This window comes from Coloeus monedula (genome assembly GCF_965178545.1).
Source record: "Coloeus monedula genome assembly, chromosome: 1".
NCBI classification, from domain to species: domain Eukaryota; kingdom Metazoa; phylum Chordata; class Aves; order Passeriformes; family Corvidae; genus Coloeus; species Coloeus monedula.
Genome location: NC_138781.1, coordinates 43,105,333 through 43,165,209, shown reverse-complemented (window position 1 = coordinate 43,165,209; position 59,877 = coordinate 43,105,333). Strand labels below are relative to the sequence as shown.

General features: G+C 42.9%; 2 protein-coding genes across 2 annotated transcripts; both read right to left on the bottom strand.

The window, feature by feature from the left end:
- Positions 1-534: 534 nt before the first annotated feature.
- Positions 535-19,006, bottom strand: NOD1 (nucleotide binding oligomerization domain containing 1; the record flags this gene model as incomplete). The annotated part of the gene is made up of 11 exons (XM_082295947.1): positions 535-822; positions 2,258-2,341; positions 4,393-4,476; positions 5,098-5,181; positions 7,233-7,316; positions 8,946-9,029; positions 10,546-10,629; positions 11,655-11,738; positions 13,765-15,568; positions 16,769-16,943; positions 18,791-19,006. The coding sequence occupies 11 exons, from the start codon at positions 19,004-19,006 to the stop codon at positions 750-752; spliced, it is 2,856 nt and encodes a 951-aa protein (XP_082152073.1). The 3' UTR covers positions 535-749.
- Positions 19,007-26,484: 7,478 nt separating this feature from the next.
- GGCT (gamma-glutamylcyclotransferase) lies at positions 26,485-36,960 on the bottom strand (the record flags this gene model as incomplete). The annotated part of the gene is made up of 4 exons (XM_082290537.1): positions 26,485-27,775; positions 29,676-29,811; positions 32,916-33,061; positions 36,838-36,960. 4 exons carry the CDS (start codon positions 36,958-36,960, stop codon positions 27,626-27,628), a joined length of 555 nt encoding a protein of 184 aa, XP_082146663.1. The 3' UTR covers positions 26,485-27,625.
- Between the last annotated feature and the right edge of the window lie 22,917 nt (positions 36,961-59,877).

The window sequence follows — 59,877 nt, the reverse complement described above, 5'->3', positions numbered from 1 at the left end:
CTGCTGGTGTTATGGTTTCACAGCGATGGCAGTAAGGACTTCTGGTTGCACAGAAGAAGATGGATTGGCTTTGATATGGGAAAAAAAGATTACTGAAAGTAATCTGAGCCTGATGCATCCATTTCTACCCACCCAAAAAAAACCCAACAACAAAAAAAAGCAGTGTCTACCATACTGCCTGTAGTCAGTGGCAAAATAGGGACCTAATTTCTAGGCAGGAGGAAGGAATTACGTTCAAAACACTGACACCAAGAAACGACTATAGATACTGTTTCTGGTAAAGCTGTGTATATTCATTTTCAGTTCTGAGGCAGGCAATACTCTGAGCAGGTGGAGTTTGTGCATCTTGCACCCTTTCTTGCATATGTATGTGTGTGTCCTTATTTACGTATATAAATAAGTTAAGAGATTATTTACAGCACTGTACAGAATAAATCTAAACTCAGTTATCAAAATGCATACACCTGCCAGTGGATTTAGTCTGTTAACACTTTGCATTTCATCTTCAAAGCACCGAACAAACATTAATTATTTACCCAGGAAACTTCCCATTCACCAAAAGGATTAAGAATAACAGGCAGGGTAAGGGGATAGAGCTGAGGGAGTGTGGTGTGTTCATAAAAAGGTAGCTTATTGTGTATCTCTCTCCTGCCATGAGCACTGTAGATTTATGCGTTTATAAACTCTGCAGCCCAAGTGTAGGAGTAACTTTTGATAACACAAACTTGGCGAAATGGGGAAGTCCTCATTCAAAAGCAAATGATCCGCTCTTCATTTTCAAAAGCTTTGGCCTCTTCTTGGCTTATCAGGTTCCCGTTCAAGCTGGAGGAGTAAAACAAAAGGGATGTGAAAGTAAGGTAGTGACTGTCCCCCATCTATTTTCCCAAGGCTTTGGTGCAAAGGTTTGCAATGCCACGTGGGCTTCATGCTTCAAGGGCACACAACTGGGAAGGGGCATTAGGCAGGCCAGATACAGCGCTGCTGTTCCCACTGCACATCCGAGGAACAAGGCTTCTCCCTCAGAAATAAAACCTGAACACACACCTAAGCTCCAGTAACTGAACTCGGTGTTGGGAACCCAGCTGTTTGCATTTCAGCAAGCAGCACATAGCTGACAAAGGTTTTTCCCATGCAGTGGGCTGGTTTAAAGACATTTAAAGTCTCCAGAGCATTTTGTGTCTTCCATGACAACATGGGAAGAAAATTCTGTGAAGTACTCAGGCATTATTAATGTGAAATGACCAACAGCAAAATTTTCAATTCTGGCCACATAATTTACATTGATACTTACACCCCTGAAAATGAACAGCCTGGTTAAGTGCTGCTCTCAGAAATGTTGAAATCCATTAAACCATTCAGATTTATGAAATTACTTGGGTTAATGAATGCCTCTGAACATTCAGGCCAGAATCAAAAGACAGATTTCAGTCTCAAGATTCAGAACGATCTGAGGGGGAATGGATGCCTCTTCTGTAGACGAAAGTTGACAGTGGCTTCTGAAAAAAGTACCTCTTCCACATCTCCAGGGAACACACTAGTCAGACAGTGAGTCACTGTCTTTCTAAGCAAGAATTCAGTGTCCTTTCACTAAAACAAATACATATATATAAAAATAAATTTCATGTTCAATAACAAAGCAGCAGTGCTAAAACCAGCTCAGTTCTATTGACTCCTGAGTTCCCTGAGGTGAGGGAAGGAATGTGGTATTTGGCTTTCTGCCGTAAATGTACACGTGTGACTATGTGATGCCCACCTAATCTAAAGCAAACAAATCCTACAAAAAGTTAATCTTCTTGTAGCTTAGCACTTTCAGTGTGTTTGGAGCACCACCCAAAAAAATCCAAGCACAAATTCTATGAACCAGACTAGTAATGCTGATTAAAGGTAACCAACCATCTCCTGCTTGTTGGCATTTAGGTCCTGAAAAGCATGAACATGTTCAGAAGCTTAAAATAAAAACAACAGGACAAGCAAAACTTGGTCTATAAATTCAGGCCCTGATTCTGCAAACACACACGTTCTGCAAATCAGTGGTACAGACAGATGTGAACCAAGAAAACTGCCTGACATTCAGAACACACAAGGAAATGTTTCAGTGGCAGTGGATTTTTACCTGTTTGAAATCCACAGCTGGAACTACAACCCCTGCCTCACATAAACTTGCTCTGAATTTTTTAGGCTGGGAAATAGTAAGGCCAGCAGGGTTTTAAAGGGAAAGGAAGTTTACAAAGTGAGCCTTTGAAAAAGGGACCTTTACCAGATTTCTTGAATAGTCGTGTTCTCCTTGAGAGCTTCACTGAGGCACTTCACCCCTTTGGCTGTAATTTGATTCTGGATAAGCCTTAAAAAAAAAGCATTTCAAGTCAATCTAACATGCAAACTAATTAACAGCACATGCACAACCTACAGTCAGCTTGACATCAAGGAGCAAAGCTGTCTGCCACAAGAAAATTCCTGTGACTTTATCTGCAAGAATGGTACACAGTATTGGTCAAATGTCCCACTTTCAGAAACAGAGCTCAGAGTATTAATCTTTTCCTTTTAATCTTGCATGTGGTTGCCTTCTGGAGATACTGAGCATTTTAATTACACAGCTGACAAATTTCTGCTATGAACTGTTCACTAGTGGTATGGGATTGTGATATTTGGACTGAGACAGACAAACCTCTTAGCTCTGCTTTCTTACTAAGAAGACTGTGAGATGTTTTTAAGTGATGTACAGGCCCAGTGTAGGCCTAGTGTTTTAGCAGGAATGATCTAGAGGCTGCCTGTTGCAGCAGCTGCCAAGTCCTCCAGTCTTGTTTATCAGACCAACAAGATCTTTGAAAAATAAAGCACTGATTTTGACTCTGGTATGAACAGTTGCAAGTCCCAGTGAAGCCAACTTACCAGCTATAAATTATGTCTCATCTGAACTTAGGGAGGAAAAAAAGATACGTAAGATCCTCAAGCAGTGAAACTGATGAAGCAGTAGGGAACTCTTATTAACCACTGTAGACCATCCCACTAGCTAAAGATGAGCAAAGGCCACTCATCTGCATGAGTATAAAAATACTCATCAGCCTAGCCTAACTCAATACTCACCTTTCAGTCTACCATGCTGAGCCCCATAGCTGTACCATTCCATGTGACCGGTTGCATGAATCCCTCAGGATTCAGGATGAGACTGAAAATTGGAGTGCATTGAACAATCTCTTAGGGAGGGAGGGAAGGAGGCACTCCCATTGAAGGAGTTTCTGCACTTGGTATATGAATCAAAGTGCAAAGGGATCCAGTAGAATCTTTCAGCTACTGGAAAAAGACTTTAACTCTGCCTCAAATTCAACTATCTATATAGGTCACCACCTTTTGGAGGAATCCACTGGTGTAATCAACAAAGTAGGATATAAATTTGTCCACTGGGAGAAATCCTTGGACAGTACTGAGCCATGGCAAAGACATTTATCTCGATTACTATGCCTGCTTTGGCTGGGGGAAGTTTTATTATGAATTCAAGCCAAACTGCTCAGTGAATTATATCTGCAGCTGTGCACAAAGATATCAAGCGCTTCCCCCACCGCCTTTTCATTTTCAGGATGATGGGCACCACAGCTTCTGCTGCTTTCCAAAGAGGCTACGAGTACTTGGCACCCGTGACAGCCAGCATGCTTCCTAAGGGGCTGGAACTAGGATTAATACAGGGAGTGTGCTAGAGTGTGGTCAGCCAGGTGTTTGTAAAGAGTGTAAAGGGACTCCATGTCTGATGTTCCCTTGATCACTTCAAATGAATGGATGGCTATTTTTTTTACAGCTCACATCTGCCCAACCCCATCCATTGGCAACCTCTGGATTAGAAATGCCAACACTATGTTTCCTTAGAAGTGTAACAAGTCTCACTGTGATTGCTAGAAATAATCCCTGGTTTCCTGGGGATTGATGCCTTGGAGATGAGTGTGTTGCATCAGTGTATTGCTAGCCCTAAAAGAAAGCATCAGGCAAATGGGACATGTATTAAAGTGTCTGTCATGTAGGTTCTTGGTTGAACAGCTACTTTCATAGTATGATGATAAACAGAAAGAATTGTAATAACCTTATTTTATTCTAGCTGTCTGCTTGGTTGTTTTAGGGTTTTTTTTGAAACTTTTGATTTTGAGGCTGGTACTGTTCCCCTGACAAGAGATGAAATCAATCATTAGTTTGAAAGTTACCAGAAACAGCTTGAACTTTTCCCTGTATGAAAGCAGGTTCCAAATGCTAGATAGCAGCTTTATTAACTTCTCATTACAACTGTCTACAAGCAGTCAGCTGCATCCAGACCATGCACAGAAGCTCTTACTGTGACCTACATACACTTGGAAGGTGAAGCTTTAATGTAGAGCCAAAGAGCCTGTGCCACTGTGGAATGTAACTCACCATAAATGCACCAGTTTCTTGTTGACCTTCAGCATCTCTGCAAAACTCATTGCTGCTTCATCGTCCAGCTCATTTTTAGTCAACCTAAGTGGGAGAGAAAATGTTCACTTAGGATGTTATCATTATTTTTCAGCCCCCTGTTTTTGCAGCTTGTCTGTGACTTAGCTTTAGACAGCCAAAGGGGGATGTGCTGTTCCTGCCCTGAGCAATTTGTAAAGGCTGGACACAAAGAGATATTGAAGAGAAGCCCTGGAGGTAAAAGAGACAAGAGTATCAGATCTTTATTTCTCTGAGGTATGTTCTAGTGATACTTTCTCATGATGCTTTAGTGTCAAAAAGGTGGATGAGGTGTAGTGGGAAAAGGTACAGACAACACTGAAGAGGTGCAAAAACTGAGGACAAAGAACTTGATTTCAGATGATGGAAGTGAGAGAAAATGAGGAAAGCAAGATGGAGGGAGCAGAGCAAGGCATGACACTGGGTCACTGGAATGCATCCCAAAGGACACGTGCTGCTGATCCATTACTCATGTCCACATTCTTCCAAAGGGTATCTTATAACTTGCTGATAGTGAAAGCACAGGGGATGAGGGGAGGGAGAGAAGGAAGAGGGGAGAGTAGGAGGGGCGATGGGATTGGAGTAAATAAAACAAGATTTTGCTCTGGAAAAGGAAGAAGAGGAGAAAGAGACCACATTGTCAATTACCAGAATATCCTCACAGAGTTGTTGTGTTGCATGGCTTCAGCAATACTTTTGCCTCCCTCTGTCGTGATGCCATTGAATGCGAGACTGTGAAGTAAAGATACAAATGTCTAGGAAACAGCATCACTTGGCTCTCCCACTGCCAAATACAAGTGAATATTCTGGATGATCTGCTTCCCAGTTGTACAGTTCAGCATGTGTGTTTCAAAGGCCTACACGCTTCACAAACCACTGAGTCCTTACGACTTTTACAAATGAGAGCAGTTCACAGGCTGCAGCCTGAGTGCAGGTCTATCATACAGGCCATAAGGTTTGCTGTCAGTGAGTTGTGCTCTTGGGGCTGACAGCAGAGTTGCACCCAGTAATTTTGAGAGTCAAGGCTTTTAACAAGAACAAAGAGTTGTGCTTAGCAGTACACTGGTTTTTACACGCATTTGTCATCCCTGTATGAACAGGGCACTTTGTCCTTTAAGTCCTTCAGGCATCCAAATACCTCATTCTTCTTCCAAATACAATACCTTCTGTTGTGTATGGAGAGATGAGCTTGTAAATGCTTTCCATTACAAACCACAAACATTTCTTAGTCTGCCCTTCATTCTTTGAATCGACATTGGAAAATCATCCAGTTAAAGTTATGCTCTGGGCTTTCAGAGTTCAAAAAGCATCTCCCCCCTCAAAATAATGCAAGGCCTCAGAAAAGGTAGAAAGGGGAAGCAAGTAGAGCAATGGCACAAGTATGTATTGCCATGAGACCCGCCTAGCTTCAGCTTAAACTGAATATTCTCAGTCCATCATGGGCCTAAAAATGGCAAATAAAGTAAACGGATGTAGTAGGGCTTATCTACCCTTGGTCTTCACACAAAGCTACCACAGGTGCTTACTATGAATTCAAATCCTGGAGCAAGATTAACCAGAGGGAGATAAGAAATGAAGCCAAGAGCAAGTACACTGCAGAGCAGAGGATTCACTTTGCACAAGTGCCAGCAAACCTGAGCTCAAGACAGCACAGTTACTCCTCTTTCTTTTTGCAAACACATTCATCAGCATATTTGCTCTTGTCTGAGAATCCCTGAGCTCTGATTCAAGTTCAAAATGTTTTCTTTCAAGTCTGATGTGTCCTGGATGGACTGTGCAATCATGGGAAGATGGCTATTTCAGATGGCTTTTAAGTTTAAATATATCTAGGTCACTGCACCTGTTCAGTTTTTAATTTTTAAGCTTGACTACTTGCTTGCAGAAAAGAGGACAAGGCACCAGCTCTGAAATCCCCGGATGTGAAGTGGCAGCAATAAACTCTCCAGAGATCCCCAAACTCCCAAGGTATTTCTGAAGAAACTATTGCCATGTGCCACCTTGTGGGGAAACTAAGGAGCCTTGTCTGCTCCCTCACCGTGGAAGCCAGTGGAACTGGGAGACAAATGGAAAGGGTCACCATGAACCCAGTGCTCCAGCTGTGTGGAGGGACTCCAAAATATCTTTAAATCTTTAAATCCCCAGCCAGCATTTGAAAGTCTGGCAGGGAATGGGTTGTTTAACACTGCTGACTTCTGCTGTGTTTCCAACCTCACCCGTGTTATGGCTTCCAGAAGGCTGGTCTGAGATCCATCCCTGAACTCCAGGGAGGACAACATCTCACTAGCACTGAATATGTGGTGGTGTAGCTCCACTGAAGTACAGGATGAGTCCAAATGTAAGAATGTCTCAGCCCCTACCCAAACACATTATGGCCTAAAAAGTACTTTGGTAAGAGTTGCTGCACCTTCTCAATAGAAACTGTTAACGCGGAGCTCCCTGGGAACCCGGTTCTGTGACAGCTGGTGCCTCCTTCTGCTAATGCTCCCAGATCAAAATGGCACCCACTGACCATGTGCCTTCACAAATGCCAGAACTCTGTGCAACATGAGGGGAGAAGGTGTAGACAGAGGAAAGGATGCCAGTTCTGTGGTATTTTTAACTTGCCTAATGGCTACACAGGGCTTTTCGACAGAGTCTGGCCTCTTGCTTGCACCACAGACCTCTTGGCTGCACAGCAAAGGGTCCAATATCAGATGGTATTCCAAGCTAACACTTGGTGGGAAGAGTCATTGCTTGGAAAAGTCAGCACTACACAGAGCTGCCTGGCTCTGAAGTTGTTTTACCTCACATTTGTTAACCTGGGGTGGTTCCTCAGGGCCTCTGCAAATGCCTTTGCTCCTTCATCTCCAACTTGATTACCCCACATCCTAGTGAAGAGAGAATAGGAGATATCAGTTGTGCTGCCCTACTGACTCTTGGCAATGCATTCTCTCTCTTTCTCTCCCCTCCCCTCCCCTCCTTCCTGATTACTTCACAGTCTTTCAGGCTTGTGAGAAACCTGGCAGGTACCCTCCCCACTGAGGCAGGTATGTTCCACTCCCTGCACATCACACCAGTAGCCTCGGCTGACTCACCAGTACCCTCAGGCCACAGCACAGAGTCAGCTCTAGGAGACAGGCTGCTGCAGCAGGAGTGCTTTCAGGATCACCTTGCTGCACATTGGTAAGGAATAGTATTTCCAATGGCAAAACAACCCTTGATTACACAAAGGGTTATTTTGTGAGAGAAGGTAACATGCTACAAGCTGGAGAGATTTGATCAGAGACTAGAGGTATCTGGTCAAATCCTTACTATGCAGACTAACCGCTTTGAAAACTCACCCTGTATTATGAGGTTTGAAAACACCTCTGCTGAGGTCTAAGATGTTGGGTTTTTTACAGGGACCCTGGCTTGATGACTCAGAGCCACACTCATCTTACGGGTAATTAGTTGGCAGCTCTTTTAAAATCAATTGAACTCTGTGGTATCTAAACACACGGACTTCCAGTAAGTTCCCCAGAATTTCCTTGTCCTTCAGACCCAGTGCAGTTTGCTATTTAAACATTTCTGTCCAAGCTATCCTAAATCCATTTGGAGTGATAATTTCCTCCACAGGAGAAAATAGGAGTCTTCCACTGAAATTACAGCAAGTACAGCACAGCAGACCCAGCTCTATGGCAGTGTGCAGATTGTTCACTGTACTGGTGAAATGTTGTAGAACAACAAAATTAAAGGCCAAAAATCTGATTGTACAAATCTGATTTTCATGTTCACGGCTACTGTGATTTTCACAATGGCCAAGCAGAGGTTTTCATTCCATGTATTGAAGGACTAAATTTTAAGAAATATGTTCTCCTGTAGAGTGAAAAGAGGAAACTGGGATTTGCCAGAAGAGTGGGGAAAATAAATAAAATGAATCAAACCTAGCACCTTTCATGAGAAAGAGGGCAGGAACTAAAGGTTTGGAGTACATTCAGACCTCTCTCCAATAATAGCAGACTCTGCAGTTAGGGACAGACTAAGAGAAAAGGATGATATGAATTCCTTTTTATTCTCCCAGCTCACACCTTTATCAGGATGTGATGCAGAAGGTCTGACAGTTGTAACAATGACACTCAATAACTAGGTGCTGTGCCAATTGTCATAAAACCACACAGACTTAAAAATAACCAAGTATCTCTAGAGGAGCTGTGCTGCCATAAAGAAAGTGGCTAGCTTTACTGTCCTCTTGTTTGCTTGTCTCTCCTTTAAGGTTCTGTCAGAACAGTGAAAAAGAAAAAAACAGATGCCAAAGCACAAACCAAACATTGTGTGAACTGAAGAACAACAAAGCAGCCCTCCACGGAAACGAAGAAAATGTGGCTGTGCTTCTACACTTGTTCGCTCTAATGCTGCTGTTGAGGAGGGAAGGAATAGCAGGAGGAGAGAAGGGGAGCATGAAAAAAAGGAATCCTAAGGGATTTACAGGTGCCTTGCCAAGATCAAGCCTAAGTTCTGCTCCTTAGCACTGAACTTACCCGATTTCAAACATTGTCTTGCTCTTCTGGATGGCCTGGGCAAGGCACTTCCCTCCTTCGCTTGTTATTTTGTTTGCTCCTATTCTGCACAAAATACATAAATTGATGAGGTGCATCACTTACAGCTGTGCATCTATCACAACACCAGTTCAGAAAGCCACACAAGTATTTAAGGCTAATTAACTCTGAAGGCTACCTGCAGTTATCAAAGATTAACTCAGAGTAAAAAAATACTGCAGGCACTTGACCTTTGACTAAAAGACATAATTTTATGTTGTCTCTTGCATATTTTGCATGTCAGCCCTCCAAATCAGAAGTATTACAGTAGAGTCTTGGGTTTGGTGCTCAGTATGTTAGAAATGAGCTTTAGGAACTGATCCTCAAGGCAAGGACCCTGGCCTTGTTTGTAATATAATTCTCACCAATTGCTACAGAGCTCATGAATTATATGCAGCATGTTTCATGACGCCGCAGGGAACAGAGTATTTCTTGACTGTGTGTTTCCAGAGGAGACTGCAGCTGATAAGCAGACTGCAATAATTTCAAGTCTTTCTGTTGTAAGCACAGGCTCTAAGCAGTGGCATAGCTCAGCGCAGCAGTCAGTCTCCGGCTGGCATTTTACACAAATTTCTACTTTTGTCCTCTGTGGATATCAAATAGCTGGAGTTCAAGGGAGAGATAATTGCATATAGATTGATTTAAAGAACAGACCAAACCCCCAAGCCCCAAGCCACCATATTTACATAAAACTGTCTTGTTTGGCTGACTTTGGGCACATGAACGGGCACTCTATCTCAGAATAACCTCTAGGGTTACTGTGCAGCCTGAAAGTACCCATCTTTCAACAGGCTTTTTTGTGAAAGCTACATTAAATAAGCAAAACACTGTCAAAGCAGTGAAAGAACTGAAATGCTCCTGGGTTTCAAAATTCTGCAAAAATTTCAAGTAGGAAGGATGTGGCTATAGTGGGGTTTCAGACCAAGTCAGTGGTAGAATAAGGACTAGAACCTATGAGTCCCTGGCTGCCTGTTCTTATGCTCCTACCAAAGGCTGACATTGCTGCAGTTACCTCTGGTTTCTGCTACGGTCACAATTAAACCGCTGGTTAATGATCTACCTTTATGTCCAACCAATGTGCATGGCCAGACTCTCTTATCTGGGGAAGTTCCAGCAATTAAAGGGAACAACTCACCAGGTGAATTTGCAGAATTCCAGAGTTGAGGTATGACACCAGCACAGCCTGACCCCAGTGGCCCATAAAAGATCAGACACTAAAAAGCTTGGTACTATATCCAAGGGAATTTGCCTACAGGAAGCAGCAGCAACTTCAGCCTCGCTCAGGTGCTCGGACTGGATTTAGGTAAAGAACAGGTCTCATGCACTCCTTTAACTCACTACTATATTCCAGAAAAAACTATGGATTCAAGAACCTCACCTGCTGCCATCCACTACTAGACTACTGCAAAAAAAAAAAAAAATACAACTGTAACCTATATTATATTTCAAATACAATTTTTGTCTTTTTTTCTACTCTCCCTCCCCTTTCAAGTTGCTTTACCTTAATTAGGACACTGTAGAAAGGAAAAAAAATCCAACATACTTAACATATTCCAGGCTTGAACACTCTTCAATTAGTTTTGCAACATATTTGGCTCCAACATCAGTGATCTGATTGTTGTATAAGCTTAAAGAAAAATCACATTGGTAAAAATAGGTTATTACTGCTGTTAAATATTTACAACCTGAATGTTTTATGCTGCACACATAGCATCTATCTTTTCTATATGGCTTTGTACATATTCACAGTTGCTTGTATTTCTATTTTGATATATAATTCATATTGTGATGGGCTAGATTTAAATATAAGGAGACCAGACTGCAAATCATGAATATTTATATAATTTTTAAAATAAATGGTCTCCACAAGCAAACAAAGCTTTCCTTTATTCCTGTGCTCATACAGAAATAATACTGCCAGAAGATAAGTCAAAAGAGAAAACACCATAATGTACCTTTGGTCTTTTAAAAGTCATAAAATCCCCTTGCAAATATTACTGAAGAGCAGATATCTGAGCAGTTGTACTTATATTAGGGCACTGGAAAAAAAAAGCTATTCTTGGTATTCAAGTTCACCTTTCAAAAAGTCATTTTATGTAGCTACTTAACCAAGAGCAGGAAGTCAGAGCTAATGTGCCTTCCAGCTTCAACTTCATTAAGAACTAATTAAGCTCTTGAAAGAAATTGGTATCATGAACATGACACTTGAAACTGCATGTTCCTGACACCAGTCTCTATGAAGCTGTATCTGCTTTGCATAGTGGAAATAAATCAGTTTACAGCACAGAAAACAGAAGGCTGTAACTACACACACTCTGTTGCTTGCACTCTCTCCCTTCCACAGCAGAAGGCTTTTGGTATAAAATTAGCATGCCCACACAGTTCAGTAACCTGACAGTGGTCCACACTGTGTCACAGAAGGGTTTGATGCCAGCAGGAGGCCACCCCATGAGGCAGAGTGATGGGAGAGGAAGCTGTGGTCCTTGTCCCAGTGAACTGTTACAGCATAATTTTTGACACAAAAAGCTGCTGTGCTTAAATGAGGAGGTAACTGTAGTTTCTACCCCACCTCTGCTGTGTCAGTACTGTCAGCATTGGATTTTCATTTTCTAGTATCACTGCTGAGTATTTTGCTCCCAGCTGGGTACATACCCCAAGAAAGACACAATTTGGTACTTGGAGAGTTCTTCATACAAGATCCTTACGCCGTGATCTGTGACCTGATTTACACTGAGCCTGGAAAAAAGGGAAGGAAAAGTCTGAATCAATACGTATTACAAGTGTTCATAACCCATGAGTTAACACATGACTGGAGGCCTATGCATTTTCCTCTGATATTTTTAAAGGTCCTTATGCCACGTATTAAAAGCTGTTAAGGGAAATATGAGCTCAGCTTTATGTGGCTCACTCCAAAACCAATAAAAATCAGAAACCCTGGATCTCCTAGGTAATGCTCTGGAAGCTGTCCACAGAACTGAGAACAATAAAATGTAGGAAGTCAGACACCAGATAAACATCTCACCCTCCTCCTGTGCTTACTGTGATTCCAGGAAGAAAGTTTGCTTAACACCCTAGCAAAAGCAAGCTGTCCAAACTACTAGTCTTGCAATCTTCTGAGTACGTAGTGAAAGCCAGGCATCTTGAAAGTCACAACACATTCAGGCTTCACCAAATAAAGGTTGTGAAAAGCCCTGGCCAGAAAACAGAACTGTGGTCCCATGGGTGTGCTAGATGTTTCTAGTTTTATTGTCCCAGCCAGACATGAAACAAATCAATGTCAGTCATTCACAGAATGAAAATACTTCTCACTGTTGTTTGGAGGTGGGTAGTTTTTGTTGATGCTTTTTCTTTTTTTTGGTAACTTCTCAAGCTTTTTCACCTTCACTAAATGGGACAGGCTCAAGTGAAGCATTCCAATTGCCATGAATTGCATTTTCTGGGTAAAGCTGTTCCTATGAAAGCATTTTGACCACATTTAGTTTGTACACAAACTCAGTAGCTGATGTTTTCCTGCTGAGAGTCCCTTATCACCAACAGCCTCCCTAGCCTTTGCTAGTTAGCAACCTGGTCCCTTTGGAATGCACTAGCACACAGGAGAAATCAGCCAATTTCTACAGATAGAACAGTCTGCTTCTTTGAAAGGGATGGTTAAGCTGTTGGAAACATTTCCTGACCTGCAGAAATTGCTTATTAGAAATGAATGTTCCACCATCTCGAGATCCATAAAGACAAAAAGGCAGCCTAAAAGACTGTTTTGGTGCTGGAATGGTGTTAAGACCACACTGCGTATGGCATGATCACATGATAGGCACAAAGAATGAAACGCTGGCCTCTTCTTTGTTTTGTCTTACATACTTATGCATTTTCCCCAGGAGTTTCCTTATTGCTTTCTCTTGGGAGGTCAATTTGCAAATAACTGGAAAAAAAACAAGTGTCACTTGCTTTGATTTATTCCTAGAGGAAAACAATGCAGAGTGCAGCCAAAGAGGAGGAATAAATCCAGTTGCTAAAAAAACATTCTCATGAGGCTGAAGGAGCTTTAAAAAAGATATATATGAAGTTCCCGATTTTCTGCACCTAAATGTTTGGACAAATAAGATATAGCTACATGGCACAACCTCAAAGGGATGGAGGTGAAACAATCTGGCCTGAGATGTTAGAGGTGGAATTAGTTCTCCCTGTTCACACCAAGCCATGCTCTCCCTTCACATCACCTCAGTGAAACACCACATTTGAAGATGTCAACAACATCCTTTCATGGACTACTATGTGATAGCTTTTGTCCTATGAAAGCCAGACATTTTGGCAGGATGCAAAAGCAAGAAATTCAGCGCTTTGGATCAAGGGTTATTGTGAACAGCAGATCCTTCCTTACCCCTTATGACCAAGGGCAGAGATGGCCTCAGGCAATCTTCAGATAATGGAGGGTGCCCTTCTGTTTCCTTCTTCCCTTAAGCACTTTCTCTCATAAAAATCCTCTTCTGAGACAAAACAATTTGAGATGGAGCTAGCTAAACCTACAGGTTTAAACAGTCTGTGCTTCTAAGGACTTCTTACCACCCTTTCCATTTTGGTTTCCAAATTCACAGCTTATCCCTGCTCCTGTGACTAAATGAACAAAGATTTCAGAAGATACGAAACATGAATTTCCAGCAGCAGTAATCCTCATCTTTCTCCACTTCCGAGATAATTCCTTCAACCTACCAGTTTGTGGAATAAATGAAGGATAAGCAAGGACCTGCTTATGTACAGAGACTCCTACCTGATCACTGCAAGCTTGCTGAAACAAGGTTGCAGCTGTTTTATTCCATAGTCATTGATGTTGTTGTTGTCCAAATCCAGAGCCAGGCGCTTTTGGAAGTGGTGCACAACAAAGGAAATGGCACTGCAGTCGGCAGAGCAGGCGTTGCAGTAGGCCAGCTTGATGTAGTTGGCACGCATGCGGCGAGCAGCCATCCTCCCCACCTTCTCACTCTGTGTCTCGTACAGGCACCTCAGCATCCACACAAAGTTGGGCTGCACCTGCACCTGATTGTAGATCGTAAGCCTGGACCGAGTGAAGCCTTTCAGGTGGGATTTCATGCTCTCCGTAAGGTACGTGATGAGTGTTTTTCTCTTCCTCTTAATGACTGCAGGCGAAACTAAATGTCTGAAGAGCTTCTGCTTGGATCCAGAAAGTAGGCCACAAAGAAACATGTTGGTAAAATTAAAGTGTTCTTTATTTTGGAAAGGATTCTCCCCTGCTATATGTTTCTTCAACCAGGGGATACGAAGGCAAGTAGGCTGGGCAGTCTCAAAGGAAGAACATTCATTGAAAAACTCAAGTAACTCCTTGGCACCGACCTTCTCCTCAATAACCAGAAATAATGCTGTGAAAAAAGACTGAAGGGTTACATGCAAGAACTCATAAGTGGCCTGACTGTCACAGCCACTGTAACTTTTCACTGTCCTGAGAAAGCCCAGTTGCAAATCTTCTTCAGAGATGTTTGCCGATGAGACCTTCTCCTGCTCAAAGATAAAGAAAGAGTTCTCCATCCCTTTGTATGCCATTTTACCCAGAGCTAGAAGAGTTTCCTTTCTTGATTTGAACATCTCTGCTTGGCTCCTGATATTGTTCTTCAGCAAACTTGTTTTCACAGATCGGTTCAAGTGGACTTCAATCATGAGCAAAAATACATCTGTCAATGTAACGGAACTGTCTGGAAGCTCGTGGTTGTCAAACATGGAATGGAAGTGTTCATAGCATTTAAAGATAATCCAGCAAAATAAAGGCACTGAACACAAACTGCAGAGATTTGGGTTAGCTTCCAGCTGGTTTGATACCAGTGCTCGTTGCTGCTCATCTCTGAAAAACATAGCTGTGTATTCCTTCAGGTTATTCTTGGAGAAACCACGGAGGAACACTTTCTTCCTAATGATATTTTTTTGGATCTCAGTTCCTGTCCTGGCAGTAAGAATTTTCTTGCATCCCTTAAGAAGCTTTCCTCTGAGAAGGCTTACGAGCAGTGCCAGGGGGTGGATGGGTTCATTGGGTGAGCATATCTCAGGTACACTGCTGAGATCAAAGTTGGAATAGATCTCATCAAAGCCATCAAAAGTGAAAAGAACTGTATGAGGGAACTGCAAGATGTGATGGAACACTTCTGTGGGGTCCTGGTCTGGGTAGCAATTATATTTGAAGAGCAGGTCTTTCAAACATATGGCTTCATCTTCCTTGAAGCAGCTAAACATCCTACACCGAAAACGGAAGAAAAACTTGGCCTCTATGTCCAATTCTTTTCTGGCCCAAAGGCTTTGTATCTTTTGCAGCAAGATGGATTTTCCAATTCCTGCATCACCATAGACATAAACAGTCTCTCCATCTTCATTAATTACCCCGACTGCATCATCAAAAAGGGCTTCTAATTGACCCACCTGGCCAAGACTCTCATTGCTAAAATTGACCAGCTCCATTATAGTGTCAGAGTAGATTTCTTCAAGCAGCATCTCCTCCCTCTGAGCATACAACATAACAAACTTGGAGTCCCGTCCCAGTTCATGTCTGAGTTTCTGGCAATACCTGCTAACTAAAAAGACAGTGAACTATTACTAAAAAGACTATTATTTAAAAACCTATGTATACAATGACCCACCCCTTTGGGAACTCAGAGGGGGTAATAAACAAAAGTAATTCTAATGTGAAAAGGATTTTTTGGCAGATTGATTCTACTTGTGCTGCCATCATCACTCACTTGGGAAATTCAGGTGCTAAAGAAAGATCACATGTGAGCCACCATTTCCTGGAAGCCAGCACTGATGCTGCATTGGTTTAAGGGGCTGCTATCCTTCAGCTGAGACTCAAAGCCAAGCCCCTGACCCTTTGTTAAAGGCTGCTTAACTCTCTGCAAAGGCTTGTAGGAGTTGTTGGCCACTGATTTCACTGTACTCATATGCTACCTGCAGTTCTATCAGGTAGGTAGTTATTCTTTCCTAACTTCTTTGGCCATTTTTATTGTAAATAGAAGCCATGCATTTTAGAAACAAAGTGGCAGGCACCTCAAAAGATTTTTTTTTAAGATGACAATAAAAAATAAGAATCTCAGTTATTGTGCAACGTTGGCTTGTGTTTTTCAACAGAAATTTTGCTTCAGATCGGGACAAATTATATTTATGTAGTATGGGAAAACCTCTCCAGAGGAAATAATTTCTGCAATATTTAAACTCTGATTTTTAGGATTGCTAAAAATTGTCATTTAGGATGACAGAATAATTCTGGTTGGAAGGGATGCCAGAAGGTCTAGTCCTACCTCCTGCTGAGAATGGGATCATTTATGACATCAGATGAGGTTACTCAGGGCTTTGTCTAGTTGGATCTTGAAAACCCCCAAGCATGGAGACTGCACAGCCTCTCTGCTCAACCTGCCTCATTGCTTGACTGTTCTCATCATGAAATACTAGCTAGTCCATTGCCAAAACACCACAGTGTTGCTAACAAATTGTAGTAGAGACCTAGAAAATACTACACTGGTACAAGGTGGTTCTGCCATTGTGTTATATATCCACAAACAAATGCAGAAAGAACCTGAGTTTAACAAAACAGGATGTAATTTATCAACATCACCCTTGTGTTACACAGTGTGCCTTTTAATTTGGCCACCACTGCTAGCAAGCACACAGTTATTTTCCCTGGCTGTGCCTGTCTAAACTCTTACTCTTCTGTCACCTGGTTGGAGCTTCCTACATAGCAGGGCAGTTCTAAGGGAAGGGATAGAGATGCATGACCTTACCTGGATCTGTATTTACCACAGGTTTACTACAAATACTCTCTGAAGGCTCATAACCTATTTCATCCAGCCAAGGCTGAAGTTCATAGTAAGCATCAGTGACTTTCTGCAGGACATAGATGAAATATTCTGAAACTTCTTCTCCCTTGCTTTGAACCAAGTCTAGAATTTTGCGAACCTGAAGAAACACCATGGGAAAGATCACTGATACACAGCATTTTATCATAGTAACACTTGTTAACTGCTTTAGGATCCTTTCTGGACTGGAGCAGGGGGCCAAAATCAAAGTGGCTGCTTCAAAAGGGTGAAATCAAAATCTAGCTCTGAATTGGAACCAACACAAAACTCAACTGATGCTTGTGTTTGAATGTTACAAGAGAGTTGGTTCTGCAATTTAAGGTCTGAACTTGCAGCTCAATCATATATCAACCAGAAACAAAACAGATGAATAGCACTCCTCAAGAGGGAACCCAAAGGATTTCCTCAGCTTGGCTAGATAGTGTATTTTAAATCCTGTGCTGGTTAAAACGAAAATAGAGGTGGTTTGTCAGTGCCCTAAATTCACCCCCTGTATTGTAAGTACTCCAGTCACATTTGGATCTACCTCAGGATCCAGCCAGGTCCAGAGCAGGGTAGGCTGAATCTGTCCCTGGATCTTAATGCTGAGCCAAAACCCTACAACTTTTCCTTCCAACACAGCAACTCAGTTCTTCAGGCTCTCGCTGTACAATGGCCCCACTGCCTGCAGTTGTTACCAAAACTAATGGCTACCAGGCAGTGGCTGGAGCAGTTCAGCACAAAGTGTCACCTCCACAGGCAAGGCAGAGGGTGATCTCTGTGCACAAGTACAAGGCAGCCCTAGTACAAAACCCTCTGCAAGACAGAGCAATCATCTGGGGACACATTTTGAATGTCAGGATCCCCTTGCTAGAAATGAATGAAGAATGCAGTTCTAAACCAGACAAAGGGTTTCCAGAGACTGTGGTCTCTTGTGAGCTTAAATCAGGGTGATGATTACGTGCAGCACAGCAAACACATGGAGCTTTTTGTGACAATTTGTATGCTCTAAAAAGCAACTTTATGCCTTCCAAAGAAGCTCCCACAGAGTCCACTTCACTTACACTAGTGTGGCCTGCCCTCTGTCTCTGCTAAGACTCCTGATGCATGGCCTCCCCCTCAGCTTTGGTACAATCATGCATATTATGCTGGACAACAAGAAATTGAGATAATCATACAGTGTGCATTTATTCAGCTTTGACCCTACGCACAGTGTGAGCACTGTTACCATTTCAACATGCCAGCAAGAATGATTATTTTATGAAAATCTGCACTGTTGGTGAAGTCCAAGGTCTTTGAATTTTTTATGGCTTGCCTGCCCCTAACTGTGACAGGGCTCTGAAGCTGCATGATTGGTTGGTCTGGGAAACAATCTCCTCAGCTGTTTCAAGTTATGATGCAAAGACCAACTGCATACACAGTAATTTTCTCCTAACGAAATAATCTTTGCTACTGATGTTCAAAGATGAATTAAAAACTGAAATATGCCAGGACACATCAATTTTCCATAGAAACATTTACAATGTACATAGATCTTTAAAGAGAAAGGAAGGTGTTCATACAGACAACAAGCAATCATTAACTTCTAAAACAACATTTCATTTCTGTCTCTCCTAAAGCAGGATGATCTGTCCCACAGCATCCTAAAGCAGATTTTCCTTGCTATACTCTAACAACCATGTGGCCACCGCTTTATCAGAGGACAAAGCTGCAGCTGGGAGGGACAAAACAGCAAATATCACCCTGCTAGTTCTTACAGCTGCCAACGGGCATTACCAGCAGTGCCAGCAGTGCTGGAAAGGGATGTGCTGGAGATGCTCATCCAGGAAGAATGGGATGGGAAAACTCCAAAATAACCAAGATTAGAAAATACACTAGATGTAAAATTGTCAGATAAACCCTTAAAATCTGGTGACAAACTGAAAGTAACCAAAAGCTTCACTGGCTAGAGGAAAAAAAAAATTGTACCTTATCTGCTTGAGTAGGAAACTGGACAGCGATCTCTGCATCTTCAGCGGAGAAGTAGTCATTCTTCATCAAGTTATCAATCAAACACTGTGTGTTTCGGATCCTACCAACCAGGAGCTCTCGGTGAACCTTCAGCAAAGCAATGAAGGATTGAGGGCTTGCTCCTGGAGGTTTTTTCACAGAAATATCCACATTAGCACAAAGCTGGCCTTCCATAGTTGAGATACCCAGAAACTGCTCCACCAAGCCTCATCCTTGACAAACTGTCCATTTGTAGTGACAGGTCAGCTTGGATTTAACTTCAGGCAAACAAGAAATCTGTCCTTCACATCACCGAGCCTGCAAAAAGTAATTGTACAGAACCTCAGTTTAAACCTTATTCTATGCACATACATCCTCCAATCAGACATCACAGAATACTCCCAAACTCTGTGTAGTATCATGGCCAACTTTTTTATAAGGTTTCTTCCTTAGGTACTTCCATTTATTTGTTCAGGTTTTGAAAAATAAAATATCTATAACAGGCAGTCTCCCTCCTGTACCAGTATTTTACTGTAGCTTGCCTCAAACACCACCACTGGCATCTGCTTTATTAACTGCCTGTTCCTAGTGCATCATTTAATATTTTTTATTAGCTTTTCATGTTTCAGTAGACAAAGCAGGGCATCTGTCCAGACATAATCTGGACAAGGAAATAAACGGAATAAAATTATGCTTCATAGCAATTAATTTTGTAGGAGGAATTAATTTATAGTAGCAATTCACTTTGCTTTTTTGTTGTTACAGCAAGAGACTCTGTACAAAGTGCTGCCAATATAATACCCGTTCCTGAAAGCAAGGCTTTGTGAACTCTGAGGCAGTTTTAGCTGAACTAGGGTAAAGAGTTTAGCTTCAGGACACCAGATTCACCAACATCAGGAGGGATGTTATTTTGAAACCATACTCTTTAGCATGAATGCTCTCTCCTTGTCTGCAAATATATACACAGTGTATGCCCTTGTTCTCCACACCACTTCTTGGGAAATCTTTTTAGACGGCCATTTATTCCTATTTTTTTCTACAAGGCATAAAGCAAGAGGAATCAGGATCCGACTGCTCTCTATTGTATTACTAAAGCAGGGTTTCTTGTAACTGTAGTTAATGTGTCTACCATATAGTAGGCACGAAGCTATATTGTAATTACAATTCAACAGTAAGTTCTTTTAGGTACTATCTGGGTACAAACTTGCACATACAATTTCCCATGCAGGAAGCTAATTTTTTGCCAAGATCACTACTGAATCACCTCTACAGAGACAACGAGAATTTGCATGATCAACACAAATGACTGTCATCGCCCAGTAACAGTTAAAACATACTGTTGTTTCAGCAGGTCAAGGGATATCTGGAAAAATGTTCTTAGATTCTGATTACAGTCATATCAACAAAAACAAAAGACACACCCCTCCAACAAATCTGTAACTGTGCCAACTCTGCTGCTACAAAATTCTCACAATTTCCCAAGACATTCACAGTGATGGCAAACTTTTTCAAATGCTCCCCAGCGATCCCCTGACAAGCTGTAACTGAGCCCTGCCAGCTCACAGATTATTCTAAATGACCTGCTACTGGAACAATCTCACTTCTATGCATTTTCTATACCAGAAGCTGCTGTCTACATCAGTGAAGCTTTGCCTGCTTGATGCTGGAGAAAGACACAGTTTATGCTATTGCATTTTAGTGATACTAACTATCTACACTCAAACCAGCAGGACAAACCAGCTTAGCTCCTCGGATTTCCCAATAGGTCCCAGCTTACGGTTGCTGACCTGCATGGATGCAGATAACTGCATTAAGAGTTGGGCTCTCCAAGGGCTGAGACCCGGCAAATCCCCAGCATAACTGTTCTGGGTCACAGCCAACTCCCAAAACGGCAAAACTGTTTCAAACAAACGGAATGTAACCAAGTGATCTGAATTTCTTACCACACCAGTGACTGCATCTACTCAGACAGATCAAGCTTTCATTACGCCATTCAGATGACCCACCCGAGGAAGTGGCTGATTTCTGAGTCATTCAGCTTCCTAGAAGCCACACTGGCACATCTCTTTGTTCAAGAAGGCTCATTCCATAAATGAAGACCAAACATGTTGAAAACACCACTTACTCTAAAGCTTTTTTAGGCTTTAGTTAAAGAGACAGCATCATCTTAAAACATGCAGTAAAAATATTAACCCTATTCTTTCAAGATACTGCATCCACCCAACATTCCCTGCTTGCTTTGGTTGTTCTAGGACCACATTATTCTAATGCATTTTCTTTCTTCCCACTTTGTAAGAATAACTGAGACAAATATTCAGAAAACCGTAAGAATGAACCAAAGCACTGTCAAGTGTACAAACCAAATAGAGGCATTTTCTTCACTCTTTCAGTTCCATCTACAAAGAGCACAAGAAAAGAAAGAAGAAATACAGCAGCAGGACAGAACATGAAAAATATGGAATGACCAGAAGGCCTCAAAGATGTCTGCCCTGCATCTGACTACATCCAAGTCAGTACAAATCCTGGTTACTACTAGAAGGGGTGTGCATACATATGCTGCAGGACAGAGCATGTTCCCTTTCACACAGGGTCATCTGCAGGGGAATGGAGAAACAAGAAACCAAGCAAAAAGGAATATAAAGTAAGGCTAAACATCAGGGAGAAAAGGAGAAAGAACAAAAATGCCAAGGAGCAAAGTCAGGACTAGAAATATGAATTCTGTGCATGGTGACATACTCAGTGATATTTTCAATGAAAATATTAAATTTAATGCAAAAACCCACACCATCCAGTACTGGAGTACGCAGTACTTTTCATCAGTACTTTTTAATAAGAAAAAATGGAAATTTCCACTATTCACAGACTAAGAAAATCCATACCAGATGAAGAGCTGAACACTTTAAATGTTGCTGGAACAGAAAGACTTCCTGCTACATTTTTTTCATAGCGAAGTGTACTAGCTGTATGAAAAAACTTGACATATATGATTCTGTTTCACTAGGGCTTTCTTTGTGTTGTTGGGGTTTTTTTGGTGGCGCTTTTTAAAACATGAGGCCAATGTGTGACAACATGAGGTCCCCAGCTTATCTGCAAGCCCATCACCTCTCTTTCTGGAAAAAATCCCAGCTTCCACAGTGCTTCAATGTGAGTTTTTTCAGTGAGGGAACACAAGGTTACTATGTCTCTTGTGGAAGGATCTGTTAGTTTTACAACGCTAGGTTACACGTGTGGTATATTTAAAGGTAAGTGCTTATGCAGCTTGTTGAAAGCACTTCCTTGCTAAAGTGCATATAGTGTTCTTTGCCTTATCTTGGGCCCTCCAGATGCTGGATTCAATTCCAGTGCAATTCGTCTGACTGATGTTGCATCAGTAATGGGGATGCTGTTAGAAAAGACTGAGACATACATTAATGTAAGACACCTCAGTGCACTGTCTTACATTTCTAAAAGGGCTAAAGTGAATAAAATAATTTTTATGAAACATACCTTAAGGCTTTTACAAGTTGCAGTTAAAACAGATCACCTATTCTAACAGCAACAGTTTGTGAAGACATCTATTTGGAGAAATGAGCAAGAAAAAGGGAAAGATTTGCAAGCTTGACAGAGTAGCTGAAACAGCAGAACACCTAAGGAGGAATGGAGACAGCAAGACAGATGATACCTCAGTGAAGCAGGAGTCTGGTATGGGGAGACACCAGGAGGAACACTCATGGGGAAAAGCTTCCTATCTGGGAACAGAATGGGTTTCTTGTTCCTAAGAGGAAAAAACAATGACTTACTGAAGAGGCTGCCAATGATGTTGGAGTGGAAATGCAGTTAGCCATTTTGAGGACAGCAAAGTCCATCAGGTGAAGAAGACAGGAAACAGACTAGAAGGAATTAAAAAGAACCTGAGAGTAGAGTGCTTAGCCACCAGCTGTAAAAGCCAAAAAGAAAGGGAAGAAAGGGAAGACAGGGCCTTGGCCAAATGAAATGTTGCTGGGGATTGAAGCGATGTGAGAAGCAACAGTAAGTGTGGCAATCAACGCTATCATAAACCTGTGTAACTGAGAATAAGAAAGAGGAAGTGAGACGGGGATCAGGCCAGGAATAAGGAGGGAAATGAAAAAGGGAAATGAAATTTGTCATAGTAAGAGGTACAGTAAAAGCATCAGTGCCTCCAGCAAGGTTTTGTACAATCCATGTCAATAAGCTGCAGTGGTGCCGATGGCTTTTGCATGAAGGCACTGGCACTTTTGTCTAGTGTTTCCTCTGAGTTCCCTCTACTCTCAGCATTGTGCAAGCATATATACATTTCTATTTTTCCTGGCCCTGCCCTCCTCACATCCTCTTTTCACTGAGATCTCCTTGCTCTTCTCCTAACAAAACTGCTATGCCTGTTCCACTTGCAGGGTCGCAAGACCCCTGGCAGCAAAGAATGTGCTGGTTTATTGCAACAAGGTCTTGTCAAAGGTAAATGCTGTAGATAAAGGGGCTGAAGGATCTCACATACTAGCTAAAAAACATTTCCACTTTTGGGTCAGCTAGGGAATTGAGTTCTTATTGAGCTGGCTGCTCCCAAGGAGACTATGTAGGATGATGCAGTAAAGACAGTACAAGGAGCAACTTAATTAACAACTGTTCCTTAAAGCAGCTGATTTGAGACCAATCTAGAATATTTCTGAAGAGCAGAAAACTCAGTCAATACTACTTCTTCTGCAGTCTTGCTACTCTGACAAGAACAGTTCCTCTAAATTGCCTGTGAAATAAAGTCCTGTGCTACTTACCCAGTTATCTGCAGCCAGTAGCTGGAATATCTTCAGGATTTACACAGCACCTAGTAGCCAGCTCTGGCAGTGCAACAGTGAGACACACAAACCTGAGTGCCAGCCCAGGGCTAGTGGAGTCCCAGCTAGCAAAGCCTTCTGTCCATAGCATTCAAAATGCAATTACTCTTCCAGAGGTGGCTGTATGAAAACAATGCTCCATTTCACATGAAATGGAGCCCTGTACCCTTTGTGTCTCCAAGTCAGATTTGTTTCCTGAGAAAAGCTATTTTACAGCTACTCACTACAGAGTCATTACAGCAAGAGGAGAACAGGAAACTTTGCCGTGCTTGGTAAGCTGGACTCAATCAGGTCAGTATAAATTCAACTTTCTGCTATCATGGGGAGAGACAGGAAAGAGACCAATTTTCCACATCTTATGTCATGCATGCAACATCAGTCAGTCTTTGACTATAATGAGTGAATAAGACACCTATTTCCACACAGCAGCTATTTTACTTAGTTCAAGAACAGTAAAACACATGCAGAGATCAGAGGCAAATGGGCACATATGCTACACAAAAAGCCTGCCTGTTTGATGAGAAGCAATGCAATGTATTCCCAAAGGTACTAAAAAATAGCCTTTTATTTTTATAGCAAAAATAGTGCATTGGTAGAGCTTGTACAGAGTCTCTGTGCAGATCTTAAATTATTCTGTTTGTGTAAATTAAAGCATACTCATCACACCCCACTTCACAATCTCTAACTATCATCACTGATGCTACATATGTCAATAAATGCCCAGGGAGCCATATGTTAACATCACGTTCCTGGAAATCCATTACAACTCATGTGCTCTTGAATCGCTCTGGGGTCATGGAGATCAGCATCTTTCAGTGGTTTTTCCTCCCTCTCTCCCCTCTCTCTCTTCTGACTGTATCATAAACTTCTGTAAGCATCTCTAGTTATTTGAAGAGCAACAGACATGAAAGAACACAAAAGAAATTATTTCTGCCTCCATCTGGTAAAATGGCAGGCTTTTCTTTAAAAGGCACAGGCTTTGACAGAAATATTCACATCCCTCACAGGTTTTGTTCCTACGTATCCTAATTCTATTTGTATAGAAAGAGAACTTTATATATAGTGTTTGGATGCATTAAGAAGCCCCTGCCAGAAAGACTTTATGTGGCTTCCTTATAACTCCTTCCCGGTGGGAAAAGATCAATAAATAATAAATAGCCACAACTAGAAAGCAAAGAAATTTTCTCCAATCAGAGAAATCTTGTGGATTTTTGTCGTTGTTGTTGTTGTTAAGAGATAGAGGAGGAGGGGGCAATTTACTGCTGTCTGTAAACACGGGACCGCTTTTCTACTGTCATTTACTATTTTCACATTCAAGCAGCAGTGAATCCTACAAGGAAAAGTTGCAGCTGATAGAATCGCGGCCAGGCCATGGGGCACCATCCTGCCCTGCGAACCGCTCCCGCCTCCCGCTCTCCCACGTTAAGTGAGAGAAGCACCGGGGCCTAAGCGAGTGCCGCGTGAGTCCGCGCATGGATTTGGATCTCCGCTCCGGCTGTCGGGGAAGCGAATGGCTCTTTGTACCCCGGTACCGCCGCTCACGGGACAGGCGGCGGCCAGGGGAGGAGGGGAGCGATGCAACCCTTCCACCTCCTCCGTCCGTGGGACCTCGCCACTCTTCCCCACCAGCCCTCAGGAACACCACATCCTCGCTAGCGTCTGGAACACCATTTACACCGGGTAGCGCTGCTGTGCTTCGTCCGAAGGCGTTGTCCCCATGCCGAGGAGCTGCGGGCGCTGCTGGCCGTCCCCTCTCCCACTCCCTGTCAGCGCCTGCCGCCGCCTCCCCGGGGCGGGAGGGACCCTCCTGAGGAAACACGCAGGAATCCCGAAGTTTCCAGCTCAGGAGCGGCGCAGCCCTTCCCCTTCCACCTCGCAAGCCTTTCAGGCGGTACCACAGAAACTTTGCTCTACAGAAAGCAGACACTCGGGCTCACACTCGCCAGCCCTCTCCCGGCGCCGGCCCGCAGCCGGACCCCGGCACCCCGCCCGCGCCCCGGCCCTTCCCCGGCACTCACCGCGGCGGCGAAGGGATGGAGGCCAGAGGAGGAGCCCACGGGCGCTTCCCTCACCCCCTCCCGCCCCACACATGGTCTCTCCTCCCCAGCGGGAAGCGGCTCCTCCCTGCGCAGGAATGGCCAAAGGCTTCCCGTTCACCAACTCCGCATTCCCCTCCGCACCCACCGGAGAGATGCCGGGGTCCCTCGGCAGCGACCATTTCCCTCAGTCAATCTCCGCCCCCCGCAAGGACACTTCCAGGGTATTATTTCTGTTTTCTTCACCCATTTAAAAGCTGAAAAGCCCGAAGGTGCAAGGTAAGGGTAAGGCAGAAGAAGCGGTGCTGATGCAAAGGAGTGTGTTCATGCGCTCCTACTGACATTACATCTATTAAAAAGCACAAACAGCCCATAGAGGCTTCAGCTGCATTCCCACATCACCAGTTTTCACTTACATAAGCAACACAGTCTGCCCAGGGAGGTCGTGGAGTCTCCCTCTCCAGAGACATTCCAAACCCACCTGGACGTGTTCCTGTGTCACCGGCTCGAGGTGACCCTGCCTTCGCAGGGTGTTGGACTGGATGATCTCCAGCGGTCCCTTCCAACCTTAAACAATCTGTGATTCTGTGATATTCTTGAAGAGTGCACATTGAACAGGCATAGAGGTTTGGTAATCAAGAGTTTTATTTACTCAAACTAGACAGTGCTAATACAGAAAGTACAATGTTTTACAGCAGTCACCGTACCCAGCTCTGAAAACAGGCATATTACAGCAGGACAGCACCTACACATACCTGGCAGAAGTTTATAGAAAACATTTTATAGAGAGAAGACATGGTCAGTCTGTTATTTTATCATTTATCTAAGCAGTCACACAGTGACATCAATTCTATCTTACACCCCTCTGTACATCAAGAGAAAAAAAATACACTGTAGAGAAGATAAGCCAAATCTCAGTGATTTGACATCTCCCAGGTTGTCAGACTTTCCTCATCCCCCATAGACTAACTGCAGGGGTTGCAAAATACCATGAAAATAAATACTCTGTATGTTACAAAAGCTTCCAGTTTTGCATTGGCTTGTCAAAGCTGTGGGGAGAAAAAAACCCCCAAAAAATACAAGAGGCCAAGTTCGTTCATTTAGGGTTTACCAGACAAACAAAGCCACAGAATAAATGTGCTAGGATTCAAAGGAAACTTCCTGATTTCACTGAACATGAGACCAAGGCCTAGACAGGCAAACAAGCCAGTCAAAAAGATAATTAAAAAACCCTTGGAAATATCAAACTAAAACGAATTCTTTAAAAATCTCTTTGTTATAACTAACTAGTTCACCTATGACAATCACTAGACATTGAAAGGAGGAAGCTATGATGGTTTGAATGAGATGCTTTGCTGAATGTTGTCTTCATGCCTAGGCTGCCTTTTGGACTTACACTTAAAAACATGGAAGGAGTTAAAAAAATACTACATTTCTTTCTTTGTTAACTGTATAAACAGGAACTCCACAGCATCAGATAGGTTGGGGTTTAAACCATTACGAGAAGTAGCAGAGAAAAAGGTTTACCCTTAGAGTTTTGAGTTTACTTTGCATCTAAAAAAATCTAGTCGTGTATACAACTTTTAAAAACAGAGGGCCTGATCCTGCAGCCCCTTGTTCCCCAGAAAGCAACAGGCACCAAAACTCATGAAGACAGCCTTTTCCTTTTAAAAGGGTCAGTAAACTGGACATGAAGCACAAATTCGCATGCAGCACTGCATGACAAGTTACAGAAAGATAATTTCTAAATCCGCAAAAACTTCAGCATGTACTCAAGCTATACATACAAAGAGAAGTTACCAATGTCACTGTGTCTTCAGACTGCAAATTATGTCTAATGGTTTACTGTAGATGCACAGCAAACTCATTTTTTCTTGATAAAGAAACTGCTGATCAGCAGTGAGAAGAGGTATCTAAATCAAGGTGAATGGCCAAGCAAATGCAGAGGTATTCTATGCAGAATTTATTTTCTCTCCTTTAATAGAAGCTTCAATCTCTTCCATGATTGGCACCGGTCCTGCATAGTTATTAGTTTCAATAGCTTCTAATTTCTCCTGATAATCAGTTGGCAAGCCATTCTGTTTTGCACCCATGCAGATGACCTATAATTAAAAGGGGGGGGAAAAAAGGCCTTCAGTAATAGAAAGGACAGACTCCTCCAAATAATCACTTGAGTAGGAAGAACCATTTAAGTTACCAGAGAATTAATCTCAAACAGCGCTATTTGTACCTAAGGATAGCCACAGGCTTCTGGGAAACCACTGAAGACCAGAACAGCATGAATAAAATTACTCTGAAAAGGCTTTTAACTACCCCTATGATTCTGATGTGTTACTAAAGTGCACAAGACTCTAATTAAGCTGTTATTCAGTCATTCCATTCTTTCTTCCAGAGAGGATGATAACTTCAATAATATATGATGCTTCTCACTCAGGTGTGACAGTAAAGCTGGCTAAAGGTTTAAAAAGTAGTTATTTTTAAAATTAAGCAGTTGAAATCCAAAGGACAACAATGAGTACCTAGACAAGGTACAGGAGTAACAGAAACAGATACTTAACTTAGTGAAAAAGCACAGATTCCCAAGTTTGTTACTGCAGATTTCCTTCCATATACAAAATAAATGGAAGTATTGGTGTGAAAGAAAAGACGTGACAGTGAGAGGAAAAGAAGAAGTAGTAGCAACATGGCTGGAAGGAAACACCAGCAAGCTTGCATATATAAATGAATATTCTTAATATGCTTTCATGCATTTAACAGCATGCACTTCAAGATGAGGTATCTAGAAAGAATGAACTTTGCCACAAAAAGTACATAACAGTAGATGGATGTAGTTCAATCACTGCGTGCTGATGCAGTCACCTTTTAAGTTTTTAGCTCTCCTGCCTGGTTAACTTAACTAAAAAAAAGCTGAGGGCAGAGGAGAAGAACAAAACTAACAACTGCTCCTGACAGGACCAGGAGGGAATGATAAAGTTGCCAATAGTGGAGGTCTGCACTCATAGCATACCAATGAGAGCTGACACACAGCAGCAGACAACATATTCACTCCCTGAAAAGCCCTAAAGATCTGCCTTGCCACAAGGTGGGTTGGCAGGGAGGAGGTTTGTGGAATATCAGAGCCTGCTTTCTAAACAAGCCCTCTCTTCAGCAGTCCCACAGCAGCCGGCCTTACCTGTGCTCCTGGAAGTCAATTCATAGGAGTGAGTTCCTCAGTTTGGAGAAGGCGGCACACTTGGGATTTAACAGCCTCACACCCAGTTTCTTTACTTCAGGGAGGAAAAGCCAGCTGCAGTGACGTCTGTGTAGCAGCACTAACAGCTGCACCACTCAGACACACCACCCCAGCCTGGGCCTGCACCAGATCTCACAAGCTAAGCAGGTCAGGCCTGCTGTGTGACTGCATCATGTGTCTCTACAGAGTCAGTGTTGCAGAACAGTGTTGAAACACTTCTGCCTCACCAGCCATCAAGGGGGAAACCTGCAGTGCTCGGCAATGCTGCTGGAGTCCTGTGATGTACTGATGATGCGCCTGGTAAAAGGCAGCAGGTGGACTCCTGTATTAAGTGACAGCAAGTACTTCCCAAGACAGTAAGGATAATCCACGTCCTTGAAACTACAAGTCATGTGCCGTATTTTCCCCACAGAAGCCTCCCTCCATCCTTTTAGTGCAGTACATTAATTTTTCAAACAGAGAATTGCTGCATATATGTGAACAACATCCTCCAGAAATCCCTGTGCCAATCGTAGCTAATTCACAAGTTAAATAGGGACTTCATGTAAGGCATAACTAAACCAAAAAACTCAAACTGATTTAGGAGGCCTGTAAGAGCTACCAATGTTCTGTGAGCATCATTACAGCAGTCCATTGCACAAGGACTGCTATACCTTTACAGTAGTCATGCCTTCCACCCACTGTAATTAAAGTGCTTATTAAATAGTACAGAAGTACTGCATTATAAATTTCTGTATATTCTTCCAAAACTAAAGTGATGCAACACCTACCTTTTTATACTGTGGAGAAGGGGGACCAGGGACATAGTCCTTCATCTGGTAGCTTCGACAGGTCAGTACCTTTCCTGCTTGAGTGTGGACATTAACTTCTATTGGAACATAAATGCCATCCTCAACTCCCTCTTGCCTGTAAAAGACATGTATTCCTTTCATGTCAAATAACTGATGCATCTTTCAAACCAACTGTGCAATTAAACATGTGGATTTATTAAAACAGAATTCAAGGCAGGACACTGGTCTGTGCTGTTAATATACTTCCAGAAAAACCAATAAAGCAAAACATATTTCAGTACTTTTTGTGCGAACTTGTTTCATATTAAAAAATAAATTTCTAGAGAAGCAGCAGCGTTCAGTTTTATCATTTCAGCTCTGGAAGAAATGATGACTCATGGTTAACTTGAAAAGTTAGAGAATATTCCTAAACTAATTACTGTGGAAGACAGGTAGTCTGAAAGAGAAACACAAGCAAGATCATCAGAATTAATGAGCCGGACACATGTTCATTAACTGCAACTTGGATAAAGAAACAATTGCAAAGTTTTATCTTGCCCATTGTGTTACATTTTAATAAGGGGAAACTTGCACAACTTGTGCAATGCACTTTCCAGTGAATAATCCAAGACACCTTTTAACTTGCACAAGACATACACAGCAATTATGAGCTAGGTCAGGGCATAAAACAATTTTGTTTATCTTTTTATTAGCAAAATCATGCTTAGAAAAAAACCCCTCAAAACCAAGGCTACTTATTGTCCTTAACCACTGGCATTTAGCCACCAATAAAAATATGAGGAAATAATAAGAAGTAAACAAGAAGCTTAACCAATACAAGAGTCTTTATAACAAAATTAACTTTAGATGTACTTTAGCTACAAGTCATAACATGGTTTTAGCTCTGCTTGTCCAATATAAATTTGACAACTCATCTTTTTTCAAAGACTTGCTACCATTTCAAGTTATTTAATGTACATAATGTGGGCCATGTTAGGTGAATAACTAGGTTAAGTGCAAGTACAGACTGGAAGCTAACTGCAGATTCAAGGCCAACAGACTACAAAATAAGTCATGTGGTTGTGTGAGAGCAAGAAAACTGCTTAGTAACATCCTCTGCTAGACTCTATGAGGCAAAGTCATGATTTAGTCTGTAACTTACAGATTTGTGAAGTACAGAGGACAAAAAACCCCATAAAAGTGACTCTGAGACAGCAACAAAAATGAATTTGAAGCCAAAGAGTTCAGCCATCTAAGCAGCAGTTTCCCCTCCCGTATTTGTTTTCTATAGATTACACTGTTTTATTAGCATTTCAACTAATTACATGCAGCATCAATTACATATTCCCTCCTCCACTTCTGGATAAGAAAGCACAGACTACTTTACCCAGATTAGGAGGGGTAAAAAAAAAGGAGGTGGGCCTTTTTTTTTTTTTTTTTGATACATGGTAATTTCAGGAAATAACTTGGTTGAGAACCTACAAATATATCAGCTTGCATGCAACCAAAGGATCTCAAGACCTTCAGTATGAACACCTGCAAGTTGGTTAGGAGTAATTCTTAGAAGAGCACTGTTGACTATCATTATAAAAGCCAAGAACACATCCAATTTCCCTCCATTTCCAGTTCACACCCATGGCATCAATAAGACAGCTGTAATCTGTAGTGCTAGTGTCCATGCTGCAGATTTTGGTGATGTTACAGCACTCAAGTTTCCAGCACCTTAACAAGCACTAAAGTTTATGCCAGGGATCTGCAATCCTACAGTATATTAACCGTAAATGCTATGTAAACACTTTTAGGAGTCAAAATGCAAAATATTGTCCCCATGGAGGGGAAACACTGGGCTACTATCAAAAGCAGATGCTGTCAGACAGGATCATCATACTTAGGAAGTTTTATGCTTCAGGAAAGCATGGTAAACGAGGAGATTTCAGTAAAGGTCAGCAGAAGGGGGTCAGGATGTTTAAGTGCTCCTGTAAGCAAGAGCAGGGGAACTCAGGAGATCATAAAGCAGGGACATGTGAAGCTGTCCCCAACCACAAGCATGCCAACTAGATGCCCTCTTGCTTGAGACTAACACTCCCATCCAGGACAAGAGTGCTGAGAGTGCCCATTCCCATAACACACTAACAGAATTTGGGCAACAGTTTCTGTTGTATTTCAGGTTCACCATTGGCAATGAAAGCACATTGGAAGCAAGTTTCACGGCCAGGGGTTATAAGTACATATTTACACAGTGAAATTGCAACAGTACCAGAGGCAGGAGAACAGTGTTAAGGTAGTGCTTTCACTGCGTTTACTATGCCCTGCTCCCTTGTCCTCACTAGCCCAGATTTCTACTGGAATTGACAGTGACAAACTGCTCAGAACCAACAATCCTTGTGTACCAGAAACCATGCTGTGCAGGCACATCTCAAAAGCTGCAACAAGCACATGGCAGCAAAGTTTTGGGGATGACATTCCAGGTCCTGTCTTAGACCCTGCAAGAAGTCATGCTATTCCTTGCTTTGTTTAATCAGGTGGTCTTTTAGACTTCAGCCTGGGAACAACTTGCTCAGGGTCCCTTGAACTTCTCTTAATTACCAGGCACAGGTAGAACATTCTATACCATGCATTGTAAAGGTGTAGTCAGGCTCTCCCATTCAAAGGGGGAAACAATAACACCCCAGCTCCCTGCCTGGACGTTCCTCAAGCTCACAAAAAATTTAAATCCTTAGAAGAGAAGACATGTCAAATAACCTCCTCAAAAGGTCCCTTTGCCAGTATTAAAGATCTCTCTCCTGCAGTCTTGTCCTCATCCCTTCCTTTTCTGCTACAACTGGAGTCTACAGATGTATACAGACAGAAACTGATGTCAGTCTCAAAGGAAATTCTCCCTAAAGTAATGGGAAAAATGCATAGAACAAATACATATTTTAGAATCTTGTAAGACACAGGAAATTGGGAAGACAGGTTAAAATAAAAAAAAAGGAGCCTGACCAGTATAGCAGCTTCAAATTAAGGTCCACAGATTGTTAAAACACCCCTAAAAGTAGCTTTAGCTTGAAAACAGGGTTATTTTAATCACAGAAGTGTCAGAAGTCAATACACGTACTGTGAAATAGAATTCCCATATTAAAATCAAAAGCATCTTCTTGATTCCAACACCAAAGCTTCCACACAGCTCTTTACCAAAAATTAACTACTTTTCAATCGCTCTCTAAAGTAGTAGAAGACAGGAAAAGTTAAGTCACCTACTTATCCAGCGAACTTAAATTGCAAGTGTTCATTTTCCACACTATTCCCCACACTTCGTCACCAGGGCTCTGAGCAATGGTAGCTGTACCTCCATGCCAGACAGAACTTGTCCTGCCTTGATGATGGCCAAACTCGAGCTTAAAATCCTGCAAATGAAAGCAATGCAGAGAATCAATTTCCACTTAAGAGAAGGGCTGTTGGCTATTCTTGACATGAAAGGGGCAGCCAAAAGACAGTAGCACACGTAGCCAGTTGGAGACACAGATGGAAGAGTAGAGAGGCAGGACCTGCTCCACCTCCCATCTCACGAGGGGCTGAAGTCAGCCATTTCCACCTTCCCTTAAGAAACAGCAGCCTCGGGACAAAGGGAATAGAGGTCAGGCAGAGAGCACTACTGATAAAAATCCTGGCCTGCAGAGACTGGATTGACATCCAAACCTCACAGAAGTCTGGCCTAAGCAGCTGACAATTTCTAGCAGTGAGAAGAAAGTGGAGCACTCCCTTCTCAAGAATAGCACACATACCCAATTCTGCAGTAAGCACAGCACTGCTGAAGAAGTGTCAGCTTGCCTTTTGTCCAAGTAGGCAGTGACAGGATTGCTGACGTGCTTCCCACTGGACAGTCTGAAGGGCCCTTGGCTAAGGTGTGCCACAAAGGAGGAAACTGGACTGGTGTGGTCTCATTCACCCCAAAAGATGTGCCTACCTGGTGCCAAGTCCTTAGCAGCTTTTTGTGATATTATAAGACTTAAATGCTATATGCAGGATCCAGGAAAATAGCAAGGGTAAAGAAGTCTACAAGATGGTGAGCTTTGGGTCCCATCCTCATGCACTGGTAAGACCACCCAATCATAAAATACCATCCCTTGTATTTTACAATGTTTTGTGCCATTTCATCACTCACCTGGAACATTCTTGGGTATTTTTAAGTCAAGGTAGATGTCTCCTTCAGTGAGTTTATTCAGGTTTTTGCAAGTAGAAACATTCTTTTAGAAATAATGTATCACTTTTTCTTACAAGCAATATCAAATATTAGTATATATGAAAAAAACAATAATGAGTTATTGAATATTATCAATGTAATTTCTCACCTGACTCAATACACTCAGTACCCCCTCCTACTTATTAACCAGTTTGTGGGTCCTTCCCTAGCACTACAGAAGGGAAAAAAAACCCTCCCCAATCCAAAGCACCAAGATTTAAGAAAGACTACCTGCTTAACAACAACAAAAATAAAACCCAAACCTATGCAGCCCCACAGCTTTGCAAATTTCTTACAACCACCCTCTTGAAGCTGTAAGTTTGATTTAAAATATACACATGTACACATTAATATTCCCTCTGAGACATATCACTCTCTTCTAACATATCCTAATAGATATAGGAAAAAGGTTGCAAAAAAATGAAGCAGTTGGAGGCTTACACACAGAAAAGCAGCACTTATCACAACACCAATCAATTTCTGTGTGTGTGCGTTGAGTGACAGCAGCCTGGCAAAGCCACAGTTTACTCCATCAACAGAGTCACCTTCCTGGCCCATAAAATGTCCCCTATTTAACTAATTTCACTACAAAAAGGTTTACTTAGATGCACCAATTTATTTGCACAAAAGTCCAGTCAAGTCACAGACTGAAGTTACTGATGAGGACAAGTGATTGCAGGGCAGCCCCAAGGAAATACCTGGATGGAATCAAGTACTCTCACTGCAGTATCATTAAAAAAAAAAAATAAAAGGAACAAGAAAGGGAAAAAACCCACTGATTTTTACTTTATTCCTCCAGTTATATCTTCTTAGACCTGACCTGCACTGAATAGCTGCAAGGAGCTGTATAAGATCATCAGGCACCACCCAAAAAGGGCAACAGAGATTGCACAGAAACAGCAGTTAGCCCTGGTTCTGGAAGCAGGAAACTCTAAGTTACACCATGTGTTCAACTGCATCAGGCACTGCTGGGAATATGAGAAAAAACACAGTAGATACTTTCTTGGTGCAAGATATTGGTCTTTGGTCCTTCTTCTAAGTACCAGTATAATATCCTTTCTGTGCATGTTACATATCCCATTTCTTAACAGCTTTTGGCTGAAGATTAACAAAGCTTTAAAAAGTAAAACTAGAGGGAAGTTCAGCTGAAGTTTAACTAAAGTTTTTACTTTAGGATCCAAAACACTCCAGTTACAGGCCATTTCTCCTTTTTTTAAGTCCAAGTGGCACTATCTAAGAGCAATTAATAGGAATCAGCTCCAGTCTTCCTGCAGTCCCTCACGCCCTAGCATCAGTGATTTTCCAGCTGGAAGCAAGGGAGTGAAGCCACCCGGTGTCGACAGGGAACATAGCAATCGATCAAAGGCCAGCTAGAGAAGCCAGGGCTTGACTGCCTGCTCCTGAACAGCCAACCTGCAGTGGGACAAGAGGTGCTTACTGGGTAAGCTGGAAATCGACCTGAGAGCTGGGAGAGCTGAACAAATTTGCTTTTATTCAGAAGTAAGCACACACTACTACTGCCCTTCTCCCTGCCTCCAAGGTCTGATCCTGCAAGGTGCTGGGCTCTCAGCATATTCAGTGGAGAGGTAGCTGTAAGTGCCTCATGATTTACAGGACCATGTCTCAGCTGCCAGGCTGATAGTCCCAAGAGACACCAAGTATCCGACTATGGGGAGTTTATTAATGGCAAGTTTTTGGAACTTCTTCATGCACTCTAACATAGATAATTTCCTGCCAGTTACCCCAAGAGAACCTTCAAGTCCTCTTTAAGTGGTATCAATTGATGCTCTGCTCCTCCAAGCATCCTTCCAGTTGCACAGATCTGTACATCAACAGCTTTAATGACCACAAGCTTGTGTTTCCAAGCCTACACTAAAGCCAAGCTGATAGAATGCTACTTAATAACCCAGGGAAGGAACTGCCCTGTAGGGTGTACGGAGGTGTCAGCTGCAGATGTGCAGTGCTGGGTGAAAGCTCCCATCTGCCCCTCACACAGTGCAGGGAGAGCGCCTCACCTGCATCCAGCATGGCCAAAAGGAAGGAGGGATTTTGATTTTTTTTTTAACAGAACACCACCCTTGTAAAACTGCTAGAAGCCTGCCTGATAAACCCAGCTGAGCACCTAGAATCATAGAATGGTTTGGTTTGGAAGGAGCCTTAAAGATCATCCAGTTCCAACCCCTGTGGGCAGGGACACCTCTCACTAGACCAGGTTGCTCAGGGCCCCATCCAACCTGGTCTTGAACATTGCCAGGGATGGGGCATCCTCAACTTCTCTGGGCAACCTGTTCCAGTGCCTCACCACCCTCACGGTAAAGAATTTCTTCCTGCTACTTTATGTTTCAAAATCTGTAGTGCAGGGCCATGGGTCATGGCTGGCAGCCTGGAAGGTTAAGCCCTGTCAGTAACCACGCAGCAGTGGGACTACCACAAACATTCCTTCTGCTGTGGGCAGCCCCAGCAGCGGGCCCTGGGTCAGAATCACAGGCTAGAGAGGGTTGGAAGGGACCTCCCGAGATCATCTGTCCAGCCCCTCCTGCCAAGGCAGGGACACCTCGAGCAGATTACACAGGAACACAGCCAGGAGGGTTTGGAATGTCTCCAGAGAGGGAGACTCCACAACCTCCCTAGGAAGCCTGTTCAGCGCTCTGCCACCCTCAATGTAAAGAAGTTCTTCCTCATGCTGAGGTGAAACTTCTTCCGCTTTACTTTACGCCCATCGCTCCTTGTCCTGTCACTGGGCACCATGGCAAAGAACCCGGCACCATCCTCTTCACGAGGACCCCTCGCCTGATCCGTGCTGGGGCCTCCGCCGCGGGAGGGACGGACGGGCTGCGGCACCGGACCGCACGCAGCCGCGGGGACATGCGGCTCCTCGGGGACACTCAGGCTCCCTGGAGGACTCCCGGGCTTCCCCAGCCCCCCGCCCCCCGCACGCACCTGCAGGCGCGCCAGGGCGCAGAGCGCGGCCGAGGGGTTGCGCAGCAGCAGCCGCTCCCGCAGCAGGTTGCTGCCGTACGCGTAGTACAGGAACCAGCAGCCGCCCTCGCCGCCCGGCTCCATGGGCTCGGCCCGGCCCGGCACCGCCGCCGCCGCCGCTTTAACGCCGCCCTCCCGCCCCGCCTTCCCCGCTGCTTCCGCCGCCGCGCGGGAGCCGGAGCGGGGCCGTGACGCAGGAGCGGCGGGAGCGCCTCTGGAGCGCGTCACGCGGCTCCCGGCGCGGCAGTGACCTCCATCCAGCCGGGAGCGGGGAACAGCGCTGTCCTGGAGCCCCCGCGGCTGCCAAGGCTGCGGGCCTGAGGCGCACAAACTCAGCCATGAGCTCAGCGGCTCTGTCTGCCCATTCATTTGGCTTGGCTCATAACATCTGTGTCGATTTGAACAGCATGGAAAAGAACACAAGTTTTAGGAGGACACTTTCACCTTGTTCAACATCTACATGCACTTTGAATGAAAAACCATCACAATTGTTGAAACTCTTGAGTGTTGAGAAAAAAACAGGTTGATTTTTTTTTTTTTGTGTGTGTGTGTGTGTAGAACATAAAAAGTTCCAATAATTTAAAAAGCATTATGAAAAGCTGGTTGGCTTTCTTTTTGAGGAATGTCATTTTGATGCAAAAGAGTAACAATTGTTCCATGCTTCATTATAATCCCTACATAAGATTTTTCTATTTAGAAAGAAATGTTCACCTCAGCTCGCAAAGAACAGCTCAGAGAAAGCCTGAACAGGTAGCACAGCACGCGCTCATGCCTGGAAAACCTGCCTATTCCAACATGCCAGCTGCTTCCCGAGGGGCATCCTCTGCGGGGAGGAACAGGCTGTCAGCACGCAGGGCCTGCAGCTCCTGGTACTGAAATGAGCATCCTGGCCACCTCTGAGATAAACAGTGATGGTTTGTAAATACATTCCATGAGAAGCAAAGTAGAACAACTTTTCCCAGCTGGAAGCACTCAGAGCAGAGTAAGATGGGAATGTGCAAGAGTAAAAGGCGAGAAGATGCTGGTGTGTGGGCCGGTAGAGCTGCACACCCATGCACGGAGGCACTTCCTCTCCTTCCCTGACATAAGCAGTGCTGGAACGGGACAGGAGGAGCCCTTATTGCTGGCTGCTGAAGCAATACATACATATGTATAACACAGCCATGGAAGGATGTAATTAACAATAGCATAACCATTAATGGTGAGATACCACTCATTAATGCAGTTAAAGTAGCCCTCAGTCCTGAGGAGAGGCAGCTGATGTAGGATTTAGCACAAGATCCCTGGCAGCACAGTGCCCGGCCTCTCTGGGCACATCCTCATCCTGCAATATTGAAGGGAAAACAGCTCCTTCCTTTAATAATGTGAGCAGCACTTCATTCGAGTCCCTGCTTTAGTTTTCCCAACATGGGCGTTGGGAAAGACAGATTCATCTTAAAGCACATAAAGTGATAAAAGTGATTCTGATCCTTCCTGACTAGTAGGGATTACACAGGTCATAGGATTATAGAGCAAAACTTCCTCACTCTCACTCCTTACGACAACCAGTAACTGAATCCATGTTTTGAAAATCTGCTTCTGGTATATGCTTTTAGTCCCTTTTCCCTAAGGACATGCAAACTCCATGAGAAGTTTCCCTCTCTCATCTTCCATCAGCTTCTGGACTGTTGCCTAACTTCAACCAGATAGCAAGAGGTTTCAAAGATGACTAAATTTATGCTGGTGTCAAGAAAAGAGTCAAGAGGATGGCTGTGAGACAGCAGGGATCCCACAGGGGAGGCTTCCAGAGGGGCCTGTTAAGCCCCAGGGACTAAGCCTGCTGGTAAACAGGTTTTCCAGCCTTGGTGTGTGCTGCACTGCACGTTTGGGCTTTATATGAGCTGTCCCCTGTCAGCTGAGGTAGACATTTCTTTCTAAACAGAAAAAACTTATATAGGAATTGCAATGAAGCATGCAACAATTGTTATTCTTTAATCTCAAAATGACTCTCTAAAAAGCCCCCAACCAGCCTTTTGTAACAGTTTTTAAATTATTGAAACCTTTGACATTCTGCTCAAAAAAAGGCATTCTTTTTCTCAAAACTCAGAGTTTCAACAACAATTGTGATGATTTTTCATTCAAAAAGCATGTAGATTTTGAACAAGGTGAAAGTTTTCTCCTAAAGCTTTTGTTCTTTTCCGTGCTGTTCAAATCAAGACTTCAATGTTATGAGCTAAGTCAGGTGATTTACAAATGAGGAGACGGAGCCCCTGATCTCATGGCTGGGTTTGTACACCTGAAAACCTTTGTTAGCAAAGGCAGCTAGCAAAATTACAGTCAAATTTATGGAAAGAGAATCAGTTTAAAACACTGCCACTTGCAATTCTAAGTATTTCATCCTTCAAAAAGGCCTTTTCAGATTAAAATCTTTTGAGGTTTCCATTTTCTGCAGTCTGTACCGAATACCAAACCTATTCTCTTACCAAGGAACATGAGCCCATATTTCCAGGAGCATGGTTTTGGTATGCATGGTGTCTAGATGTAGCCTGATGCTAACTCAGATGCTATTTGAACTACCTAGGTAAACCTGAGATCTATGGTGATTATTTTTCTGAAACGGATTCAATCAGTTTGCACTTTGGAAGTTCATTTCTTCCCCAGCTGGCCAGTCTGATGGCAAGGCAGCACGAGAGGGAAGGGAATTTGCTCTGGAGTGAAAGCTTTTCAAGTCTTTCTGCTGATGTATGTCCAAATCATGACCAAATGGCTGTATGTGCATAGAGAAATACTTGGGCACTATGGGCAGACCTTGCTTGGAAACCAAGTTTAGAAGAGAAAAAACAGGGAGAAGGACCTTTCCTGTAGCAATTTGAGTAGAAACTTGCCAGGCTTTGGTGGTGCTACCAGATTTCATGCTTCTGCTGCTTCATGACCTTTTCAGGTGAAAATTAACTCTCCAAGAGAGGAGTGTGTTAAATGAAATCCTGAGGGGGGTGAGGGTGAGTTCAATCAGTTCTAGGTGATCTCCAGAGCAGCTGACATGAGACCTGTGTTAACCTGTTTGAAGCCCCAAACAATTTGGAAGCATTGTTTGCCCTTGCATGTCGCTACAAAACCTGCGCAGAGTAAGCAGTCAGGAGTATGCCTCCTGTTCGGGACCTTCCCAAACATGGGCGAAAGCTCTGGATATCCACAGCTATTTCTGCATTGTCTGTGGAGGAGATCAACAGGGTTATTTAGGCAAAGAAAGCAGAAATTTTTTCCATCTGTTTTTTTGCCTAGATGCAATATATTCCTGAGCATATCCTACTTAGGATTTAGGGGGGAGAAAAAGAAAACTAGGAAGAAATAAGGAATTAGGGGGGAAATGAGATGCCGTGGGGTAAGTTAAACCTGCTTAAATGTCTGCCAGCCACTCAACATGCCTCCCCATCACTCCTTTTACACCCCATGGTTGTCATAGCATGAGCCATAATTGATATTGAAGACAGAAAAGAGAACGCGGAGGAATAATAAGGACAACTGATGTAAATGAACTGTGTCCTCCCCACAGCTTTTCACTCCTCCCTCAGGAGCCCTAGTAGGATGTGCTCTGCAATTAGTATTTCATCGAAATGATACCTTTTTGCTGCAAGATGGTTACAGCTGCTGGAAGCTTCTTAATACAGTGTGCGAGGTCTGGGGGTCTGCAGAGATTTCATGTTCATGCAAATGAATGCAAATGATTTGACAAGGTGTCATGATGTTGCTGTGCTTGTTCTTTCCCTACAATACAGGGACCACACTATCCTGCAGAAACCCAGCTTCTTTCCCTGCCCTGCTTGACAGAATAGCCACTAAACCACGGGTCTTGTGGCTTGGCCCCACTGACAACCAGGAGGAATGTCCGTCATTCATTTTGCAATTCTGTTTTCACACGTTTCCAAAAATAGTGCAGTCATTTAGGAGAGGAACTGTTAAAATGGCTGGGTCTGTGCATGTATCCACCTGCCTTTTTGTTCTGGTTCCGCCCAATGCCAGTGTGAGTTTTGGACCCATCCAGAGGCAGCCCCAAGCTCTCCCTGGCTGCTGCGCACTCAGTGTGGTTCTGAGATTTCACCATGTGGTTGGTGCCATCTGAGGTCTACAGGTACTTGTGTGTGTGACTTCAGCAACTGGTTAATAAATCTTGCCAAATAAGTCTTGTTTCAAAGAAAGAATGCTGCATTGTACTGCAGAGACTGTACCTGGCACCCAGTGTTTTTATCTTGTATATGAATGTACAGTGGGAACAACTTAATAGTGGGAACAAGAAGAAAAATCCCTGTGTGTCAGAAAAAGAGGTTGACCCCAATCGTCTTTGTGGAAGTACATTCCAAATCTGTCATCTTCTCCTAGGACCTAGTGTTTAACCTCCCTCATTGTAAAGCTCTTCTGAGTGATAGCAGTTCTCTACTAATACGACACAAATGGTTACAGGAGATTTACTCAAAATAGTTTCCCTTGATACTGAAATCCCTTCATTTGCTGTGTCAAGAGGATTTGTCAGTGTGATGTTTTCTGTGTCCTGTTGTCTCAGGGTGCATTATCTTCTCTCACGACAGAAGTGATGGCTCCTTCCAGAGGAGCAGTTCACATTGCCATCTGCCTCTGGCAGGGACTTGTGTCTAACCAAATACCAAACAGGTTTTCTCTCAAGTCTGTCAAGTACTTGAGCCTTTTTTCCCATGAAAGTTATGACTATCACATGCAGACCTGTAGATGAAAGGCCTGTATCCTGCTGTCCTTAGGCAGCTTTGCTATTTAGTGTCATTTTTACAATGTGCTGCTGGTTTGTGTTTTTTAAAATTATCTTTAATACTTAGTATTATTTACAGGTTAGTGTTCATTTGCTTTCTTCCCATCCTTTTATCTTCTGCTGGCTGAGGGCATTCTTGCTTATTTCTCCTTTTATTCTCTTTCAAAACAGAAAAATTATCAAATAAAGTCAGTTCCAGATGGTGTTTTCCAGTCCTGTGTTAACCCTATGGCTTTATTTGAACCCTGCAGTGTATTTCACACAAAGTTGATACTTCTCCTTTTGTACTGCCATGTCTATAACCATTCCTGTGCTCCAAAACTTCAGCCTGCAAAAGGCATCACACGCTCCAGCCACGATGCGGGAACGTGTCTCATAGCCACATCCTTTTCCAGGAGCAACACCACTGAACTTCTTGAACTCTGAGGGCAGCTATGGCCTGCGAGATGTTGGGATGGAGAAAGGCAGTAGTATTTCCCTGTTTGGAAGAGCAGTGCTAGAACAGTTGCAAGAGCATGTGACATGGATGTCAAAACAGGCCCTGGTTGTACTGTTCCTCCTAGTTCTGCACAGACCTCACAAAACACGGTACAGATCCCCACCGAGTGATTCTGGGCAGAAATGTAACAATTACTGGTAAATCTAATTCAGTCCTCCACTGGGCTGGTGGCCTGTGTGGATGCTTTTGTTGTGGAATAAAGGCAGCACTGTTTTTTCACTTGTTTTAAACTCATTTTATCATGACATAAGCTAAACCAGAAAAATCCCTGTGTGTCAGAAAAAGAGGTTGATCCTGAGCATTGCATTGGTGTGACAACAGCAGTCTGAGCTCATGCTGTGGCTTGCCGTTGCTGTGCTCCTCTGTGTAAGCAGATCTTTGAACCAGTGACAAGACCTGCACAGAACTTGGCTGTGTTTGGGGGGTTGGCAGTGTTTTTCTCCCTTCCTCACTTGATGGAGCAAGTCCAGAGAAGGACCACTAAGCTGATGACAGGAACAGAGCACCTCTTATACGAGAAAATGCTAAAAGAATTGGGATTGTTCATCCTGGAGAAGAGAACACTCTGGGGTGGCCTAATTGTGGTCTTCCAGTACCTGAAGAGAGTTGACAAGAAAGATGGAGAAAAACTTTATACAAGGGCATGTAGTGACAGGACAAGGGGGATTTGGGTTAGGGTTAGATTACAAATTAGTAAGAAATTCTTTACTGTTAGGGTGATGAAGCACTGGAACAGGTTGCTCAGAGAAGTTGTGGATGCCCCATCCCTGGGATTGTTTGATGCCAGGTTGGATGGTGCTTGAAGCAACCTGGTGTAGAGGAATGTGTCCCTGCTCATGGCAGGGGATTAGAACTAGAGGATCTTTTAGGTCCCTTCCAACCTAAACCATTCTATGATTTTGTGATGATGATGATATGATGGAAAACAAGGAGGGGGAGAGAGCAGGCTGGGAGCAAGCTCTGTATTTCTGCAGAAGATGGGGCAAGAATATTAATGCTCCTCTGCCATCTACGGGCACATCTCAAGGAGAAACAAGAAAGAGTAAATCCTTTGTCCCTCAAAGCTGTTTTTCTTTTCATCTTGCACTTCTACACTGTTGCCTTTTAATGACAGTATTCTTAGTGCTTGTTCCCAGTGAATGAGCACTTTTCCTACCACCTCTCTCCCTCTCCCCTAATTTTTCTCTTTCTTCCACAGCCTCTGCCCTTGCATCAGGGATTCAGCCATTGGGTTAGAACAGGAGAACTTGCTGGTGGGAAGGGTGCTGGCACTTTGTTGCTTTCTTCATCAGATGGACCTTCCAGGATACATCTGAGATACATCATGTACTACAACATTTTTGTTACCTTGAGGGTGTCTTGGGTTAAAAAGCCAAAGAAGCCATCCTCAGGCTGTACCTGCAGATCCCACTCTTCATTAAAATTGATAGCAGTGTTCACATAAAGTCACCTTTTCTCCAGTAGCTGCCTGTGCTGGAGCAGTGCCAGACAGGTGGACATCCCTCTCTGAGTGCAGTTATGGTGCTTGGGAAGGTGACCCTGGCCCGTAGCAAAGCCAGCCCCAGTGGCTTCCACATTGCGGCAGTTGCTGTATGGTTGCCTCATCTTTGCTGTTATAATTTCTTTGCAGAACAACCGCTACGGAGGGATGGATTTTGTTTCATGCAGTCCCAGACCTTGTAGTCTGTTTTCCTAAGGAAGTGCAGCTCATGCTATCGCACCATGTGCCCACACCAGTGTGTGCATCCTTCACTGCCCGTCCTGGTGACTGCTGAACACATTGGGAAACTCCTTCCAAGCAGAGAGGTACTGATCTCTGAGACCATGTGTTCCTGTGAGTTTTAGGAAAGGTGCAGCTGGGGAAAAAAAAGTCTCAAACAGGGAAAGGCAGCTGTTTGAGTAAGCTGCTCTTAGACAGCAAAGACACTGCCCAGGAGAGAGAGAGGGGCCCAGCTACATAAAAACTTGCAATAGGAGTTTGTTTGTCAGAAATGAAGGGACATACAATCCATCATAATCTGATCTCTAATGAAGCACTCACCCTTCAGTCATACAAAAATCACTCAGCCACAAGACCTGAATTCAGTGGAAACAGGTTGTCTTAGATTCAGTGCTTTGTATGGGCTTGTTTTTCTGTTCATCTCTCAGAGCCCTTCTGAACCAAAAATTCAGCTTGCCAGACAAGTTAACGATATCAGGAGCAGCCCTGGCAGAAGTTCTGCCTCGGAGCACATCTATTATTCACAGGGTTTGCAGAGTGCAGGGACATACAGAAGTCATGTCCTGCTGAGGCACAGAATGTCTCAATGACAGACAGAAGGAGAATAACAATATTTTCTTCCAAGGCACATGTGGCCCTGAGCATCTCTAGGGATGTGCATTTGGTAGCTGATTGGAAACAGACTTATTTTATTTCTGCCTGCATAGAAAGCCCTGAATATTTTTTGAGAAGCTAGGAAAAAAAAAAACCAACATGTTTTCGGCAAGCTAGGACAGGTCCTCATTCCCTCCTTTCCACTCACAGGAGCATAATGAGTGGGTAGGGAGGCCCGTGCAGTGGGTGTGTTGCAACAACAGTTGTCAATTGGCACTATTTGAATGACAAGGGGCATTGGAAAATAATGAGTTACAGGACTAATTGCAGCCAGCGGTTGTCACTGATCTAGTTAATCAGGACTGCTTTATACCAAGTGCTCCTCCATCATTTTCATTGTACCAAGCATTCAAAAAAAAAAAAAAAAAAGTAATAAAAAAATTCCTTCTGGCTAGTGCGAGGGCGATGTGACCACCAGGTGCCACTCTCGCTCCACGGGGAATACGGGGAGACTGTAACGCTGGCAAAGCCAAATCGGGCAGCCATCACTCGTTGTGTCCGTCTCTGGATTTTCCTACCGGCTGAAGTAGCTGGGACAGCAGCTTTTCCCCATGCTCCAGTAAGGAAGATGCTGGAAAACCGTAAGTACCACTCACCGTGGTGTACATTTGTTTGCCAGCAGCGTTTTTGCACAGGGAGGGAGGGATGTAGATGGAAAGCTCAAAAGCTGCTGTTGGAGAGGGCTGTAGCCTCTTTCACATCTCCTCACTTTGTCATACGTGGGAGAAGTTGGTGCTTCCTCCAGCCCACATCCTGATAAACACCCTGTGGTGTTATTTAGCACTCAACAAAGATTTTGTAGTTGCTTTAAGTGCAATAGTTGTCCATTCAGTTTTGGCCATGGAGTTCAAGCCTGACGTTTCTACCACGAAGCCTTCCTGGTTTTGCTCATCTTGTGGGCACAGTTTTCAGTGTCCTAGGGAACAGGGTCCTGGCATTTCCTGGTGCTCATGTGAGCTCCTGAATGAAATCAATCCCTTCTGGAGCCACAGCCACTGCCAGTCCCTGGAGCCCCAAGTACACTGGTTTTCATGGACAGAAGCAGACTTTCCTACCTGCTTGCCACCATAAGAGTTGTCCCAAAGGCTAACTGGTATTACCAGTGGCCTCAGGGGACAGCCTGTGATGGGGTGCCATAAGCAAAAACATTTTTCAAGGTGAAGGGGGTGAGAAAGCACAGTAAGCACTTCCACTCTTGATTTTTTTGTTTTGATGATCTGGGCTGATGTTTGAGTGCAGCAGTGTTTGAGAAGCAAAGGGCTTCTAGAGCTCTTAGGGACAGGTGGGCACCAGGTGTACTTCTGATGTGACCCTAAATTGCTTCAGTAAGTTCTGTTTTACCTTCAGCTTCTGCTTGCCTCGCTCTGTCATTCTGCAGGTCTCCATTCCGTCCTGCCTTAAATGACTCATTAGACTTGTTTATTTGATGTAGCCTGTTAACATCCCAATTCACTTCTCTAATCGGATCTCTTTCCGTTTGAGTTCCCCATGGACTAAACAAGCCTGACATTGCCCTTCTTGTCTACTGGTTTATCCTTTATGTGTTTACCTTTTCTCTTCCTAATTCATGAATAAAGATACTAAATACAAGGTCACTGGGGGGCTGCTGATTTCCAAATCCAGGAGCTAGTGATATTTCAAGATCAATTCCATTATGTGATTATGTTTCCCTTACTGAGTTTTCTCAGGGAAATAATTTGTCACAGAACAGCAGGCTCCATCTTCCTGTAACCCTCTTAAATCAATCCCATCATATCACAGAAACCTTATTTTAATATCTTCCATTGTAATTGTCTAATTGTTTACTTGAAGGAGCCTTCCTGGTGTACTTAGTAGCAATCAGGTTTTTAAATAGATGACTATTTTTAAACAAAAGAGCTAAAAGTGCCACCCCCCAGCAGCAAAGAAACACCCAAACAAATCCATGTTTTCTGGAAAAATGATGAACTGAAAAATCTGTTGAAAACTGTCATTCTCATGTTGATGCTGGCCAGCTCTTTGGGGTCCTTCAGGTAGTGAGTGAGGTACCTCATACAGGGCTGATAGGGGTTTACAATATTATACAGGGTGAAAAGTGGGGAATGCAATGCCCTTATTTGAATCTAGGGTGGTTATCCCCATGGAGACTTTTACAAGCATAGTTTCATATTCTTGTTCTGATGTGCTGCTGGAGAAAACTGGATTGACTGATCTGCAGAAAGCTTAAAAATATTTTAATCTGCTGTTTTGTGTTTTACATGAGTGTCCTGCAGAACCTCTGCTTCTGTTAGGACAGGATTACATGTTTGTTGAGCTCAAAGTGGTATTTTCTGGGGAAAAAAAGAAGCATAGTCTCAAGAAATCCAAGTCATTGGCTTGGGATCCTGCTTCATATCTGATGTGAAGGATTCATGTCAGGGTGGGAAAAAAGCAAATATTCTCTGGCCTTTTCAACAATGTCCAACTGCAGCTGTTTGTACAAGAAGGAGAAGTTCCTGCTATTTCTAAAATAGCTGTATTTTGTTGGGCTTGGAGGCTGCTGTTATCACCTGTGCCAGTGATAAGGACTCTATCCTGGCTGCGGCAGTTTTTGGTTAGCTAGAACATTTCACTCTTGAGTGAACACTTTCTTTTTAGTATCTAGCATCAAAATCCTTCCACAGGCCAGCCTATTGCCGTGTTTCAGTGTAAAGAACAATGATCTATAGATTTGTCTGCACCTGCAGACAGACCTACCTGTTCTGTGGAACAAGTTCTTCCTGCAGTGATAAACGCACCAGGGAATTTAAAATGCAAAGCTACTGCTCGAATAATCACAATGGCTGATCGAAATTTGTCCCTTGTTTTCCCCTCTCACCTCTATTCTTGAGAGGAGTGTGCTTGTGCAAAAGAGAAAGCAAATACCTCTGATTGTTTTCTGCACCCCTAATCCAGCTTTCCTCCTTGGAAAGGCTCTTTGCCCATTCTGAACCAGGAATCATCTATGGAATCAGCCCTGGATCTCCTGCTACTTCAGAGGCTTCTGATCTCATCTTTCACCCTTGCTTCCTGCTCTAACAAGGTGGGTGAGCTCGCTATGTGCCATCAGAATGTTGGTTTTTCACATGTGGTCCCTCAGTGTGGTGAAAGAAAGGCAGTAATGGAAAGAACTGCTAATGACCCGACTGCCTCGGGGCTGGGGGAAATGCGGCGTGCCAGCACCGGAAAGACACAGCCAGGGAGTTCTTTCTAGTTCTTGTGTCATATGAAGGTAATACAGGGTTGTCGAAAGTATCTTTTTTTGTCCAGGCAGAAACCTAGCTATGATCACATAATGGGGTAAAAAACCCCCGTGACTGTAACGCCTGAAAGGACAAACAAGCACTGTCTGTAAAAAAATAAAATAAAACAAAACCAAACCTGGTGCATTTAAATGAGCAGCTGTGCATCCAGTGATGCCTTGGTCTAAAGGGTTGAATGCCTCTCCTAAAGCAGAGATTTCCTTCATCTGTTCTGAATTAACTGCAGTCATTGTTCTTTGCTCTCTTGAGGGCTATACCTGTTCCTAGAGCTAATTCAAATTAGCTGTCCCAATTAATTAAAGCATCTTAATTAATGGAAAAATACAGAGTCTTTATCAGGCACTCCTTGGCTGGAACACAGCCTAAGATACCACAGCTAAGCAGAAGAGAGACATTTTCTTTTATGTTTTAAATAGCTTGCTAATATGAAGATGTGGTTATAACCAAACTCTTATGAGGATGAAGTTGTTTTCCCACAGCTATAACCCAAGTGTGAATTGTTACTCCATTTCCACTCACACTCCCACTGAAGGCAGGGTGGTGCTGCCCGAGGAAGGGCTGGTTTTGTGTGGGATGACTAGCAGAGGAAATGCAAGCAAAGATATAAGCAGGGGAGAGTGTGAAAACACTATTACTCACTTCCCTGTGAGAGGAGAGAGAGGGTGACACACTGGAAGTGGGTGGTATTCTCCCCCTCTGCCCTCCCAGCCCTGTGGTCATCAGCTGAGCCAAAGACGGCAAGGAGGAGGACAGGTGCAAGCCATGGTCCTCCCTTGCTCAGACACCCTGCTCCAGGCACAGGGTGTGAAGGCTAGTGGTGCCATCCAAACAATCCCACATGGGCCCTGCATGGACCAGGCACCAAAGCCACAAGCTGACCTTACACCAGAATATGCACAGTTGCCTCCTCGTGGAGACAATATTCTTCTCTTGCTGTTTTCAGATTCACCAGCTGAACAGGAGAATTTTATTTGGTCACTAACTTCTTTCTTTTCAGGTTTTCTGGGGATTTTCTGTTCCTGACTGGTGCTTGCAGCTTCTCTGCTGCCCAAGGTCATCTGGCTCCCAGCAGAAATGGGTCTGAGCAGCAAAGGCTGCAAGTGTTGCAAGCCCCAGGAGTTTCCTCTGAACAGCAGCAGCAAAAAATTAGAAGTATTTTATAAGCCCTCAGCAGTATGACAAATACAGCAGTACAATTTTTAGAGGACACATTAAAATAAGCAAGGTAATTACTATGCAGTTTAATTAGCTCAGAGTTTAATCACCCTTGCAATTGAGGAAAAAGATCAGAGTCTGTTTCTAAATTAGGCAGTACAAAATTTCTCAGTGCCTGTCCTGGAACACCCAGTGGGTGAGTCTATGCACCTTTTCTCTCTCAAGCATGTGACACAATCATCCCTTTTATTCCCTATTCCATCAGTGATCCACTGGATCATTTAAAACAATTGGTACTAAACAAGAGTGATTGTGAAGCCCCCTAAGTTGCAGTTTGTGCAATACTTTTTCCAGCACTTAATTTTTTCTGCTGCCACAGATAAGAAATGTACTTGGCTGATCAGGACAGGAGAATCCCATTTTTATTCCTGCAATGTTTGCAGGAGAATGCCCCATCCATTCCAGTTTAGAGAGGGAGAGGGATGAGAAACGTTCCCCTTGTGAACACTTTGCTGTGCAAAGGCCATTCAAGATGAATAGCTTTTGGTCTGTTACATCAACAAAACAGGTAATTTCTTCTATTCTTCTTCAAGCTGTTGTGAGCTTCTTTATGCTCGACTCAGACCAGATCCCTCTCTTCCAGTTAGCCTTCATTTTTCTTTCCTGTATTGGCTTTTCTAAGTCTGAGAAACTGTCTTATAGTCAGCTGGTGCCCCACTCAGGTGCATTAGAAAAGGAGAGGGAGGATTTTTCCAAATGGCTAAACAGCCATAATTGTGTTTTGCAGTACTGGATACAAGGTCCTGGAAGGTAGGACCACAACTCCACTAAGGTGTTGTATGTCCAGCTACCCTTTTGTATAGCTAGGCAAGAAAAGTGCATTGAATGAACTCCAGGGACATGAGAATAGAGGTAAGTTAGAATGCAGATCTGCAGAGTGTAACAGAGGTAGCTGGAGCTGCTCTGAATTAAAAAAAACCCACCAGCTGATGAGGGTCATTAATGAAAGGGTCAGAAAGTTGTAAGTAGAAGCACAGTGGACTTTAGCAAAATGTTAAGAAAAATGAGTATAATGAGGGATGAAATCAAGTCAAGGATGATTTAATCCAAGAGAGCTGTGTGCAATCCTCAGCTTGTATGTGCTTCTCAGTATTGGCCATCATTCAAGGTGCCTGTGGCTGTACTGTTAGTATGTTAATATGTCCAGCCACTACAATGAAGATTCATGTGCTGTGCATGGAATCAAGCACAACACTGTCCTAGGAGCCCTACTCCAAAAACACAGCTGAGGATACCTGATGCCCACAGGCATAAATATATATATATATAAAAATATGTATGTGTATGTATGCATATATGTATGAGATATAGATGAGCTATTCTCTTATATTTCCAAGAGGTGTTGAGAGTTGCCTTGTTTCAAGACCAAGTCAAACAGGCCCAGCCACCCAGAACTGGTCTGTCTGTGTGAGGGAAGGAAGAACAGGCAATCTCCTTTTCCCAGACAATCTCCTTTTCCCAGGCTCTTCCCAGGAAGAGATAATCTTATTTTCTCTCAGCAAATTGTTAGAAGCTCCTTTTACCGTGCTGGCTTATTTAAAACTTGCTCAATTTTGCAGTGGGTTCCCTCAGATTAATATTTTAAGTGTTCCCGTAGTGAACATTAACAAAATTTGGGAGACATCATTGCTGCTTTGTTGGATATTGATTTCTGTCTGATAAGGAAGCATTTTAACTGGGTTACAAAGTGTTCTTCTCTAAGATGCTTAAAATAGGACCGAGGAATCATTATGATATAAACTAATCCGCTGGACATCAAATTCAGAGATGATCCTGAAATTGTTTAGACATCGATTCTTTGTTATCTTTTCCTGTGGAGCATATTGCTCAATTCTGTTACCATTGAACTGTTGTCAGAAGGAAATTTCAGTGAGCAGCAGCAATACAGAAAAGTTAAAATTTAGCGCTTTTTTTTTTGGCCTTTTTTTTTTTCTTTTTTTTTCCCTACAGAAGACTTTGGTCTTTTTGATGTTTTAATAGTAGGGGTGTGTAATCAGAGAAATTGCAGCTTTTGTATATTTTTACTGCTCCTCAATGGAACAAGGTTATTACTTATGGTTACTTAGCCAGTTGGGCATGAGAGAATGGATGTTTCAAATGTGTCACAGTACTACTCTCAAAACTGTAAAAAAGACACCAGATTAAAGGATATCCAGAAGACACCTACTCCCTGAAAGTCCCATGGAACTGGTCTATGCAAAAATAGGGGAAAACTGGGGCCCTTCTCCCTCCTTCTAAGTTCATTCCAATTTGTTTACTATTTCTGAGTGCGTAGGATGAGAGGAACAATCCAGAGCATGTGCCAAGCCCATAGAAATCAATTGGAAAATATCTTTCTTGGGAGGTGAACTAAGCTTGGTATTAATCACAAGCTGCCAAACCTTAAGTAGTTGTCTCTGTGCTGATGCAATATTGTCTTGCCTAACAGGCCCTGTCCTGATTTAAATCTTCTCTTTCTTCCTGGAAGGGGTAGGTTTTATATTTTAAAGTGCCACTGGAATGAAGTTAACAGAAGCTTCCAAGAGCTGTGGGAAAATATTCTGGGATCCTTTTTGTATCTGGATATGGTCTCATGAGTTTCTCAGTATTTGTGCATCTGAGAGCATGTTTCACCAGGTGAGTTAGAGCCCACCAGTGGTTCACTACAAGACGTGGCAGATCTTTCACCTCTTGGGAACATACAAAGGAATATTAATTTTTTTTCCCAAACTGACCACAACATCTCAGTCTAAATAATATTCTAAAACCAGCAAGGAAACTGCCTGGAAAGAAGCAAAATTTTTGTGTTTCTTAGCTTGGCTCACCATCCTACCAGTGTTTGTTCTTCCCACCTTGAATGCATTAACCTTTTTTCTCCCCCCATTTCAATCCCCAGCCTAGCAGGTCACAATGTAGGCAGTGTTGTGGACAGCTTGGCTGTATTTTAAGCAAGCTGGAACTACCATTTTAAGACTCTTCTTCTGATTCACAAAGACTATGAAATAACTGGTCCCCCAGATGTTCACAGAGGCACAGTTCTGTCCTGGCTGCATGTACTCTTGTACTGAAGGTCTAGATACAAAGCTAATAAAAAGACCTTGGGAAGAAATGCTGGTTTTTAGGAGACAAAATTTTGTTTACTTTTTTAAAAATAGGTGTTTTTTCCTCTTTTCTTAGACCATATTATATTGCCTTTCAGGGTGGGATTAGCTGGCAAAACCAGTCTAACCCAAGAGCCTTGACCACAAGCCCTGGGAAGGCAATGAGGTTTTGCGATAGCTATTTCCTTGCTACCTGTATCCAGAGACAAGATACTGTGGTGAAACCTTCACTGTCCTTGCTCAGTCAGGGGTTAAGGGTAGAAGTCCAGACCCAGCAGAGAAAATAGGTATCTCCCACACATTTATCTGTTGACAAAGAGCACAGCCATCATCTAGTCCCTGTGGCTCTCATGTGGAATTGTGCATGGAGGCAGAGAAGTGCCTCCAAACAGGATTCTTGACATCCTCCTCAGAAATGACAGCCACAGAAAACAGAGAGGAAAATACAGAGGAGTAAGTCTTAGTTCCTGTTTGTCTCCAGGAGGGAAGAGCCTAACTTTGTGTCACTGAGAACCACCTTGTTCCATTCAGGATGGGTGGCTTGTCCTCCTTTCCTCCAAATGGGTATCAAGGTATTTTTTGGGAACTGGCAAAGGAAAATCACCCTTTGAAGCTAAGCAGATGGCAGGTGTTCTATCCTTTTTGCCAAAAATAATGTCTGTTAAAAGCTCTTTTCCATGACATGAGAGACCCAGATCCAGTTAATGTCTCCTTCAGTAAGGATTGACATACACACTTTCCATTCCCACAACAATGTTGGGATCAACAGGCAATTAACTATTGTGAGGGGAGAGCTGGGGAAGCACTTTCAGTCTGCCCTGTTGAACTCAGCCCATTCTTGCATTTTCATCATTCTGTCTGTGGACTGATTTAATGTCATTTGTGCTGAAAAGGATATTTTTGCTTTGGAATGAAAATTTTGATCAAAAATGCCAATTCTGTTGACAAATTTTCATCTTCTAGCAGCAGAGTGATTTTTAAAAATACTTTTAGGTTAAAAAGGTTTTTTAAAGTCTCTGCAGAAAGCAGAGTCAGTAGTCAGCAATGAAATTTTCAATTTATGAAGAGACCTCAATGTCCTTTTTGTTAAGAGTGAAGAGAAGAATACATGAGACTCTTCTTTTGTGTCTCATTTTCTGCCTTAGGGAGAGAATGTATCTAGAATCAACTTTAACCATCAGCAAAGAAAAAGAGTTATATGAATTTGTTGCATAAACTAATTCATTCACATTGCTACCTTCTACATATGAAAAAAATCTGCAAAGAATGGGAGAATTTTAATTTTGTCTGTGAAGTTTAGCTTTGTAAAATTTATGACTATGGAATTCAATTAAAGTCAGTACAGTTGAATCAATAGAGAATTTGACCTCAAAAGAATAAATATCCCATGGTATCAACAGACCAGTTTGTCAGCGGGCTGTCAGTTCCTAGAAATCAACTGCATTTGCTCTGGAAAACAGGGATAACTGTAAATGACTCTAACAGAAACTTTAGAAAATATTACATTCTTTCATGTCTGGATTTTTTGTTTCATGAACCCAGATCTAAACAAGGCAAAATTGCTACTGACTTGGAAAGTGTATTGGGATGTCCCCAGGTAAAAGGGATGAGACAGGTATTATTGGGAAGTGGAATGAAAACAGATTAAATAACTGAGAGCAACAAATTTGCTGTGCATTTTCTGTCATTTTTGTCTTACAGACATATGAGGTGCTTCATGAGAGCTGCTTCTCATCATGCCATGTTTCCATGCTCCTGGGGGCAGTACAGAGGCTATATCTTCACAGAACAATTCTGTGGTGGTCTGTCTGATGTGCTGAGCACAAACATGCTTTTCTTTGCTGTGGGCATGCTGTACTACTTCTATTCCCACTTGCTTCTTCAGTAAACATGTGTATTGTGTCAGCAACGGAGAGCTGCCACTGGCCTCATTTCTGCAAGCTGCCTCTGAGTCTGACTCAATATATTTCACTGGAAGCCTGGTGATTCAGGAGAGCACTTCTCATTTGAGCAGTCCCTTAATTTCCAGTCTGTCACCTTTGATGAATAGTGGCACAAATGTGGATGATCACTGCAGGCACACATGACAGCACTAGGTGTAATGTTTCTTATTATTTGACCCTTCCCAGGTGACAGCAGCCAGCCCCTTTTCTGAAGGAGACAAGAATGGAAACATTGTGGTTTTCCTCGAATGTTTGAACTTTCTTACTCTATGGTTTTTGGTTTGTTACTAGGACGAGGTGGCACTAACAGTCTAGTTCTCCTGCTAGATTTTTCTTATAACTGTATTCAGGAACAGATGCAATTTCCTCATAAGATGAGGTTGTTCTAAAAGTCGGTGCAGAGTCATGCAAATGTATGTAACTTAATGCAAAAGTGAATCTTATGTTTCTCAGAGTGTATAGGTTGAGACTTTAACTCTTGTTGGCTGTTAAATTCTGACCCTGGGAATCCCTAATTCACACAGTTTTCTCATGTGTTTTATTGTCCAAAAGTCTCACAAAGTTACACCTTGCGTGAATTAACGTCTGCTAGAAACATAAAGGAGGGGTCAGAGGGACCTGCAGGAGGTGGCAGGTGGGTGACACATCAGGCCCAGGGCAAGTGTTGACAGTCAGACTCCTGAAAGGATGTGAAGCTTCAAACTCACGTTTGGGTCAGAAAGCTCTGCCCAGGTATGGCTGTAATGGTGATCCATATAAACAAGCTGATTATGGGACAGTTTAGTACTGATAAAATTCAGCTTGTTCAGGGAGCCAGCAAAAACCTCTGTACCCCATCACACTCCAGTTAAGCTCTTTTTGCTGCTGTATACACCCCTTGAAAAGACATTTCATGCACAGCAAAGACCACATACATACATTGAGATTTTGTCTGTGATGCTGTTGGAGTCCAGTGTTCTTTGACCAGGCTCCTTTAGATACTCCATGAGGGGGGTTTAAAGTTCAGTATCAAATTATTAGTGTACAGACCTTTCTAGTCTTACTTGGGCTTTCACAAACAGACTTAGAAACTTAAAACAGTGACATTAGAGCAATTCATGTTTTCATTTTTGATCTCTATACTAAAACTAATAATCCAATCATAAGCAGTAGGCAAACATAAATATACCCTAAAAGAACCCACAACTGTTATAACACTGGATAAGCATCTACGTTTATGAAAGAATTAAGTATGTCTCAGATAATTAAAAAAAGAACTTTTTGGACATGTTTCTCTGTGCAAGTCTGGAACTTACTGAGAGAGCCAAGCTGATTAAACCAGACCCCGTCTGGCATTCAAGCGTCATTTGAACCTTTAAGAAACAGACAGGCACCTTGTGGATTTGCCTGCTGCACAAGCATTTGCTCAAAAAGCCATCAAATACATTCAGGGGCAGAGAGGTCCATGAGGTGCTATTAGACCAGATATAACATCTGGCTCAAGGAGTCTCCAAGGCCTGAGATGGCAGCAATTGAGAGGGTATTTCAGAGGAATTACTCACGTGTGGTAGCCCAGTCCCAACAGCCTTCTCATCGACATCTGCTCCTACTGATGCTTAAAAAGAAGGCACATCCACCTTCTGTCTGAGCTCGTACATCTGTTAGTTCTTTTGTATTAGTCTTGGACAGGGTGGTTAAATTACTGTGTTGAAGGAGGGGGAGCAAACTGAAAAATACAGTATTAAAGTATGCAGAGGCACACTCCCAAAATACAGCTAACCTCACTCAGCAGATAGAAGTCAAAATGAAAATGCCTGTCTGGCAGCCTCTCACATGTAAAACCTTGCATATACCGTTTTACGTAAAAAGCTGTATATATAGAGTGAAAAATGAAGCTAATCTATTCTTGGCAAATAAAATAGACTGGAAACCATAGAGAAGTGATTTGTTTTCCTGTGGGTGATTGTTTGCACTGATGTGAAGCGACCCCGGGGAATTCAGCTTTTGTGTTCATGGATCTTAATCGAAGTCAGCTGGACTAAAAGCATGTGTGGTTTCATGGAGCTCCGTTTCAGGCTTGTGATGATTAATGTATTTTGTCACAGTTCTATCCTGTACCCTGGCCAAATGAGGGCTCCACTGTTCTTGGCACCATGCCACTACCATTTCAGAGATGATCCCTCCCTCAGAGAGCTCTCTGGACAGACACAGACCATGACTGGGGGAAGATCAGAGGAGAGTGCCCTGTCTGTTGTCCCAGACTATTCAGTGTATGCATATGCTTTTTTAAGGAGAGGATTTTTTTTTTTGTCCTGAATTTATTTAAAGGAATCTGCTACCACTGGTAGGTAGGAACATTTTGGAGAGAGGTCTTATGTGTGTGAGTCATTCAAGGAGGAAAACCAGAACAGCAAAACCAGTGGGTTGAGCTGAAGAAGCCTGAGAGAGCAGCAAAACAAGACAGGTAAGATGGTGCAGGATGACTGCCAAGCTGAGGGGCCAAAAAGTGGATTTGGCTTTGGAAGAAGAATGGTGGGACAGGATACCATTAGGATACCTGACTGGGGGAGGCAAAGAAACAAACACCTGGGCAAACCGACACCAACTTTCAAAGCATCCAAATGAAATCATCACCCTTCTTATTTTGTGCTTATCAGACTGATATGGCCAAGCAAGTAACTTCAGTGTTTGAGAGAGACAGGACTCTCATGAGGGGCTGACCAATGCAACAGCTGCCTTTAACGTGTCTGGCTTTACTGTGCATGCACAAGCCCTGTGGCTGGCAGGGCTGATGTCTCAGGACCGACATAGCAGAGTGGAGCTGCAGGCAGGAGATTGTTTAGATGTTATATTGTTTCTGGCACTCGCTTACACCCCGGGCTGACTCAAGGCACAAACCTGCCTGAGGTGCTCCCTGGAAGGTTCACAAAGCCATCAGTCAATGCTAAAATGATGTGTGTGATATGCCCTTCTGCAGGTCATAAACGCTCAGGGCACCAAAATGGAGACAAAGGGAATGAAAAACAGGGGAAATTCACAGGTATACCAAAACCTGGATGCATTTTTCACATCAGGTGCATTATTTACTATTACTACCATGGGCTGGAGAGATGATACTGTACTTGTGGCTGCAAAAGTGAATGAAGATAATGAAACACAGTCAAGGTTGTAGGAACATCCCAATCAAGGTGTGCCTCATGCCCTCCATCAAATCCCACCTTGCACTCCATTTAGCAAGAAGTTCTCTTCCCCCATACCAGATAAGAAAAGGCTTTTCAATCTGTTGGAATCAAAACAGGCATTTAATTAAGTCACTCTGTATTTGTTCAGTTAGTGAGAAAACAACCTGTTTAGTGCAGGCTATTTTCGAGCAGGAACTACATAAGGGTGAGTCTGCACATCAGGAATGATTGTTAGAATCACTATTACAGGGATCATTCTACTCTTCTGTGTGCTGCTTGTTTTCTGCCACAGGATTCATGTTCTGTACAACTGACTTTAATGGCTACAGTGGCATTTCTGAGCCTATGAACTATCCCAAATGACTGCAGTTTAATGTTAGTGAATGGAAAGCGGAAAAGGAACTTGCTATATTAGCTCAGAGTTAGGGAAACAAGGCAACAGTGAATGACAATACTGGCAGGTGAACTTGGAAAGAGCTGTAACAGAACTTTTTTCATCCACATATCTGCTCAAAGAGATAGCTTGACCTGTATGGAGTTGCAATGGAAAGGATTTTAGCTAGGAATTTTAGAATTATTCAGCTGATTTGATGCATTCCTGGAAGAGCACAAAACCATGTCAGAAATGTTGCTACAAGGACTACTTCATACTTTTTGAAAACATAGGGGATGACTCTCTTCTCCTGAACCAGCAGCTTGTCAGCAATTACTTCTGAGCCATGGAAAGTGAAACATTCATTTAGAGTGGTCAACCACACAGAAATATTCCATGTTGAGTAGTTTTTCACACGGCAATTTTTAAAAGGATTAAGTCCCAAGAGTAGTTTCAGTAAATTTATCCCCATTCGCTGGAGGTGGTGCATGTCTTTGAGTACAACAGTGAATTTCTTGTAAGAGAATGGTATTTTTTTGTCAGATTCCTGTGTCTGGTTTTATGACAATGGGATATATAAGTCAGGACGTAACATATAAATCTGCAGGTGTGGCTAAAAAAAAACCATGATGAGGTTGCTGAAAAGCTCCATTATCTTGTCTTGCAGGTGAGGGGCAGGGAGCAAAGGGCTGGGAGCAGCCACTGTTACTCCTGGAAAGCATCTCTCCTTTCAGCAGCACAGCATGGCAAGCACACACCCTCTCCTGCCGCAGCAGCTCGTTTGGCTTTCTAAAACACGGGCATAGCAAAATAGACAAAGGGGCTGTCTTTTTCTGCTGCCCCAGCAATCTGCTGCCCTAATTACGTGCCTACAACTTGTGCTGGCTCATAACCATGTGATGAAGGCTGTTCCTGAGGGTTTTTAATTGACTGAAGCAGCTCTTGATTCTTAGGACAATAGAGGCAAGGGATAAAGCTCTAAGCCTCAGGAAGAGAATAAATAAATTAGAAAATATTTTGCTTCAGCTTCAGAATTAAATTTTTATTTGTTTCAAGGCCTCCTAAGATAATGTAGAAACCAGAAAACTGTTACTACCACAGAGTCATATGTATGGGGCAGAAGATTCAGAAACTAAATCGAAGACACATCATTAACTTTAGTGCTGTGGTAAAGGAATAAAAACATAAACCAACAAATAGCTGTCTAAGGTATTTCAAAGAAGCCATCAGTGAAATGCTGAAAGAGAAAAGGCAATGTCTGTATCCAGGATTACTTAAAGCAATCAGAATATCTCATGAGCAACGTGTGAGAACGTATGAGCTTTGCACAAACTGAATTTCTCATGCCATAGCTGTGAATTTACTTTATGGGCGTGTGGTGGTGGTGTTTGTCAGTAATGCTAGAAAACTATAGGGCAGCAGATGCTTTAAGACTATTAAAAATCTGTTTTGCAACAGTGTAAAACAAAAAAACCTGCATTCTTGATCTCTGAGAAGAATCTCATCTAGGATTCTTCTAAATGTGGAGGCCACACATGGTTTGTGACTTCCTTGCTTGAAAGCCTAAGGAGCTATCTTCCTAAATGGAACAGTTCACGTGGTATGCTGCTATAATCATAGAACCACTCAGGCTGGAAAGACCTTTAATACCACTGAGTCCAACTGTTAACCCAGTACTACCACATCCACCACTAAACCATGTCCCTAAGCACCACATCTACAGGTCTTTTAAATACCTCCAGGGATGGTGACTCAACTGCTTCCCTGGGCAGCCTGTTCCAATGCTTGACAGCCCTTTTAGTGAAGAAATTTTTCTTGTTATCCAATCTGAACCTCCCCTGGCACAAGAGATAATTTCCTCTGTCCTATCACTTGTTCCTTGGGTTAAGAGACCAACCCTCACCTGGCTACACACTCCTTTCAGGTAGTTCTAGAGAGTGATAAGGTTTCCCCTAAGCCTGCTTTTCTCCAGGCTAAACAACACTGGCTTCCTCAGCTGCTCCTTGTAAGATGTGCTCTAGACCCTTCACCAGCATTATTGCAATGCTTTGGATGCATAATATGTAGAATGTTTTTCTGAAACAAATAGAAAAAGTGCTTTTTCCCTTGGAATAACATGTTGGTCACCAAAAAGGCCTAATTTTAATGTTGTGACTCATGCTGGCCCAGAGGGCCCCAAATTCTTCAGGCAGCTCTGCCTGCATTGCTGTTTGTCACAGCTGATCCTGAGGTAAAGAGGTGAACATGAAGGTAGTAGGTCTTTGGAAGCAGAAACTGTGAATGAACAGTCTTTGTCAATATTGAGGGAAAGTAACCAAGAATATTGATGGAAGTGATGAG